The following is a 72,089-nucleotide window of genomic DNA, read 5'->3' on the forward strand; positions in this document are numbered from 1 at the left end:
TTTTTCTGTTCTGATGTGTCTTTTGATACTTTATTAGCACAGTTTGTGCATAATAAGACTTGAAACAATACCTTTTCTTTTACTTGAGTCTTCAGAAAATTTTAAATTGCCAATAGAGTCACAATGTTTGCATTTACATAAGGTATTGACAAGAGTACTTAGTGTATTTACATCAACAATTAATATTTACAACATTTGATTGATATATGTATTCAATTTCTTTAATAGGCTAATTCAAATAGGAAAGTTTTTTCTTTGATGCACTTTCAAAATTAGGCCTAGGATTTCCATAGTTGAGCTAATGCTAGACTCAGCAGTTTCATTACTTTTAATGTCTAATGTTGTTTGTTTAGTATATTTATTCCCTCTGAAGGTTCTTCTTTTAGTATAACTTAGTCATTTAGGCATATTCAAACACAAAACTGATTATAACTAATAAGCTCAAACTTCACAACCACTTGAAACTGTTTGTAAACAAACTACTGCACATAATATATAAACATAAAACTTTCCAAGACTACAATACAGCTGCAGCTGGTGACAGTACAGTATCTCATAAAACTGCATAGAGTATAAAAAATAACACCAGAAAATAAAATATGTATGAGAATGAATACAGAAGTATGAGTTCTGGGACGATTTTTCTATATAAAATGCGCTAAAACACTTGAACACATAATATATTTTCATTTTTATCAAGATCTTCCGTGGTTTTAAAATACCAAGTGTTATATATTGCCATTTTCAGGAAGAATCCAAGAATTTTTCAGTAAAATAAAAAAAAAAATCCATTTTTTAGCGATGTTCTCCCCTTAAAAAGTTAACTACAATACGTGGGATGACACATTTATTTATCTGTACACAACACGTAATTCTGCGTCACGCCATGTATATGGTATGCATAGTAACTTTTACCATATAACTGTATAAATAAATATTATATGTATATATATATATATATATATATATATATATATACGAGTATAAATATGTTTATATATACATGGATAATTTGAAATGTATATATAAAATAGAGTAGGTTTTGCTCTTTATAATCACAATACGTCTAATTAAAGCTAGAGCATTATTATAATAAAATGTGTTACTATTAATGTTACTAAAATTTGGATCTTTAAATGCTGATTTCAAATGAATTTAATAAATGTTAGTTTTAAACTTTACTTTACTTTGAAAAAATGGGTTTTATTACTAAGCTGAAAATGCTTTAGTAAAGAGTTAATGCAACGTTTTTCACTAAAAAGAAAAATTAAAAAATTATTTTATAATTATCTGGTCACTTAGAAAGATTATATTTAATTTTATAGCCTGAGAATCCGCAGCATAAAGTGACTTCCTAACCACATATTGCTGGTATCTTCTATTTATCATTAATTTTCTTATATTTGTTCTTGCTTTTTAAAACACGAAATATTTATGGAAAATATTCTAAAAATTATTCTTTTATACATAAATTTTAAACTGTGTATCATAAAGTTAAATTTTTAAATATGAGATTCGATACGAGTACCTCCACGTTTGGGTCACTCTTCACATAACATCTAATGGAATAATTTATAATTATTTCCCTGTGTGTATTTAACGGGGATGAAAGTTTTCGTTTTTATCATTCCAATCACTCTCCCGTTGTTCACCGTTTTTACCCTATAAAATTGCCTTTCTAATGAATAGAAAATACCATAATATAAACTAAAACGAATATTTCATCTAAAATCTAACAACCAAATACTTTTTAGGCAATCTTAGCACCTTCGTTCAATGGTCCTGTACACTGAGTAAGGTTGGCTACTTGTAGTCTACCTCAGTGCCAGTAAATGTGTTACATATTTATTCTTCTGCTACGTCTGACGGTATTAATCAATTATATTTATCACGTTTAGTGTTTATTTAGCTACATTTTAAAAGTTAAATATTATTTTAGCCATAAAAATCTGCTATTTAATCATATTACCGTATTGGGGTTTTACAATTACCAGTACTTAGCAATTCAATATAATATGCTGTGCAACGCTTGGTCCTATACATTTCGTTTAGAGTTATACTCAATGGACAATAATGTACACGAGTATTCACATCACTCCACCGTTATCAGTAAGTGCGTTTCTAACAAATGTAAAGCTTAATATAGTTAACAAAACAAATACTTTGAATTGGAGAGTGCAGTCGATTTCGGAACCCCTGCACTCAGCTCTGCTTGTGTTTGAATTGCGGATTTCCCTTCTAGACAATAGGATTTGCTGAGTGGCAGGCAAATCAAATTTACATTTTCAAATGAAACTACAACCTTGTATATATATTCTAATATCGAAACGGGTAAGAAAGATAAAAAGATTTAAACCAGTTTTTTATTACATTATTAACTTTCTGTACGTTTTAAATATGTTATTCACATATTTAATTACTGTAAACTTTGCAACGCAACCTTTCTGCGTGGTCCTAAAAACAGAGGTTTGCTTAATAAACCGTGTCTGTGAAGGCCAAAATGGCTCTAAATTGTATATTTAGGAAATTTATGTCATTCTGATGTTAAGCATGGGATTTATTAAGTATAAGAACAACACAATTAATCTTTAAACTTTGGTTTTGAAAATTAGGTTTTTATCTGTTAAAGTTAAAAAAATTGAAAAATTATGCTCGCGTCAAATGGCTTTTAATTTATCATCTCTATTACATAAAGTAACTTAATATTTTATAATTTATGTAAATATATTATACACAGTAGTGAATATTTATCTGCTTCCAGAGATATAGTGTAGCTTAACTTATAAGCTTGTAAAACTGTGAGTTAAGTTACATATCTTGACCAAACTCGATATTGCCTGAATAAGAATGAAATGTAATGCAAAATTTAAACGCGTAACCTCAATTTAGTTTCAAGAAACCGTGCACTCAAGCCGATGGATTGGCAGAAAAAAAATTTTCTGTTGTAGAGTGATATGCTTTACTAACTCTAAGCCAATAGCCAGTTGTGTTGCTTCGATTTTTAAATTTCCTTTGGCAGAACAATCACGTTAAAATACAATATAATTTTTATTAAATTATTAAAATTTCATAAAAAGGTTACCATTATTCATCCATTATTACTCCTTATTAATATTATTTGATTATAGAAAATATGTTATACAAGCAAAAATTTGAAAAAAACAAATTGAAAGTCCGGCTACTTGTTAAGTATATATTAATATATAATATGAGTTTAAATATTTCAACCTAGTTAATGTTTTCTGCATTTCTACCTTTCTGTTAAAAATAAGACAAGAACTTCTGTTTCGTACATAGAAAGAATTTTTTTACCGCTGTTAAAACATCCTTATTTCAAATACGTAGAAATTAGGAAAGTAATTTCAATTGGTACTTTTCAATATATTCCAGTGTTGACAAAATGCATATTCTATTTCCCACCTTATTATTGCTGATAAAATTTATTGATAGAAATTAAATTTATCTCAATGATGTTCACATAAACGCTTTGCACTCCGATTTACAGACTCTATTAGCCCTTATTTGAACGTTATTTCTTAATTACTCGTAATAGTTTTCGTTCAATACCTTTACATAGATCATTCAAACAATGGTCTGTAAACAATTCCAAAGCAATTTGAAACGTTAAAATTAAACAAGAATATAGATCAAACCAAATGTAATTAAATCTATGAGTGCGGTAATCCATAAAGAAGTGTGTAATTCTATACCGTATTTCATACATTTACTGATAGCCTACAATGATAAAGTGTTCTAATACAATGTGGCAGGAAATATTCTAGAGTTGGCAACTCTTGCCTAGTCACTGTGTTGTATACTTATTGCCAGAATTGAATGTCTGGGTTTATAGCCTGATAAGTTACGGATTTTTGGAAATAAGTACTGGTAAACGTTGCTTAAACACATTTTTATGTTTTGCTTCTCGAAATTGAAGGGTTTTCTGCAAAATTATAAAAAGGACGTTATATTTCATTTAAACTGTGCTAAAATTTAATTATCTTTTAATATAGTAACGACGAGATGGTATACTACGATCCCATAACTATGTGAGTGTAGAGCAATTAAAATTAAGAAATATAGTTAAAGAAACAGTCTGAAACTTACTAAGATCATCAGTGGCGTATTGTTCTAAAATAAGAACATATGCATGTTTACTTGGAGTTCCAAACTGTTTAGTTATGCAAGATTCAATCTACATAGTAAATGTTTAGTTTACCCTGTTTGGCATATAACTGCTTTGTTTGATTTTAAGCTAGCTCTATATCTCAAGTAAATATTAGCGTCTAATAATTAGGGTTGAACATTATTTATATAATTTAGAACATATTCCAACTCTAAATTGTGTAATTTATTTACCAAATACATCAAACTAATAAATAACTGTAATAAAATGCCCCTAGCATAGCTAGTTATCTATAATATAGTAGTATAATATTTTGTATAGTTGTTTTTAAATACTTCATAGGTATACTTTAAATTTCTATAAACCACTATAAAATAACTGTTATCAGTAGAAAAAAGTTCGACAAACATAAGAAATTTTCTTTTCATATAGCTGTGAAGTACTTTTCAATAATACAATAATAATACTTTACTTTCAATATTTCATCGTTTTCCTTCAGTTATAATTAGTCTAAATTTCCGAGCTATCGTATTACTGTAACACCTTAGGGATTTAAAACTCGTGGGGTGCCTTATTTCCATTCCCACTCATATCTTATCGTCTCTAATAACTGAGTTTATTGGTATAATTGTCCCCGGCTTCGGTATTTAGTTGTTTATAGCGATCTTAAACCGCTACGATATCTTCTAGATTGGTTTTTATATCATTATAATGTAGCCATAACATGAAAGGTATTCACACATGTATTCCTGAAAGGTAAAAAACAGTTATTTTTTATTCTACTCGAATTTGATTTTCAAATAGTCCATTAGGAAGGAATAGTTAGAATTGCTGTCGTGGTTGGAGCAGTTGTCTCACGGTGGATTAGCCCATTAAAACATTATGAGTACTACATCTCTAGCGTAAAGGCGAGAAAGGTCTTCAATTTTATTCAAATCGGAATCTCTTTCAAACAATGTTCTATGTGATCAACAGCTGGAATGGATATTTTAAAGCAAACCTTCCGTTTTTGTTAGTTACTGACATTAATGTAAATCATAATAATTGTGCATCAGAGGCAGTAGTGGTGTTAAATGATTACTGATGATTCTTACTGGATAATTTAGATTATTATATACAATTTGTTTAAGGAAATGACTTGGCCTTGCACTATATATTTATTAATAACTACAGCTTTTTAATACTTTTGTGGGATTATATATTTATAACCTCCATTATGTAACTAGAATAAAGGTTTACTTCTGGCTACTTTATGTTTGTAGGTTAAACCTTAACTAGGCACAGCAAAGATTAGTGTCTTACTTGTATTTAGCCGGTCTTATAAATGTTATCCCTCCCCCACCTATCACTTCTCATTGGATCTCACCAGGCGACGGCTCCTGCCTTCATCCTTAGCCATGCTGAATATCCGTTAATTCCGGAAGCAAACTTTAAGGTAATTTTAGGAATAAGTGCAACATGAAGTTTCTCAGTTTTTGTTCTTATTGGAAACGCCTACAGCATACCGTGCCTTTACATGTCTTTACAATAATTGGAACTGTTACTCTAAATAGCTATTCAGGTAAAATCTCAAATGACCCTTCTACGAATGAAAACTTTTATTTCCTAGATGAAATAAAGTTCCAACGGAAATAAAATAAAACAGCTTTCAAACTAACGTTGATTTAGTTATTCCGATATTTCATTTTACAAATGCATTATGATACACTCAGATGTACTACCTAAAACTAAATTTATAAGAACACTCCCAGCGTCTCAAACGAAACACACCTGAATGATCGCAAAACTAAAATTAATCTTTAGTAATTAAATCATTGAAATGTAAAACCATTATAAAGTTAGTTTCTTCCAAAATTCAGATCCAAAACACAAACCGTAAATGCATTAAATACTTTAAACTTAAACTATATTATTCTCTTTCATATCATTCCGAGTTTTAAGTCTCAATCAGTCAATACATGTGGCTTATACTACAAAAGAAAAATGCTATGTAAATAGATACTTTACTAGTATTTCATTAGGCCCTTAAGAAGATGTTACCTTTGAACCTAATAATAAAAATGCTGATATCTTATATTTAGAAACATTGATTTTTACAAAAATAAATGTAGGATCTCTTAAGCCAAAGAGACACCTCTTCCAATATGCTCGTTACCAAAAGTACTATACCATAACCTCCTGCACCAAAGTTCATCGACATTTATATGTACGTTATGCAAGTCATCTTGACTATATTTCGTGTGATAATACCACAGCTACATGCTCTCTATGCTAACTATATAATTTATACCACTGTTTATAAAGAACTACAAAACATTCGATTTGAAACCCTACGCCAATCAAGGCTCACTCGTTATGCACCATATCCATACATAGCTTCATAAGATGTCTTTAAATGTACAGTAATAGTTAGGTAGCAGCTTTGTGTTTAAGATATGTATTACATTACTGACAAAGCGCTTCATAATCTACATTTATTAAAGCGTACAGTTAAAAATATTTTTTTCTAAAACTTTCAATTTTTTTCGGGATGAACTCTACACTCAACAGCTGTTCAAGACAAGTTGTAAATAGAAGTTTTGAATATTATACAACGTAAACAAAAGTATAATAATACTCAAGATATGTTAAAACTACGAGAACTTTTGAAATTTTACAATTTCATCTACGTGCAAACAGAGAACGAACAATTCAAAGCTTTTTATAGAAATTTCATGTGCACATCATGAGATATTGTTGTGCCAGTTGAAAACATGTAGTGTTTGAGGTCTGCCGCACAAATGGATTTCGTCTTATCTCAGGGATAGAAGCCAGTGTGTGCAGATTGAGAATTCCCTTTCAGAAAAAGTAAAAATGGCCTATGGTGTCCCGCAAGGATCTGTACTTGGACCAGTACTATTTTTTGTGTACGTCAACGGGTTGAATTCGTCACTCCTAACAGGTAAAATAGTTCAATACGCTGACAATACAAAACTCTGTTTGAAAGCTAAAACAAAGAACCAATTAGAAATCAATACTTTTTTGGAACTGAATTCATATATTCAGTGTTTCTCAACATTGAACCTGAGAGTGAACAGTTCCAAATCAAATGTGTTAAATTCAAAGTTTTCTTCGAGCATTTATGCTTTACGAAATCTCTCCAAGTTTTGCTAATTGAACTTACTAAGAACGTCCTATTTTGGCCTTGTATATCCTCTTATAACATATGGGCTAAGACTGCGGGGCAGCTGTTCTAAATACAAATTTGAAAGAGTATTTAGAATTCAAGCGGTCCGAATAATTTAAAAATTGAAATTCAGAGATTCATATAAACGTTCCTTCAGGGAGCTTGATTTGCTGACTTTGCCCTGTCTCTATATCCTTGACGTTGCTCTGTACTGCCGATTCAAGTGTGAGTTGGTCCAAGGCAGAGATGTTCACCAATACGGGACTAGTGGCCGGGACAATTTCCGTATTAAACAGCACAGAACTGCCACGTTCGAACGTTTAACATCCGAGGTAGGCTTAAGGTTTATAAACAAGCTCCCTGATGAGATAAAAAATATAAATTATCCTAAAAAATTAAATCTCGATTGAGAAACCTATTGTTGTCGAGGGTGTTCTACTCTGTTGCAGAGTTTAAGTTGAGCCGCTGGGATTAAATTTGAAGTAGATTAAAATGAATTAGTCAAGTCCTTTAGTTCTGTTCTAAATTTTAATCAGCATAGCTGAAAAACTTTTAATGACTGAAATGACTTGCATTTAATTTGATGTATAAAGTTTAATTCATTTTATTACTTATACTGTATATTGACGATTGTATATAATTTGCTTAACTTGTGAACACAATAAAGATTTATTATTATTATTATTACTAAAATTATTAACCATATAGTCCAGCTGTCATTAAAATATAGTTACCTACAATATCAGGCTCTTTCACTTAATAAAAATAATATTCGTTTGCTGTACTGAAACTTATGGATTACTAGGTTAATACAAATATACTATTCAGCTGAAGCTGTGACGTATTTGTACACAAAATCGTAAATACCTACGGCAGTATTAAAATTAAATGTAATTGTAGTTAATTAAAAGCTCAAGTTTAGTTTTTGACCGTCACTTCTAAGCGAAATGAATAAGTAGGAATGTCAAACATAGAGTGAGTTATAGACCTGATATCTAGGGTTTCACATAGGACTTAGAATATTATTAAATAATATTTCGTCTTCTCCTTCATCGTATAGATCCCTACATTTATTGCAGTATGATTGTGCTCTTTTGCAGGAAAAAGATATTTACTGATGGTTAAGTTGCTGTTTTGCTTATGAAAATCATCATAATACAATATTTCATGTAATTCATTTCATTCATATAATTCCTTTCATTCATATAATTTCATCATCATTTATTATTCATTCATTTCATTAATTTCGTTCATTTCATTCTCTAACGTTCTTTTGTTGCAATCAGGCGTGCCTACCATATCTTCTCTCTTTCTGGTTGCTCGACTTCCTTTTCCCGTGAGTTTGGATATAACTAGTCTGCATTCTTATAGACTGTCTTTGTATTATGATTTTATAATATTCTGACGCAATCAGAAATTCCTGCTCTACTAGTCTGTATGGATGTTGGATATATCCTTTCATATCAAATTTTAATTCCAACTTCCGCTCATCCTATCAAAGAAACCTCTAAAAGTTTGCTAAAGGTTAACCTGAATATAAATTGTGTTTGTTAGTAGAAATCTCCATTTTTAATTCATGTCGGTCATTGCGCCTACAATTTTTCTTTGAGATAATATTTTTAGACATTTGTTTAGCATAATATCTTTAAAATTCGTTGTAGCTAAGGTTCAAACAAACTTTCTTTGGCAGTCACTATTACATTGATTAAAACTACAAATATTACATAATAATTATGTATAAAAGTTTATAATAATTAAATATTAGCACCTAAGAAATCCTTCCTAACTGCTTGATGTGATAATATGAGTTACAGATAATGTGACCAGATAAAATTTCTTGTTTTTGTAGAAAAGTTTTTTTTTTAAAGATAAGAGTTATTATTTAGTGGTTTACAGAAAAGGAAAAAAATAGCAATACATTTTTAGAAATCAACTACAAAATAACACATTAGTTTTGTATTGATAACTCGGCATGCTAAGAACGTAAGTTTATGACGTTTTTCCATCCACACATATTCATTAAATGGATTTTACAATAGCCTTATAACATTTTCCCTCGGTTCATTAATCTTCTTTTCTAAGAGCTGCATAATCAAAACTTACTTGAGCAACAGAGTTAACATAAAATCAAGCAGTGCAAGTTTAAGCCATACAGGGTAAACTAAACATTTACTATGTTGATTGTGCCTTGCATAACTAAACAGTTTGAGCCTCCAGGTAAATTTTATTATATTAGATCAATAAAACACTTATAATCTAAGTAACTTTCCGGCTGACTTTTAAATATATTCATTACATTTTTGTTCTTCTTATAGACTTTTTGCATTTAAGATATATTAACAGGTTATTATTATAACGCATTTCTTTATTAAAATAAATAAATTCAAACTGTAAATCCATGCAGTCATGTTTTAATAGAGTACTAATTTAACATTTTTTACGGTAGCCCAATCATATAGAACTAGGAGTGTAATTGGTTAAAATACACTAAAACTAATTTAACCGTAGATTTTGGTTAACCACTCTGAAGAGTATTAAAGTCAACAGTCCCAAGCCCGTGTCGAATAGGAGAGTCTAGAACAGAGATAGCCAAGATGGTATCCTTAAATATTGTAGATGTAACAACGGATAAAAAAAAGAGATGACCTGTGTCACTTTCTCCAGTCCTAGATAAGAACGAATACAATAATTGCAATTATCCTACAACGTCATGCTGGCGGTGGTTTACGGTTTACCTTAAATTTCTGATAATTGATGTTTTGCTACGAAAATTGTTGTAATTGTGATAATTTTTTGTAGTTTAAACAACATTAGGGATACATTTTTATGGCACACGTGTGTTGCATTTCTGAAGAAATATATTTCAATGCAATATTTCAGGAGCAGTTTAAATGTCATCAGAGCTGCGTTGCCAGTGCTACGCAAATTATTGTCACTCAAGTTTTCTCTTTGTTATTAGATTTTTGGAAATTAGGTCATGTAAGAAAAATATTTAATAAACTGTTCGTTCTTGGGTAGGAAATCTATATAATGGCACTCGCTCATTACACCATTGTAAATAAATTGGTTTTCTCAAATATATAACGTGAAATAACCAGTTTGGTCATGTTCTATTTTACAATTCGAATTACATGTATAAGAAATATTTAATATCCTTTGATACTTCATCTTTTATCAAGTGAATCCAAAAGCTAGAAAAACTATTTTGGAATCTAATTACGTTTTAGAGATTAATAGAGTATGTCAACATGTATTTCTGGAAACCCACAACAGGCATTCGTTTATTAAATCACATATTTCGCTTCTGAACAGGTAAGAAACTGCTCATTTAATCCAGATTAATTTGTACAAGACTTTACATTTTAACGTATACACTATGTCCACAAACAATAATGTCTGTTGTTGCTTTCTGAACTAGAACCTTAAAATCAATATTAATGCCGGACTGCTACCCACCAAAAATATATTTTTAGAAATGGAAATATCTCGAATAATCTAACTAAAAGAGAATAATGAAGGTAAGTATCTGAATATAAATATGAAGAATCAGTAATGAATTAGTACCCTTATTGAGAAAGATTGCTACTTTCATCAAACAGAAGAAGGTGGGCAGGGAGTGGAGTCATAATTCCATAAATTTATTAAGAAGAGGAAAAGGCTCTCCTCTAGGAACACATGGAAAGAAAAATAACATAGGAAAGAAAGACTGACAACTTGATATTTGAAACTGAACTCAATATAAATAGCCCAAGGATTTTTATCATGAGTCTTTGCGCTATGATATATAATAACATATTTGTTATGTTAATAATAACATATATAATATTTACAACATTAATAATATATATATATATACTCATTGATTTTTTAAATTTGGAATTTGCATCATAAATCCTAAGATATATGAAAAATGCAAGTTTTTTATACTTATAACTGCATACTATAAGAAAACACTTACTGTTATAGGTATACTATGGAATGGGTCGAGTTAAATACTCTTCCTCAAATCTCAAGACTCTCCATCTTTTAATGTATTGATTGATTTTTATTACTAGTAACAAACACTCTTGAGCTATACACAAGTATTGCCTCTATATCATGAATATTTAGATGATATTACAAACTACGGTAATAATCGTGTTTTCAATTATTGTTCCTACAATGTTGAAAATCACAAAACGTTGGACTCCTGCTATCTAGAAATCTGACGAGATATAAAATATATGCAAAAATAAGCATTAGGAAAAGGATCTGGGAGCTATAAAACACTTGTCATTGTTATATCCTATATAACGCATAACTTTCCTATATAACCATTAATTTCATAAACCTTGAATATCTGAAATTTTTAAACTATAAGAGATGTGAAACATTTCAACATTAAAAGTTGTTTATAATGTCCTGTGATACCGAAATATGTATTTTTATGAGTCTAGGAATGGTAAGAAATTACTCCAGATAAAATTTTTTTCAAATACAAATAGAGGTCATATAGAATTTTGTATTGGTTAAAGATGGTTAAGGAAATCATCCAAGCTATGTGCAAGAACTCTATCGCACCAAGTTAAGTATAGATAGAAAAAAATTCACAGTCATCGTGTTCACAGTCTCGCGTTATACTGCATAAGCATACACACACACACAGACACACACACACACACACACACACACACACACACACACACACACACACACACAAACACACACACACACACACACAGACAAACACAATATAGGTTAGTTCAAATACAAAATTATGATACTGTTAATATTACTTAAGTATTTAATCCCTTTCGACAACATTATAAGTAGTTATCACATAAGACTCTCTAGGTATTACTAATTGAAACAGTAATCATATATATCAGCACAATCTGATACGTCGAATGATTCAAGGTTGTCCTTGCAGATGTTGTTTGCTTCGAGAGCAGCGTCAACCCTCTTTTGACTCTCGCTGCACAACCCATTCCTGGATCTGGAGAGCACGATAACCAGCGGCTCTCCTTCAGCTGAAAAGCGATAAAGACGACGGTAGTGGTGCAGTAAATTTGAGATAATCTTACGGTTTAGTTGTGTTTCAGCAAGAACTACAAAACAACTAACGAACCATGCCCTTGACAACTTATTATTATTCGAATCTACAAAACTCAATTAAATTTTGAGTTAAAAGGGCCCTCTACCCCAAAATAAAACTTCTTTTTATAGTAAAATTTTAAATTGGTACTTATTCAAGAATCATAAAATAAGAAAATGTGTATTTTATTTTTTTATTGAGCAGTGCCCTTTACCTGTTGGTAGCGGGCTATAAAAACTTTTATGGGAATAACAGAAACTTATTTAATATTCTAAATATTTAATCTTTCAATTTGTAACCTATAGCACAAACATTGTATTATAGTAAATATTTCAATTACATGTAGTTTATTTGCTGCCTGAATACTGCAACAGTTTTATCTCCCTGTGTTAAATGTGCTAAACCTGTGACAGTCTTTTAGGAGGATGAGACATCCCAGCAGTTCCGTTCAGTGCGTGTGGCATATAAAGTTGACTTTTGTTGACATTCATTAGAAAACTTTAAGTATAAATTACTAATGTCATATATTATCTAACAAATGAAATTGATAATGTTAAGGGAACACTTTAATTAAAAGTAAATTATTAATAAAATATTATAATTATATAATAATAGATCGTAACTGACGCCCGTCTATTACTTCAGAAAGCTTATAGAAGAAACATTGAATGAATTTGTTTTTATTTCATTTAACATTTACAGTTCGTTGTAGCTTACGGGATGTTGAACGATGATATTTTTGAAAAAAGAAAATATACTTTTTCTATTTTGATTAATATTTATATATAGTTGTCTATCAACTAAAATATATCACACATGCAATAAATCTCATTAAAAATAGTTCAAATCTTTTTTTGAAAGCTTTCGTTCTTCCAGCGCTCTGAACTAAAAATAAGGGGTACGATATGTTGAAATGTTAGTGTATTGGGATTGCAAGGCCTATTTGTATGTTAAAGCCAGCAAACCGCAAGACAATGTTCAAGTGGTTGGGAATCAGAATCAGAATGTTGAAAGTCATGTCTGGCGGGAAACAGCTTTCAGATGGAAAACCACTAAAAGGTAAAGGAAGATTTATTGACAATTTTCTTGAGTTGCAGAGCTACGATGGTAAGGCTATAAGTGATAAAGGAGACAGTTTAGATAGCATGTACAGAGTAGTATGGGCTACATAATGTCACCTGCTCTCTACAGATGCAAAAACAACTAATCAACTTTGCCTTCCATCCCAGAAACATGGTGCAAATATAGCAAGGACCCATAAGCCTGCAAATATAAGAAGTCAATTCTAGAACCTGTAAAGTGTGAAATAAAGCATGTGTAGAAAGATTTGGGTAAAAAGGATTTGCTGAGAAAAAATTGCATTAACGTACTCAAAACGTCAATGAATAGTTCAATAACATTGTTTGGAGTGCAGAATACGGAAAAGCAATTTTGTAAGCATAAAAGCTCTTGGGTTGGGAGCTTAAGATGCAAACATATCTTTTAATGGTGGAAGTTTGGTGAGAATAGGAGTTTTAGAGGAAATAGGTATTCAAGGTTTAGGCAAAAATACCATTTTAGCTCTTCAAAATTTGACAAGGTTAGACTAAAAAAGTGGATAGGGCTTTGAAAGAGATGCCAAGGAAGGCAGAGTGAAAAAGGAGACCACAATGTGAAGAACTAAATGATGATGACTGCTGCACAGGGAGGTTTTAACCCATATATATAAGATAATATATAAGATTCTGTAAAGATTATATATAAGATAATATATATATATATATATATATATATATATATATATATATATATATATATATATATATATATCTTATATTGTTTCACTTTTCATGCTAAATGTGTCTTTTGTACGTGTTTACTGTTTTCCCGAAAGTATACTATTTTGGAGATAAAAGGTACATTTTCCCCCAAAAAATATAAATAATACAGATTTTTAATTTTTACAACATTTATAAAAAAGGTCTATAAAGATGTTGAACTAGTATAATAGCAATATGATATTAAATGTCCCTGGAATTAAATAATATATTGAAATAATTTTTCTTTAGACATATTTTAAATAAATAATATTAATTTTGTTTATGTAGTTACAAGCATAATCCTAGTTAATTGTACTGAAAAAATTGATTTAAAACCTGTAGTAATTTCAAAGTGATACATGTAATAGTTCCTGAGATAATGGGTCAAAAACGTTTTACATTTTACACGGGCTCTTATGGGCTGTTGAACTCCCCAGTGAACTCATACGGCTAAATTTATTTTCTTAAATTAATTAAGTGATAAATTATGTATTCACCAGTTACCGTTGGATACCAGTCTTTTGCATGAACTTCAAAATATTACTTAAATTTATTTAACTTTTTTAAAATTTTAATAAGTATTTTTGTTTGTGCTCTAACTATATTACAGAGCCATTCTCTCTTATTTCGTAAATTAATGTTTTAAAATCATAATGAGATACTTGTCTATATACTCACATGTCAACACACTACAGAAGTAGAATATTATGAATGTTTCATGGTTATCTGTGTCTAAGGCAGCCCCTACATTAATTGCACCAGCTGCAACAAATACATCTAGTTGGAAGGTTAGTGTCTTAATTCATGTTCTGAAAATATTTAAAGGCATAATAATAAATAAAAGTTGCAGAGTACTCTAGATAAATGCAAAGAACGGTTTCAGAATATTAAATAGATTTGAGTTGATTTTCTGCAAAAAAAAACTATTATATCCGCTTAATTTCATAATTCACACGTAATTTTACAAGATATTTAAAAAAAAATTTAGATGAAGTTTTTGCAAAAAATTAAAAAACCAAGTTTGGTTTTGGGGAAAATTGGATCAAAGTGGGTGGATAAGAAGGTCAAAATCAATTTCTACACAATTTACTTTGACACATTATCACCAAAATTGACGCAGGCATAAATGAAGATAAAATAAAAACGTATATTGATATCAAAGTTAAGGCCTAAGTGGCGGAGCTTCCTGGCCAAAATAAATTAAAATGCATTAATATATCATTATTTACGTATCAATAGTTATTTAAAGAAATTGTCATAGATATTCTATGGAATAAAAGTTACCAATAATGGTTGTTCGGTTCCATTTGAGCCAAGGATTTAGTGGACGTTCGGGTAGCCATTGAATTCACAGTGATTACGATCTGCTGCGGCCAGCTAGCCGGCCTCGGTCTTCCCTTTACCCTTCTTGACCCACTAAATTTATTAGTTATTTATAATAGTCCATACAGAATACAATTAATTATAATTTTTCTGTGTAAAACAAATTTCAGTAACTTACTACAATATAATTTATAGATTACTTTGAAATAGGCTATTTGTAATATTAATGATCACCGATGACATATAAATTACGAATTAGATTGGTTTGTTCTTTATTTTTCTAGAAAAAAGTCTCTATTTTTATTATATCGATCTATCTGACTATCAGATATTTTTATCCCTGACCATCCTTGACCTTGATGGCAAGAAGACAAGCTGGTAATCGGTTACTAATTAATTAACCCTGTTACTCTTATTAATTCTCTATATAACGCTTACATCTAGACCGTACACGTCTCGTCGTACTCTGACATGTTCTTAATTGCCAGTGCCGGTCGAAACTCAAAAATCGCTACTCAAAAATCTCATCAGACAATTTCAACTCTAAAAAAATATTGTTTTTTTTATATATTATACCATTACACCCTACATGTCTTATAGATGTGGACCACAATTGACATTAACCTGTTAAATATTAGATTTCAATCAAGGGTAGTGGTAAAGTCACCAAGCCTTCTGGTGGACGAACGAAATCGGCGAGCTCAGGAGAACTGCACTAATGTGCAGACGCAGAGCGCACCGGTTGGAAAGGCAGGTCGGCAGAGCATAAGGCAAAGAAAGCTCTGAGTGCAACAATCCGTCTCAGCAAGGTGCAAAGCTGGCGTGAGCTCTGCAAGAAGGTGGACTCGGAGAAAAGGATACAGACTTCTGAGAAAAAAGCTCAGAGGAATGGGGGCTAACAGCACGGAAATGCCTCCTGGTATGATTTCGGCGATCGTGGAAGCTATCTTCTCAAGTCACCCTGTGAGGCGGGAGGAGAGAGTAGCGAGGTCCGTTCCAGACGTTCCCAGTTTTATGGAGCAGGAGGATGTAGCAGCGGTGTCTACCATACGCAACAAGAAGGCTCCAGGACCTGATGGCAATCAAGCTGAGGTTCTGAAGGTTTGTGGCGGGGAGTTATCCGCTCCTGCTGCTGAATATGTTTAATGCATGTTTGGTAGCGGGTGTGTTCCCGTCGCGCTGGAAGGTTGCTAGGTTGGCGCTGATCAGCAAAGGCAAATGTGACCCGAACTCCCCGTCGGCATACAGGCCACTCTGTATGCTTGACACCGAGGGGAAGCTCTATGAAAGGTTGCTGAAACCCAGATTGCAGTCATCCATCAAAGCCGCCGGAGATCTCTCTCCCCGGCAGCACGGCTTTCGAAAACGATACTCAACTATGAGCGCGATTACAGAGTTGGTCAGTGCCGTCTAGCAAGCCAAAACAGCTTGTCACCAGGCTCGGCCGATAGTGCTATTGGTCACCCTTGACGTAAAGAACGCGTTTAACTAGCAGAGGTGGGAGGACATGTTTGAGGCGCTACAGCGGGACTTCAGCGTGCCCCACTATCTCCTGGTCGTTGTGCAGGACTATTTGAAGAACCGTCGGCTGTTGCATGAAACCAACGTCGGCAGAAGAACGAAAGAGGTCACTGCCGGTGCGGCTCAAGGGTATATTCTCGGCCTAGATCTATGGAATGTTTCATACGATTGTTTGCTTCGCCTCGAGATGTCCCACGACGTCTTCCTCGTGGATTATGCCGATGACGTAGTCATCACTGCGAGGACTCCGGACCTGGCCCAGTTACGCCTTAATCAGGTAATGATTCGGGTCAATGCCTGGATGACGAGCCACGGACTTGAGCTGGCGGTTGCCAAGACGGAGATCGTTATGCTTACTCGACGGAGAATCCCCAATCTGATCTCTTTGAATGTGTGGGGTTTCGAGGTTCGGATAAGGACTGCGGCGAAGTACCTGGGTGTGTTACTCAACTATAAGGTGGTTTTTATCTCTCGGCAGGCTGATGGCTAACGTAGGAGGCCCTAGGTCAAGTAAGAGACGCCTCCTCATGTCTACTGTAAACTCACCCCTTTTGTATGGCGCTGAGGTTTGGGTGGGTGTCATGAGAATAAGGCGATACAGTCAAAGGCTGTTATCGGCACAGAGAAGAGCAGCACTTAGGGTCGCCTGCGTCTACCGCACCGTTTCCGGTTCGGCCGTGGTGGTCGTGGCTGGGGTGATTCCTATTGATCTGCTGACTATCGAGAGACATACCGTCTTTCGTGAGGCTGCTGAGCAGGGTGGAGAGGATGCCCTGGTTGCTGCAAGGATGTAGACTATGCAGGTTTGGCAGCGGAGGTGGTCGTTGGATCAGACGGTCGCTGGACCTTCCGTCTCATTCGAGAGCTTCATCCCTGGATAGCTCGTGGCCACGTGGAAATAGATTTCTACATGTGTCAATTCCTGACGGGGCACGGTTACTTTAGGAAGTACCTCTACAGGGTGGAAAAAGTCAGGTTGCCTCGGTGTGCTTACTGCCCGGAGGGGATGATGATGAGGATGTGATCACACCTTCTTCGCTTGCGGGCGCTTCACCGAGGTCAGGCAAACGCTCGCTACCACAGTTGGCGATGTTTCGGAAGACACCATTGTGGAGCTGATGTTGCAGAGTGAAGACGCATGGAATGCAGTCACCACTAATGTAAATGCGATCCTTTCATCAGAAGCGTGAAGACGAATGCCTGGCTAACCCCTAGCTTCCGAAACAAGTAGTTTGGTCCTGGGTGGGACATAAGACACACGGACCAGGCAAGATATCATCTGTAAGAGTTCCGGCCTGGGTCCTCCGTGGCACGTAGGGGGTTTAGTAGGTACTCCGTGCGCAAATGCATTCCCCCTCCGTAAAAAAAGTGTTTTAAGTGGTAAAGTGTTTAGACTTATTAGGGCGCATCTCCAAGATGAATGAGATTTTTAAGTACAAATTCCAAATATTTTAAGAACCCATAAAAAAAATTTTTAATAGATTTTATGGGACAAACGCTCTCCTACGTTACAAAATAATTAGTTTAATGAGATATCCTCCTACAGAAATACTTTAATATTATAAATAAGTATGTTACTCTTAAGCAAGATTTACTTACTAGAGTCATCTATTAAGTAGAATATTCCATAGGGTTGAGTTGGGTCAACGATTGTTGTTACCGAATACTGCATTTCATATACCTGGGTCCTGTTGGAATTCGTGAATATTAAACAACAAAGATAACAATAAAAATATTCATCACATAAAATTCTGTTACATTACTTTGAATAAACATTTTTAATGAAATAAAACGTTAATCAGAAAAAAACTTTATTTTATAACCCAACATTATATTACAAAAACTAATTTTACATTTTGCGTTCTGTAAGAGAGGATCTGTTGTGTCCATCATCAATATACATTATTGCTTTTGATCAGCTACATTAGGATGAATTAAACAATGGATATTTCATGCTATAGATGATCCCGACACACTTCTATGTGAAAATCAGCAAACAATGCTAAATTCAAAAAGTTTATTGCCCTATCTAGGAGTAAAAATATACGACAAACTTCCTTTTTGCGAGCATCTCGTAAAAAAATCGCAACTAAACAAATCCATCAAATCGGTGGCCTATACAATGGGCCATGAACCAGAAAATTCCTTATAGAGGTGGTTCACTCTATCCTGCTCTATAGAGTGGAAATATGAGCAAAATATCCTGAAACTAAAGAGTTATAGGCGTGAGATAGCAACAGTACAGCAGAAAGGCGTTCTCAGAGTTGCCTGCGCTTACCACAAGGTCTCCGAAGCGGATATACTGGTCAAAGCGGGAGCCCCACCCATCGATATGCTAGCTCAAAAAAGGTCAAACCTCTTTGAACTACAAAACCCGAAATTCCAACACAATAGAAACGACGGGACCCAGCGCCTACTTTTTCAAAAACTTGGCCTAAAACACTCTCGTTATGTTTGGATAAAACGATGAGCACAAATTTTCGTTTGAAGTAATGGAAGAATTACATAACCATCACCGACGCGATTTTAGGAAAGGAGCCCGGCAAACCTAGTAGCACTAATGCTAGTGCTTAAAGAAAATTGGCCTAAATCTCTGCTAAGGACGGGGGACTCTTCGAGATAAATATTGATAACGACGCCAATAACACCGGAGCAGACCTCCGGAGTAAGACGAAATTAGACAGAAGTATTGCTAACACGGCAAATTTACATGCAAGGAACGAAGTTAGAGGTGGTTTTTATCAGTATGGGGATCTTCATGTTTTCTATACCTGGTACATGTTCTAGCCCATAAAACAGGCAAAACATCTAATCCTGACGATACGTAAAACGTATTTTCTCTCCTGAAAAACAGATACATCCGTACGCGCGTGTTTTAACACACAAACTAATTTTTTTTTATTTCAAACGGTCGGGCTAAATTGAATATCGTTCATAGATTTTAATTCGTGTCTGACATGATTACAATACACTTACTCTGTATCGTATCCGAACAAAGTGGCGTTGTACTTAGAAATTCTGGGTGGAAGAAGATCCGTGGTGTACACTAACCCAGTACACCTGCAGGGAGGTTGGTTGTCTGTGGATAGATTACACAGTTTGTTGTATACACAAAATGCGTTTTAAATATGTCATTAAATAAATTCACAAACTATTAATGCCGATTAAATAGATAATTTTAATATTAATGCGTAATAGAAAAACTATAAAAGGTTCAATTAAAACTTGTAATGAAATATTTAATTTTCATTTTAAATACTGCATATTGTAATATTTTATTTACTATATAAGTAAATACTACAACAGCTAATGTAATAAATATGAAGCTTTATAAAAACTAAAAAATATTGTTTAACAAGATGACACAACGTCAAGTAATCCAAGATCACAATTTACGGGATTCTTCTTTAAATATACATTTTATTTGCTTACTGGTCGGTCCACATTGTCCAGAGCTTGATTTACTGGCACGAACTATCCACCAAGTTCCTTCAGCCTGAAATAAGTGGTTGATTAATATCTGCTGACACAAACTAAATATAATGGTATCTTTCACTCGCTTTTGTATCTAAATACTTAGTTATATTCTGGTCTTCAAAATATGTAAGAGTGTTTATAAAAAAGACATTATAAATTAAAATTGCTTTTTGGGAAAATCTCTAATTATATTAAACTATTATACGTAAAAGAATGTTTAAAATGTAGTTTTATTTTAGCTGTATTGTTTAAAGAAATTTATATGTAGGTGTAAGTTATATTTCTACGAAATATTCCTTTTCAACACTTTTACCATGTTTTTGTTGTTTTCATAACTATGGCCTGGCATTATATACTGATATCCATATTGGTTTTTAATAAAACAAAAGAGAATATCAATAAGTTATTTCATAGGTTTACAATATTTACCATAAATAAAGCGGCAGATTGAATTGTAATAGATTGGTTGATGTGTTCTGAAAACCAAACTGCAACCAGGTATCCAATAATATAATTTGTTTCAGAAAGTTGACTTTGTCATAAAAGGTCGTGTTTTATGCGGTGCTGTGTTTCAATGAAATCATTTGAGGAAGGCAAAGATAAAAATTTATAGCATATGCATTTTATATTATTACAGTTAGAGTAAGAAAAATTACATTAAAATGTTATTAGTTTTTTATTTCTTTACTATAATAACGATTTTGATATTTTATAAGATTTTAAACTATTATTATTTAACAAACATTTTATTCTGCTAATCAGCGACGAAAATGTCAATAAAAGTAATTTTTAGACTGACCTTGTCATATAATTTCTGTGATCCACTTAAAAGATAAATCTAACACTTAGTACAATAATATAATAAAAAAACGTTTAATTAGTTGAAGAACCTGGTTCTGTATTTATGGCTCACGTCGCTTCTGCCTCTGGTACAATGGAAGACATCAATGAAAGTATTATTTAGTATTTAAATAGTAAATGTGATTTGAACTTGAACACTGTAACTGCAATTGGACGTGATGACATTGCAATAAACACTGGAGCTAATAATAGTGTTATCGCTCTATTAGAAAAGAACAAACCTAAGTCTTTGCAGTAAAGTGAAGTTAAAAATATCTTATTTTACCAGGAAAATTTAGGGCTATGGAGCCCTCTCTAACACTTAAGCTGGGGACCAACGGCTTAAATACGACTTCAGAACCACCAAAAATGGCCGGTCGGGCGGGCTGCTTGCAAGGACAGGATCGATCAGTGGTCATCCATCCACGCAGCAGTTACGCTCGAGGTTGCTTGATCTGGTGATCTTGCTGTAACCGATGTACCAGCTGCAACGTTGCAGTGAATAAAATGTTTTTCCATTATAACGAGTTGTCATTGCGCCACCTGTTTTGTACATGAGATGGAAAAAACAAAATGGCCTAATGAGTTCGGAGGAGTATTAGGCAAACAACTTGATAAATGTCATGAGCTTCCAGTAGTAACGTACTCACCAACTGAGGACAGCCTTCCGGATCTAAAAGTGAAAATATCTAAGTACCGATCAAAAGTTTTTACTGGAAATGTGCAACTCGATCTCAATTGGAATTTGCCTCCCTGATCTAGCTGTGGAGAAACCAGGAAAGTTAGCACATCCACGATGGCTGACGTTGGCTAGTCACATTCTCCGATTGTATGATGGAACAGAGAACCCTTCACAAAATATGTATATAATTATGAACCTTTTAACACTTTTGACGTGACAACGTCTTAAATTAGGTTGCGGCTCGGAGTCACTCATGAAAAAGTGTAACGCCCGGTAACGTTACGATGCCCGTCCAGTGGGTCCGCCGCACGGGATCCGCACGGGATAAAGCAGATAACTGTGGGTCCGCCGCACGGGATAAAGCAGATAACTATGTTTATTCGTGAAAATGTGGAGTGCTTAGATTCGTCATTTACAACAACTACAACAATAAAGGTAAATAATTGTACACTGGTATTTCATTATCGTAAACTATGATTGATTGATTAATTGTTAGATTGACACAAAAGTTGAGAAACTGAGTTTATAGGTTATGTCATACTATTGACAAATGTTGATAGTGTTAAGTAAATTATTAGTTTAAATCACTCTGCAATCAATCGTAATTCAGTCGATTGAGAAGAAACAGCGCGTATTGCTAGTCAAACATTTAAAATAACAAATTATAACCTCTAACCTGTCATAACAGTGCGACCAAACAAACGAACTAAACCGACCAAACACCACGCGCGGAGTTAGAATTTAACTGTGTTTAGCAAGAATTTCAAATTCCAATTTTAGTAAATGTTTTTTTCAACTTTACCATTTACAATAACAAATTTTAATTTATTTCAAATTATGTACAATGTTTTAGTAAACAAAATATATTTCTATAGTTAAAATTTGTGCAATTCTTATTTTCATTCAATTCCTTGTTCCTATTGTGCAATTTAATAATATTCATATCAATAAATATTCTACCGAGAAAAAGACGTTGTCACGTAAAATCTTCGCCCGTAAAACCGACTTTACAGGCAACCATATTTTTTTTTTTTAACTTTTATTTTCATACTATGTACATTTCGAATTCTGGGGATTCATCTTCAGGTACTAAGGTTAAGTTAAATTATGAAAATAAATAATTAAAACCAAATTGTCATGTGTTTTTTCACTACATTTGTAGCTAAATTTGTTGTATTTAATTTTACGTGTGATCAATGTATATTGTTTAAAAGTCTATTGAATAATAAATTTTTTGATAGAAAGTCTTTGCCATTTAATAATATATTATGATTAATTTTGAAACTATTGTAAATTTCGAAATGTTTTGAAGTAGATAATAGGCGACTTTTCTTGCCTGTGTGTAAAGTTTCAAGATTTTTTTCGAAATTAGTGTATGTATGTCCTGTGTTATCTTAATGATCGGGATATTTGGAATTTGATGATGTTTTCAATGCTTTTATGTGTTCATTAAATCTAATTATGAAAGATCGGCCGGTTTGTCCAATATAGTGGGACTGACAATCGTTGCAATGTAAATTGTATACTCCACTATTGTTGAATTTAGATTTTGGTTTGTTGAATTGCTTTTGATTTTTATTAAAAGTCTCAGGTTGTTCGAGGTTTTGAAAGCCAATTGATATCCTTGTTTATAAAATGATTTATTAATTTTGTGATAATGTTTACCAAAGTAGTCTGATTGAATGTATTTGATATCTCTTTCTTCTTTATTCTTATTTTCGTTCTTTGTGTAGTTCTTCGATAATACACCAATCATGCTTGGTTTATATCCATTATTTTGGGCTATGTATTTAATAATGTCTAATTCTTTATAAAAATCTTAAGTTTTTATTGGAATTTTGTGTAATCTGTCGATCATTGATTTGAATGCAGCCATTTTTTTGGTGAATTAGGTGATTCGATGAGGAAGGAATAACTAAATCTGTGTATGTCGGTTTTCTGTAAATTTTGAAATTGTGCTTTCTGTTAATCTTGGTTGTAGTCAAATCAAAGTAGTTTATTGCGTTATTTTCTTTAATTTCACTTGTAAAATTTAGATTATGATGGATTTGTTTTAAGTAGTTTTTGAACATGTCTATTAATTGGTCTTTCATTTCCTTTGAATAGACATATTATATCATCAACATATCTGTAATAATTAATTATTTGTGTTAGATGTTTGTTTTTATAGCTTAGTATCAATTTGTATTCTCTGTTGTCAAGGGATATATCAGCCAGTAATCCGGATAGTGGTGATCCCATTGGTAATCCTTCGTGGTGTAAATGAAATGAAATAAAAATTCCTTTATTTAAACAGGCAAAGTTAGGGCCTCAGGGCCCTTTCTTACACTTAACCTGTCTGAACAATAATTTTTTAACAAATATTAACCAAATTAATATAACCCTAATCTACCTTACTAAATACATTAAATTAAACATTAATCTAAACACTTAAAAATTATAAATATGATACTTCTAAAAGAAATAAACACAAATATAGTTATACAATCATAACACAAAATAATATTACAACTTCCATTTTTAATAAGAACCAAAAACTATAATTAATACCTAATAACAATAATTTATAAATATACTATATAATAAGAATATTTTAGAAATAAATAATATATATGGTGTTTTATCTCATTCACACTCCTCACACACAATGCCAGCACCACACCCATACACCCCTAGGTGTATGTAGTTGTTAAATGTAAAGTAATTTTGTCTTAGAGTTACTTTTGTGAGTTGAAGTATTTCTTCAATTTCTTGTGTATTTAGAATGTTCTGTTCTGTTAAATTATTTTTAATTATAAACATTGTTTCTTGGATCGGAACATTTGTGTATACATTTGTTATATCGAAGGATACAAACTTACTGTTCTTGGGTATATCTATATCATTAATTTTGCTTACTAGGTCAATGCTGTTATGTCTTATGTCAGTTTTAAATTTATAATGTTCTTTAATATTGCTGTCCAACTATTTTGCTACTTTATGAGAAGGAGCATTTTGAAAATTTTATTGGCTGATATATTCCTTTAAATCTCTAATACCTTCAAAAAAATGTAAAACTTTAAGAGAATATATAGTTAAGGTGTACGCTCCCATCAGGTGAAACATTAAGCTGAAGCCGTCTTGTGAAAATGGAGCTTAAAACTTATGGTGACTGATTTCGTTTTCACGTTACCTTTCCCACAAGCTCCTCTAAATAATTTACCCACTTATTCAAATAAACGGCTCACCCGCTGCTCTGCATGTTAGGTGATAAGAGAGAACACATTAGAGAGTAGGTCTCCGACAACTTTTTAAGGCAATATAAGGACATAAATATGAGGTACGGAATTTTGTGATAATTAAACTAAACGTCAAAGCTGAAGATTACACCGAAATTATCAACTAGGCTGATGTAACAATCACAGAACCACCAAAGACAAAGCACGTGACTAAATAGGACTTAACCAAGTACATAAGTTAAGAGAAGATGATCTGATGCATTCTATTGACTTTCCACGTTTTCTATGTCACACAAAAGCAGTGGAAAGAGTAATCAAGTTTGTAAAAGAATCACCACTCTGTGTTTGCGGTCTCGAAGAAAGAATTGGATTTGTCAAAGCCAGTATCGCTTCACACAAGATGATGCCAAAATTTGAAACAGACACTTTACCTACAATTTTTAATTGAGAACATTGGATATTGGTTTGGCTTTGTTACAATGATTCATTTGTATATTATTTGTATTTTATGAATTTAAGTGTGTTTAATGAATAGAATGTGACTTTATTGCATAGGTTAATATCTTTCTATTCTTTAATTTGGTTCAAAATCATCACCGTACTATAAAAATAAAAGGAAAGGTGAATAAAAATCATCACAATATAATACTTACCAATATCTTACTACTATAAAGCCAAAGGAGTACATAAAAAAATATTTTTTATTCAACTTTTAATACCTACTAAGTGGGCCTATAAAATTATGACAGCAGCAAACGCGTTTTTTCATGATTTTGGAGTTTTAATTAAATTGAAGTAATAAACATAAAATACTATCAAACCAAAACAACAACAGCAAATTCTAGAAAGTTTGAAAATTAATAGACAATTAACTATTTTCAAGGCTTTGGGGCACCTCAAGATATGTTTCTAGCAAAATAAAACTTTGTAGAATTACCTTTCACATAAAATGACCAATTTATTTCACTATTAGGATGTGTAAAAAAACTATTTTTTGCCCTATACCAACGCTTCAACCACTATACATGTTCAATGATTTATTTTTATACTTAATTTTTAACATAGTTTTTTAATTTATAACATCTTGAAACTAACTTTGTAAAAACCTTCCTTTTAGTTTACGTTTTACATAGTAATTATTGGCAGTTCTTACGTTTGCAGTAGCTGGGGTTATAGGAGTCACTCCTGGACAGAGGTCTCTAACGTCATCGGCCAACACGCAGGACACCAAGAGTAAAAAGAACAATCCAGAGGAAACCATTGTATAATCTCTCTCTCCCTAGGACAAAGACAATAGTTTGTTCTAATAATCAGTTCCAGGCATATATGTTTACCCAATGTAAAATCTTTACACCAAAGCTTTCTTAAATATACAATTTATTGTTAATCAGATTTAATCTCGTTTTAATACAAATTTAATCTCCGAAATTTTAGTTAAATATTATTCTAAAATACTTAATAGTTGTATAAATGATATAAGCCTGATATAATAGTGAATCGCACGTATAAAATGAATTTTAAAATACAGAAAAAAAGCTGAATTTTACTTTTTAATTTGCTCTGGTAAAATGTACAAATATTATGAGCAGATAAATAATCAGAATTAATAAGTTTGGTAAGTTAAATTTTTTACTACGACTTCTCGTCTGTACTAACTGTTGAACATAAATTCCAAACAGTTCGTATAAATTCCTAACTTAAATTATCAATGAAATGCTATAAATTTGGTCATAATATATATACATATATATATGTATATAAATCTTATATATATATATATATATATATATATATATATATAGCTGAAAGAAGAAGTCATTGTCTACACAAAAATAAAAAGCTCAGTACATAATACATCCTGAGAACAGGACAGTTTGGAGGCAGTGTATTCACGTTACTAGTAAGAAAACAGCTCAGAAATTTCGTAGTTGATTTCAGATAATATTGTACATGAAATCATTATTATCAGTATGACAATGAGTAATGCTGAAGAATTAAATTTATATTATAGATTGACTTTTAAGTAATTTCTTGGCTAATTAATTATACACCTATGTCATTTAACTCACACTAAATCTTAACTACCTCTATTATTCTTTTCCCTCTCCAGAAAGATAACATTATTAGTTAATGTTGGTTTGAAACCTAACCACACCATTGTTACCAGTACTAGAGGACAGGATATAGGCCCTACTTCATAGTTTTGTTTCTGTTTTATATTACATAAAACAATTTGCTTTTAGTCTAAAAAGAGATAAATGCTCATGAGAGATTTACAGAATCAAATATGAAGATGGAAATAATTGTTAACCCTCCATCAGGCGCTTAAAATTAGAAACACCATCAGGCGCTCACGGAGGTTTCCTCCAGGTTAGCTAATAATGGATATCATAGTCGTTTAAACTGTTCTTATTTGTTTAAATATTCATACTGATATCTATTATTCTTTCCCTCTCCAGAAAGATAACATTATTAGTTAATGTTGGTTTGAAACCTAACCACACCATTGTTACCAGTACTAGAGGACAGGTATAGGCCCTACTTCATAGTTTTGTTTCTGTTTTATATTACATAAAACAATTTGTTTTTAGTCTAAAAAGAGATAAATGCTCATGAGAGATTTTCAGAATCAAATATGAAGATGGAAATAATTGTTAACTCTCCATCAGGCGCTTAAAATTAGAAACACCATCAGGCGCTCACGGAGGTTTCCTCCAGGTTAGCGAATAATGGATATCATAGTCGTTTAAACTGTTATTATTTGTTTAAATATTCATACTGATTTAATTACTATGTAATACATTCATTTTTAGAAATTAAATAAAAAGTAATCTCTTATGTAATGAATTTTCTAAATAAGAAATTCAAAATCTAAAAAAATTTTATTGTATAGTAATAACATGATTTATTTTAAGGAATAATGCAATTAATTGTAAAAATGTTTAACCTGCTGTAATAATATGGAAATTAAATCTTACAAAAATAACATAATTCAATTCTTGAGATATTATACAATTGTAATCTCAATTACTACTCTGAAATCAAAATTTATTCTTTACTAAACATTTTTTTAAACACTACATAAAGTTTCAAAACATTTTCCTTCTGGTTCTTATAACGACAATGTTCACTCCATTAACAGTACTGAAATGTTCTCTAGCACACTGGTGCTGTACTGACAAGTCTCTCGTCTTCATTCTCCATTTCACAAAATTCAAATAAAATATATTGTAAAACTTAAAAAGAAACCATCACAGGTCACACATTTAGGCGCACACGGATTATTACTCATAAAAACTATACACAATAAGGCGCTCACGGAGATTTCGTCCAAGCACTACAAACACAACATCGGGCGCTCACGGAGGAATCGTCCAGTCTCGCACTGAAGTAGACCTCATACTGACAGATTTTGACAAATATAAGCGGGAGGCTATTGTTTCGCTTACCCGAAAGATGCTCGTGAAGTACACTGCGGGAAACTGCTGCCAACATCACAAAAGTAGTACTATTTTTAATAATAAAAAATACACGGAGGAAAACTCCGTTTAGCGCCCGATGTAGGCCTAATACTCATTTGATCATCATTTCTCAGAAAAGGTTACATAATAGTTATATACTTTATATTGATTTAAAATAGTATTCATTGTCATGAAAAGAAATGTAAATAAAAATATATAACGTTCTGTTTTTGGCCAAGGGAACTATTCACCAAGTTTCGCATCTCTATGTACTTTATATCAAGAATTAAAACAAAAAGAGACAGCGAGAAAGAGAGAGAGAAGCTTTATTACATAAGCATTGAACTTTTAAATGGTGTCAAAATATCAAAGTGTGACTATTACGAAATTCAAGTGTTATAAGTGTGACGTCTGAAATTTTACCTTCTTTAACGATGTGTATTTGTGTTTCTTGGTAAGTTTAGCTTAGTTCAAATGACAGCAACCTCGCAGATGTAAATGGCAAACATTGGAGGAGGATGTGAAGAGTTTTGAGGACTTCCGTGCAACTATCTTGCTGTTGAAGACCTCCTAAGAACTCTAAAAGAACGTCGGTGTGTAAGGGAAAATAATTTTCCCTAGAAGATTATCCGTACCTAAGGTAGGATTCTACGAATACATGGTACGCTGCCGGTTTCACGTTGACTGTTTTATTACTGTTGATTCTTATTAAGACGAAGATGGAAGATTTGAGTCTTTGGAAGTAGTGGTCGATTTTATTTGGGTATCTAAACGAAGCTCTTGATCCAGGATTATTCCAACGTGTTTGATTGATTTAACAGCTTGAATGCCTAGAGGACAGGTGATAAGAATACCAAAAGAATACCTGCCGAGTTTTTCTCTCGATTAAATTCAGATAATTGTTAGCGCAATATTCCGTGGCTTTGCTGATCTGTTGATTTCTAGAGTTTCCAGTCCTTTTTTACTGGTTAAGACTACCGAATCATTTACAAAAATGATGGTATAGTTTTACAGGTCCATGTATGCAGGGAGGTCTGCTGAAAATAGTGCGAACAGGACAGGTCTCAGCACATAACCTTAGGGAACCCCTCTACATACATCAAACAGTTCTGATCTGACTACGTTAGTTATTCCATTTAAAGTATGCTTGATCTTAACTAGCTGCAGTCTGTCATAGAAATAGGACCCGAACCAGGTAAGTGCTGACTCACCTACACCGACATTTCAAAGTTTGTATAAGATGAGCTAAAGTGGTCAAGGCAGTCAAACGCCTTACTAAGATCCAAGAAGGTTGACAGTGGCTCCGTATTCTAAACTGATAAGGATGTGTTCTACTATGTCTGAGACTGCGGTGATGGTGGACCTACCAGGTATAAAGTCATGCTGTCCCTTGGCAAAATTTGATCTGCAGAAAAAGTTTATGGAGGCGAGCCAACATCATTTTTCCTAATATCTTAGAAAATGTGGGGTCTAAGGATATTGGTCTTTGATTCCCTATGACATCGGTTCTCTCTTTTTGTGGGGTGGGGAGAAACCTTAGCGTTCTTCCTGTTTCCAGGAAAGAGCACTTTATTCAAGGATTTGCTTATAATATCGGTTGATGGTGGACAGATTTCATCTTCACAAAATTTCAAGAGCCTGGAGGAAATTTCATCCACGCCGGTTGATGAAGTTGGCTCGAAACCCCTTACGATATCTCGGACCTCGTTACCTGCTGGGTGAAGTGAGACCAATTCTTTTTCTATAGTTGGTTGTAAATACTGAATAAGAAGGGTTTTTTTCTGTGAAGTGTTGGATTTATGTGTCTCTCCAGCTATGGAGGTAAAATACTCATTGAAATAGTCCGCACCCATTTTGGGGTTTTAACAGTTTTGTTTGAAACGGTCAGTTTCCAGGTTATTTCTCTTGGTTAATCACACGCTTGCTTTTATTGGAAGATTATTAAATAGCCTTTTCACTTGCGGCTCTTGTGGGGGATTTGAGTTTTAGATCGTAGGAATTCTTCTTACGACTAGCTTCCAGAATGCTCTGCTCTCTTATTGTTAGCAGCAAAAATCGATTCTGGGGTTTGGCCTTTCATATATCCACATCTGGACCATAACGGAAAGATCTTTGTTCCAGGGCTTTAGACCAAAATGTTTTTTAAGGACATCTAGTGCCAATTTTAATGTTTCATATTAGGTCTGAAAGAGATTCAGTAACATTAGCTGTTTGATATACAGATACTAATGATTTCTCGGCCAGAATTGTCTTCAACCACAACAGGTTGCGATAGATTAATTGCCTGATAGTTGATTCTGACTCAGTTTTAGTTTTAACAAGCAAGTCGAGAGTGCAGAGCTGACCACTATGGTCGGATATGTGCTCTTGAACCACCTTGATATTACGTTATTTTGAGTTAAGATTGCTGCAGACTCAGAGGTACTCGTGAATCTTGTTAGTGGCAGGTTTAATCTGTGCACGTGAAAGGAGGCATAAAAGTTATTAAGGGCTTGATTTTCCTTACCTTTAGACGGGTTGAGACTGGCAACGTTAAGATCTTAAACCTTGCAAATAAGGGTATTGTTACTCGGGAGTGATTTAAAAAAGTCTGAGATTCGATCTAGGATTTCCTAGACAAAATTTCGAAGATGCTTGAAGTTCTAAAGTAGGTAATGACATTGTCTTCCCTTGAGAGCTTTTTTTATACTAGCCATCTCATAAACGAGTTCAAAGCAATGCGTCTTTGTTTAAATCTCCTCAACTTTATTGCCAAAGACTTTATTTACGACCTCACCTTTTTATTGCCGTTCTCTGCAAAAGGTTGCAACGAGACAATATTTTTTCATATGAGTGATGCTAATCGTAGATTGATTAAGGTTGTGCTCAGTTATGACTAAAATGTCAGGAAGTGACTGGATTAGACATTGATGAAGCCGGTCGATATTATTTGTGAGACAGTCGACATTCTAGTGGAAGATTAGCAGTTATTTTAGAGATTAGTTTATAAAAATTCGGGTTCCTTGTACTTGTCTCTTTTTGACCTTTATCCTCTGAACAATTAATAAAGAGTTCCTGGTTGCACAGTGCGAGACTGCCGGCTTACTGAGTTCCAGCAAAACGGACAATGGATTGCACCTTTGACCTTATAACCAATAAGGTTCTTCCTTAGACCGAGCGAAGTATGTACCAAGTTTCACGTCTCTAGGTCCTTTATATCAAGAGTTATCTAACAGATGGGCGGATATATTGACAGATGAATAGCTCTTTGACCTTAAAATCAATAAGATTTTTTCTTTGTCTAATCTAACCTATGTACCAAGTTGTAAGTCTATAAGAAATATCTACAAATAGCTATCGCACAGACGGAAGGACATAAAAAATATTTCAAGAAGGCCTTGCGGTAATAATAGAAAATTTTTGAATGAACAGTTATAAACTAAAAGTGTTTTCTAATCTTAAAGTTAAAAAAAGTTTCATTAACTGCTATTAGCATTAACATGGTTTTTTGGGGCAATAGATGGCTGTGGAATAAAAAGAATATGCCAATACAAAAGGAATGAAATAAGTTAAAAACCAAAATATACTGAAACTAGTGGCAGTTTTTAATTGTCTCCAAGACAGGGTTTATGTGAATAATATTTTAATTCAAGCATGCATACAGTAAAAAAAAAAGTTGGTTTTCAAAGGCATTAACTAAAGTGTTGTATGGTTTCCATTAATCTCATTTTTTGCTTGTGTGACGAAGACTTAATTTGAGCAATTATTTGAAAAAAATTAATAATTATTCAATATTATTACAGTACCACCTATAGAGTGTAATTACTTTAAACTCAAACATTTTCTTATAAAACATTTGATGGTATGGCACAATGAAACTCACTTAAATTCGCCCATGGAATAACTACTTGGACGGCGTTCATTGGGAGCATAGAGCCTGTACGTATGCGTGGATATGCACATAAACTGATTTTTATCAAGATCGATAGGAAGGTTATACCGAAGACACAAAATGAAATTGTCAGCTGTGCTAGTTTAATGGACGTTGACTTTACAGAGTATTGAAAGGAAAAACAAATTTAAAACAATTTCTCTGATTGGTTTCTTCTCACCTGATGCTTCTATTTATCCACAGTACAAAAAGCTAAAATTTCCACTTTCTGTTAAGGTTGTTTGTGCTAAGCTAAAAGGACCTTTGTGCTTTTTGAAGAGTTAAAAAATATTTTGGATGGTAAAATTTGAGGGTAGGAGCCGCCTGCTGTTATGATTCACGAAGAAGAATTTTAGCATCAATCCGTATTTCCTGCTTGAAAGAAGGGGAGTCCACCTCTGTACCAGCCTCTCAAATAACATTTTGCAGAGACATAAAACCCTTGTCTCTACGCTAAAAACTACCTTAAGAAGCCCACCAACGCCTTTAGTCAATCCCCACAGTAGACTGGACCTCCTGACCTACTCTTTCAAACCAATAGCTTGACATTTTCCGCTAGTCATGTGTTGTTTCTTGACATACATATTGTTACCCAGATTGAAGTGATACACTAACTGGTTTTTCTATACCCACCTTTTGATATGTATGGGTTTAGCTGGAATATATACAACAGTCAGACATTAACCCTTCTAGTGTTGCCACACTTATGGCACTGTCAAACTCCTCTCCAAAACAATCGTTGCTAACGGTTTATTTACGTCTTAAGGAAAAATTCTCTGTTGATTAAAAAAAACAGTTTGTGTGCTCAAGCATTGCAAATTAGCTTTAGGCTCCAGGGGACATCCAAAATGGACTATGATATCTAGTACTTAGAGCAAAAATATTTGGTGAAAACAACTTCAATACAATTTTTTAAATCTGCTTCAGTAAAAGTGTTTAATGTTCGAGAATTGGGATATTTATTTAAAATTACTTGATAATCTTACAAATTTAAATATGTAATAAATAGTCTAAAATATTTTGTGAAAATGAATAATACCATTACATGACCCATATGAGACACAAAGTAAAACATTTGTGAGTATAAAAAGTAAAAATGTGTTGCCTTGGGTGGTTTAAGTTTCACTGATTTCATTTGCACACAGCTAGCAAGAGCCTTTAACATTAGTTAACGCCAAAAAATAAAAGAAATATTCAATGAGACTCTCATGATGTGGGATTCTAAATATAGGATTTTATGATTTAGTTTTTATGATATTTTATGAATTTTTATGATAAAACATCTAGAAATCTCTACAAAAATAGCTAACAATTTTGTAGTAAAAGTCTGTTATTTCGCGAAAATGTTGGGTTTAATAGGTTTTCCATGTATTCTTTTATAACGTTATTTATTCACACGTATCCTCTTAAGTTCTTTTTATCTTTATAATTATATGATGAGTCACCCACCCACTTTGATAATCAAATTGAGTTAATTTCAAAAAACTATTGTATAGTTCATCAACCTAATCTACAGGTGTACTTCTGAATTATTCACAGATGAATCAATAATTTATGTAATCCTTCAAAGTTCCTTATTATATCGTATGTCTTCAAAAATATCCAATACATCTTTTTGTAGAACTATAATTTCATGAATAGGATGTAAAGTATAATTAAGCTAATGTTGCGTGTAATATTTATTGAAAAGTTTAAAGTATAGCTTTGGTATATTTTTTAATAAATTAAAACTTTACTACCTTATTTATTTCTTTATATCTAAGATGGAATTTGCATCCCTTATTGCGGAATTATGTTCAAATTCAGTTCGCCTGAATAAAAAGTTTCACGACTACAATACTTACGGAAACGGGAAGGTGACATTTGCATATCAGTACCAGGACTCTTGCCATGTATAAAACATCACCTCTCGCTTGATACAAAATTACAACCGGAGTCATTGTTGAATTAAATGTCATAGTACAATATGTAAAACTATGACTGCGGTTTTATCTTATGCTGATTGAACTCTTGCACAATACCAATTGTTTAACATAGAAGGTTTTTGAAAGGCCAACGTAGCAAATAAAAGAATACCTGTAAGACCTAGACAGTGTGAACCAGTTATTGATGCTGGATCTCTCTCAGAAGTGTATTTGGAAGCCAATAAAATTATCTATCTCTTTCTTTAAACTTTCTTTATGATTATGAAGGTTTTTTAAGTTAAGAGTGTTCTTCAGGCATTTATAATTTTTAACTGTAACAATAAACAGCGTCACTACATTTTAACAATTTAATGTCTTACTTAAGTGGATATCTAACCAAACACGAAAAAGAAAAGCTAGGATGAAGTTGTACCAAAAGCTCAAGTTCTCTCAAAAGATTTAAAAACTTTCAATAATTGTTTGCTACTATTTACTGTATACAATATTTAGGGATGTGTATAATTTTACACATATTAAATTGAATGAATGAAAAATTTCTTTATTGTTGTCAGTTTTACATTTTACATACCGTAGATCTTAAACTAAACTCAACAATAAAGCCCGAGGTAACAAAATACCTGTTCGGGAATTACACTAGTACACAAAAAGAAACAGCAACTCGAAAAAAAGGACTGCAACTATTAATAATATGTTGCAAAGCAAAGATAGAAGGCATTTTCAAATGAATTATGTATTTGTCATCAACATTGATTCTGCTTCTAGATCCTAGATTATAATATAATATTTACAAAAGTGAGATTTCTGAACTGTTTCCACCCTATCACAATCTCAAGATATATCATACAGGACATACGGTCGTAAGCATCGCCAAGTTTCAGGGATGCATTAATACAAATCGATCACGTAATGTGTTTCGGAAATAGAAATAATATACCGAAACATAATAACAAAAATAATTACAAAAATATATGTTTTTTATAACGATATTATTACACAAGTATCTATTTAGCAAGCAGATTATGTATACAGTTTTATATTTAACTACTAGCTTTATTTACTTTCATTTAATAACATTCTGAAAATGGGATAATAATATGGCAAAATGAACATGACAAGATGAACAAAACTAATAACAAAAAAAACTTACAAAATTAAATTTTGTTCTCACTTACCAGTATACCTGATATAAACTTCAATAACAAAACCTTTGAATTGACAACCAAACTGTATCCCGATCCTTTAATTTAAAAAAGACTTAAGTACGGAACTAATTCAAAAACTTGGAAATTTCTCGCACCTTAAAAATTTAGTTTGAGGTATTGTGATGTATTACAACAATTTGTCTTTTATCTGTGACTGTTATGGGCACACGTGGCGCTGCTGTCGAGTATGATTAATTACAGTACAGCAGATACCGCTCGTGAAACAACTAATATTACTACATTAAAACAATGAGCCTGTCATTATGAATTGAACGTAGTTACGGTGATAATAATTGATAAGTAACTGGAACGAAACATTTTACAAGTTACAACACATAGTTACAAGGTCGTGTTATTGCTATCGTCCGTATTCTAAACCAAAATAGGTTTTATTTTTATATTGTACTTTAATTTTTAATTTTGATGGGATTTTTTCTCTACCGTCTGTGCTTCTGAGATTTTGGTGCATCATTGCAACTTTCAGGAAAGCACTTCCTAGTTGGAAATCTCTTTATATTTTAAGCAGTGGCAAAAAAAGTTTTTATTAAAAGTAGAAATATTACATAAAGATATGCAATAAATGAACAAAACCAACTAAATTTATATGCGATTTTCCGGATAGATATAGTATTAAAAAATAGTTACTTATTCATATATTTTTAAACTGTGTATTTATTGTGATCTTGAAGCTACACAAGATAGCTAAACTAGTATTAACAAACTTGAAAAATGTTATACTGTCGTTTTTGTTTAGAATCTTGTAATGTAACAAAATAATTTTTATAAACGTCTATGGCTTTATTACCAAAGCACAATTAATTTAGTTGAAGTGGTTCATATTCGTATTCTTTATCTCACATACTGAAACATTGTCGCTTCGTATTGAGTAATCATCAAATAAATACTTGTTAAAAAAGAAAATACAAATAGAAAACAGGTTATGTCCAATAAAACATTGAGCAACATGAAATACTCTTGGGCACAACATTAATTCAACGGTTCTAGCCAGTGGAAGATTTTCTGTATTTAATAATTTATTTAAACTTCTTATAGGGGAATGGCGAAGAATATTCGCATCATAATGGAATGGGTAACGTTTGTGGATATGTTTACAGCAACTCTAAACTCTTTATTTTTCTATTTAGTGCTTATGGAACTTAATCGTGTTTTTAAAGAACGAAACCGTTCAAATAAGTATACTCTTTATACTAGAAAGACTTTTAATATAATGACGTAAATTTAAACACTTTTTACTGACGTACCTATGAATCATCAAGATTACATCTATGTACGCACTTTTAACTAATATTTATTAAACTAATTACAAATAAACATATGTACGGATAGATTTTTATTAAGATTGGAATGTACATACTACATGATATATTTTAACGTTTATCGGGGTTTTTGTACAGGATAGACGCCATGTGGCTAGATAGATTTCAGAAATAAACCATCGATAATTTTGGACATTATATTTTATATAGACCTATAAGGCGAACTGGGATTTTGGGCATGGTGGTGAAATGTTTAATCATAGGATTGAAATTTTACCGTTTTTGTTCAAACATATACAGTTAATAACTTTTGAGGTTACTTATGTATGGTATAATTTATTTTTGGTATTATAAAACATAACATGGTGTTATAAGAACCATGGCAAATAAAAGAATTAATGAAAAATACACTTGGAGATCGCACAAGTACGATGAGAAACAAAGGATGAGTCAGCCAGTCTGCATGATAGAGGTAACACAAATAATCTGCCAAGTAACTTGGATATGCGTTCAGTAGTATATCAATAGTCGTAGGCCCGTAAACCCAATTACCAGAGGCTGATAACTTTTATTTTAAGAATTCTATAATGTGTGGTCAAGGTGCATAGAGGGATTTAAGCGTTTTAGAATCACTTCAGATTTGTACCTTCATAATCAGGAGAAGAAATATTTCGACCGAAGTAAAAAAAATCGAAAGAGCTGGAACCACTTGCTATACGGTAAAAGGTATGGGTTAGAAATACGCGTACTTATTGTACTGTCTAAGCTAAAACACATCATCAATATTTGTATTGGTCACTCTGAGGGAATGGGATGAATGTAAGAAGAAATCGGTAGAACTTTATGTCTATGAGATGTGGAGCAAGACCTATGTAAGAACTTTGAGATATGAATAATTGTCAATGAATTGAGATCAAGAATCAGAAAGATAACTACAAAGCTAGCTCAAAACACTACTAGAACTGTCAGAGAGTCTTCAGGCTATCTCACTTCAACAATATAAGAAGAGGAAAGTAAGAAAAGAAAGATATGCTTTTTTACTTCCAGATGTTATTCGGTTCCATATATATTTCATGTATTGAAATGTTTATAAAATATACACATTTTCTAACTTTTTAAGTTGCTTATGTGTTCCATAAGTTATTGTTGGGTCCTTATCATATTACAAAATGTCGTAAATAACATATTATACAATATAACATAACATAAATATTATAAAATATCGCAGTACATTATATTACTTACGCTGAATTACTGAAAACAACCCACTTACAATTAACAAGTAATTCTACAAGAAACCTAAATCTAGAAGAATGTAAGTGACTTATAACGTTAGGTTTGATACTGAGGCTAATTGAACAAAACATTCCAAGATCCAAGTTAGATTTATACGCAAATTCAAATTCATGGTATGTAAGTAACTGTATGAATTTCAACTAAAATTTTCACCAAACAGCATTATTAAAATACTGGTTGTCGATTTTAGACTTTAACCGACTTTGGGGACTGTATGGCTGAGTTGCCTGGCGAAATATAATTTGTATACTACGATCCGTAATGTCCTACAGTCGATATTACCTTACAAATTAATTATGGTTATTACAGAGTAAATGTATCGGTGGGTAAAAACCCGCGCAATGATTGTTCGGGGCTATTTGAGCTAAGAAGGCATAGCTCCAAAAAGCCGCTTTATTTAAGACGATTTTGAACATCCCGGGAATTCACAGATTTTATTGAGAATTTTCATTTGTATTCTGTAGAATAAATGATAAACTAAGATAGATACTTATATATATATATATATATATATATATATATATATATATATATATATATATATTTCAGTCGAGAACACAAAATATGTATTCAGTACTCTTTCAGTTTAGCGGAATGGATAAGTAATAAATTCCTCTCAGTTAAGCGCATGGAATATGTATTCTGTTCCCACACAGTTAAGAGTTAAGCAGATGGGATAATTATTCTGTTCTTTTATAGTTAATCGTATGTGATAGGTATTCTTTTAGTTAAACCGATCAGTATATATTGAGTTCTCTTTCAGCTAAGCGGATGAGATAGGTGTTTAACAGAAAATACGTGGGTAGTGAATTAAAGGAGAAAGTCTCCATTTATTTATTCAATATAATTTACTACTAATCCTTTGATATTAAAGAAATTGTCATAGTTATATCGAAAAGGAAAAAGTTTAAAAAGGCATAGACAGTTATTGGATAATCTTGACTTAAATTTAATTCATTCCCAACGCAAAAAAATCAGAATTAATCCTTAATAGTCGTAGTTAATAATTTCTTACTGCATTGTAATTGTTAATCACCTCCTGTTTCTAAATATTTACAAGTTTCTTAATTGTATATATCATCTATAGTTTCACCAACAGGAATGCTTCATTTCTTACGTTATATGAAGGCTTAATACTCAGGAAGAATGCCTGTGACAGCTGACACGAGGGGTGACGTATTACCCCACAAATTGCTGCAGGTTTCACTTTATTCCTCAGAATAACAAATGTTTGCCATCTGCTTTATTGTTGCTGAGTAAACGTCGCATTGTCTTGACTTACTATTGTCTCTTGAAAGATGTACGAAATAATTAGTGAAGGAACACTGAAGTCGGTCTAACAAATCCGTTTGATCTATTCATTATTAACAAGAATTTAGTTTATTACATAGCAATGTAATTAAGTTGTTTATTGAATATTATACCAATATGATAAATTGTGAATATTTTTTATACCTTTAAGTTTATATTAAAATTATACATCATATTATTTTATTTGTATGTCTTCCGATAGGCTTTAATCACTAAGTGCCTTTGTAAAGTACTAAAAAAACAATTAGTCTCGTTATTATAACAATATTGTAACGTTACTTTAACTTCTTTTATTAATTTTTAATGATACCAAGAGAGCCTGTACCAAAGTAAAATATTTATTCATAACTTAAAATAGATTTAATAAACTTAAAGAACATTTTATTTTTATACCAGCTAATTTCAAAATCTAGACATCCAGACGGCTAAATAGAAGATAAATCTATATTAATCCTTTATACATTTTATTTCTTGGTCTAGACTTACACATTTATACATAGAGTTTCATGTAAAATTTAATTTCTTTGATATACATAGGTTGATTGTTATTCTCTTATTTTTAACACTGAAATAACTTATTTCAAACGTGCCATAGGACTCCATCGTAGTACGAGAGCGATGACAATATTCTATAATGCAAGATTATAAATATGTTAGCATGATTGATGTTGATTATAACCTTTAATAGCATTATCTAAATCCTTAAAATTTAGAAAACTGTAGTGTTTTCAATGTAACATTACAAAAGTATTCTTTGGGAAAAGTAGCAAACTTAAATTTTATCGTGTGTAATATGATTAATTTGGACCACAAATTCTCTTAACAGCGCAAAAGCTGAAATAAAAATTACTTGCCATTTTGCTTCCTCTGATGCTCTTAATGTATGCACCTTGAGAAATGGATGTTTGATCTGTGATACATGACTGATTCGGTTTCAAAAATATAATTAGACACTCACGTATTAAATAACAAGTGTTTTCACTAAGAAAGCTATGAACAGACTTTTGCTATCTTTCTTATACGTCTAAAATAGTTCAATTTTTACTAAAATCGTGGAAGATACTAAAACACGTACATGAAATTTTCCATATAATTTGCGGACGAAGGCGTGCATATGTATGCATATTAGGCGCTAGTTACTAATATAATTTTTCAATAGTTAATACGTTCATTGTCATTCATCTTTATATATTAAGACAAGGACCTCACTCAATCAACACTAATTATCCATATTTCCTTTATTTCAAAAGTTGATATTTGCCACACTTTTTCCCTTATGACTTACACAAAAAGGTATTGTCATAAAGATATAACATCAACAGAGGGTAACATAGAGTTGCAAGCACTAAGAGAATTATATTTCTGTTTTTTATAGTTCTCCGTGTCCTAAAATATAAATTTCTGTAAAATGAAGCCCCATGACTTACAAAGGAAAGCAAAACCTTTTTTATGAAAAACAAATTCACACAGGGATCGAGAAAGGATTGCAATCCTTAAAGAACTATATCTTTATTTTAAAACTTAAAAATTACCTACAAAAATGAATTTTCACAAACTTGTGCCCGTGTTATCAATAGAGAAATACAATATTCTTATTTCACATAAGCCACTCATATCACCTGAAATGGGGATAAATCTCTAAAAGACCGAAATTTTTTTCAAACTTCCCAGTGTCTTACAAAGCTGAAATTTTTCACACTGGTGCATGACATTTTGTAAAGAATGAGAAAGGAATTTTGATGAAGATCATGGACACATAAGGATTAAAACACATCTAATTCCTATAAAAATATATTTTTAATTCATAACTTTCCAATTTTATAGAATAATAAAATTAGAAATAGAAATTGCTTAGGCTCTCAATAAATGAAATTTATATTTTCAAGATGATAACGTATTCATATAGGCTGAAATATGACTTAAACCTTGGAAGAAGAAAGTACTGTAGATAAAATTTGGGCGATAACTCTGATATAAATGTCAGGGGCAATTTTATTAACTATTGATCCTCTTACAAACGAACATAAAAATAAGATATACAGTATCCTTAACAAGGATATCTAAAAGTTTAAATTTTTATTGTACTCGTTAATATTAAATAAAGAGTGATCTCGCTTAGAATACCAGTGACTTACTATATTTCATATACTCAGACCTAAAATAGCAGAATTATTACTGAAACTGTTGTAATTACTCATTGAAATGTCTCTATTGTTAAAAAGAAACATTTTTATTTTGTCTCCTAAAAACTGTTTTCCTATCCAACTTCGGACCTCTAAAACATTGTTTAAAAAGTATTTTAACCAAATTACTGTTTGAAAGGGATTTTAAAAAGTGAAAACAAAATTGAATTAGATTCTTTGAGATCCAACTAGAGGAAAATGAGCAAGAAAATATTTTAAAACTATAATCTCAGGAGTTGCGGTTTCTTTCCTCATTGAGATTGCCTTCAACTAGAACAAAATATGATGTCAAGGTTAACTAGTACACAAAGTCAACCCAGTTGTGTGGTTTGTCCTCATCCTAGTGACATGCATTTCCATTTGTTCAATTTGCACAGTACTGCACTATATGTTTTTCTAGTAATATTTCATTTACACAACTTTTTATCCAAGAAAAACAAATTTCTCAATAATTTCCAATCAACATATTTTCAATAACTATTTTCACAACTACACTTAAATATTAATTGTAGTTGTAAAATAATCATTGTCTATACCGTAACGAATCATGTGTTTATAACTCTACACTATTCTCTTCTATTCCGGCAAAACAAAAACTGTACTTTTACTGATATTGTTATAGATTACACTTCTTAAATCTAGCAATTAAAAGATTTAGTATTAATCACACTAGATAATGTCATATATATATATATATATATATATATATATATATATATATATATATATATATATATATATATATGTATATATTTGGTTGGTTCACATCCAACCAGTATAAGCGAGCCGCTGAACTAATAACTTAATACAAATTTAATCATAAGGATTAATAGGGATATGTAAAATGTACAATATCTTTAAAATTCAACCATTTAAAATTTTTACAAACCAAATTTATTCAAAACTTTAACAATTTATTAAATTAAGACGAAATTGAGATATCTCTATAAACATTTAAAACACCAATAATTAAAAAGAAGAGCTTACAAGCCATATCAAATTTTTCATAGGTTCAAAGGCAAGAAGCCCCTACCTGTGTAGGCAGCCGTTCACATTGGTAATACAAATGGCCCGGGACCACCTATTGGTATCAGACATCATCAAACATTTCATGGTGTTGGTATAAGGATACGAAATACCATGACGCTTCTGTAACATCTGTTTTTGCTATATCTCAGAAACTGGCACTGATTATAAACACGTCAATTCAGTCCCAGGCAGGTTTTCAGCCAACTGTCTATAATCTCGTATCTTTCCTCTCTATCAGCTACAAACGCTCCGTAGTGGTTTTGAACAGAATGACTACATCTAAAATAGTAGTTATCCTGTATCACTCATTCACCACCATGAGGACGGCCGAAATGCACCATCCAATGTCTCGGCCATCCCCAACATACACGCCGTCAAGCCAAACGAGAAACAGCAAGCGCTCAAGTTACCACCTCACTACACTTTGTAGTGAGGCTCTTGCGAAGCTCCTTACCACGGGATCACGAGAGATGATCAGTCGAAAATCTAAACCAGTGACGAAATTTCCAAACATTACGCCAAAGAAAGTACACCAGCCCCTCAACTAAACTCAAGAAGATGATATCAGCACTCGCTCGCTAGGAGAGGTTGAGCAAGTTTTTGACTACCGAAAATGCCTCTTAATGATGCTTAATGAGTGGTTAGCCACCATAGCGCCCTGTAGCAGAACCTCCAAGTTCAGGAAAGATGTAATGGGACTTCCATTAAGCTTATATGTAATAATAGTAATTTTTGCAATGCCAGGGATCTTTTAATCTTGAACCCTGTAGAGACCCTGAAGTGATTTTGACAGTACTCCTCACCGACCGATCTTAAACTCGGCAGGCTAGACCTATCGTTATACTCCTTCCAGGCAGCAAAGGATTTTTAAATCTGCCAAACACCTATTAAAGATGCCATTCAAAACGTATTCTCCAGGATAAGCTGTCTTGATGGCCAAATATTGTATCGTAGTGGTGCCAGGAACAGTTTCAGTAACCATGTTAAGCCTAGTAAACATGTTATAGGTTACAATTTCCTCTAAAAAACCTGTCATAATGTTGTCCAGTGAAAAGCTCCGGCATAAAACCGATTAAAACACAAACTTAGATATATCTATAGAGCACCTATACATTGCTTCCTTTTACAATTAGTTGATCAAGTTAAAGCAACCGCTAATGAAAAAAGCAGCAAAAAATATAGCAACAAATATTTCTAGATAATTTTTTAAAATGAATATATAAAACTAAACTCTTCAGTATATTATATAGTAAGATATTTAAATTTTTATTTTGAATAATAAAAATCACTAACATAAGAGCTGTCTGAACATAGAAGAATTTATCGTGGTAGTACTGATACTACTTTTACTGCAAAAGAATAACAGTAAACTTGTTTTGAATTATAATTTTTAAGTCAAACTAATTAATTATTTAATTCAATATACAATACAAATACAAATACAAATACAAATACACAAATACAAAGAATATGTTTATTCATACAAAATCACATTTACTCGACAACAGGTTTAACCTAATTTAGATTTGTACGCTTAATTAAAGAGTTGCCACAGTTACACCGTTTATAATTAACAACGCACACGATACTGTAGTATATACGATAGGGGAATGTCATGCGACGCATTATGTAACAGGTTTCGTTTAACTTCTGTGCAAAATATAAAATTTACAGTTGATTTAATTATTGAGATATCATTGCGGTGGACTGGCAGACCAACTATGTTGGCGAAAGGCAATCTTTATAATTATAGAAGTTAAGCAATTCACTCCTGCTTTATACCAAAGTTACCCAAATTCAAATCAATTTGATGTGTAATGAAGAGTTTCTTCTGTATACTATTTCAAAATTACCTTTTACTAATCTAGGTAAAAAAGTATATGTACTTTGAGTAAACAACGTATAGTTTATAACCACTAAATGGAGTAGACTTTGCAATAAAAAATCTGCTAAATTGGCTGTTTGGATTAATCATGTATAATCTGATTTCAAAAGTGAACACAAATTGGAATTACACTTTAAATGGAAACCGCTGAAAGATACTGATACCGTTTATTAGAGAAACGATTATTTTTTTACTATCTTAAGTGGTTGCATGTATTAACCCGCAGAGGTTAATAGGTTAGTACAGGTATGGTTTCAGTACAAAAAATATTTTGTTTTAATTATGTTCAAAACAAATCATTGAAAATCTTTTTAAAAACCCTATTAATTATATACAGAAGTAGGTGTTAAAGGTAAAAAAACAAATTAGTTTATATTTTTATCTTAAAGTCAGGCGTGTCATGATAATAGACCCTTAAATAAGTAATTGGATCTGTTTTATTCCAAGAAATATCATTATAAAACTTGTTTCATTTTTATGCAATAACCAATTCCTTAACTTTAATAACACTTTACCTTAGCTTTCATTTGTTAAGTTTTAATAGAGCTAATAAAACTACTTAGATTCCATAACTTTTTTGATTACGAAAGATAAAATTGTGTCTACTGAATTCTGCACTAATACAATTTAACAACTATCCTATTAAAGAAATGCAAAGTGTTCCTATCATTACTTCATGTATTCATAATGTACAAACAGTAAATAATTTTCTTCATAATAATATCCTATAACTCAGTTTTGTCTGCATAAATATCACATTAAAATATTTGATTAGAAAAATTAAACCTAGACTCAAACATTAACAGGGACATTGTGTAGATATACAGTATGAAGTAGACCATTTGAAAACAATTACTGTCATAAAATCGTTTAATAATTCACCAAACCACTTTACTTACAACGATTACCTTAATGAATTTGTTCTCAAAGTTAATCTATTTAAGGATTTAAATGCTACATGAAAGACAAGCTCTTCTTTTGCAGCTTTTCAATTACCTGGAGATAATTTAAGAAAGGTTTAATTCACTTAAGGTCGGTTGCGCTCAACTTGTTACTCAGTAAACTTTTCATTACGATGTAATGTCTAAGGATACTATTAATTAAAGCAGAATTCCACAATCGTTCCAGTCAGTCTATAATTTCTAACAAACCAATGACAATATTTTTATTAACAAGTATGTTATAACATATCAATGATAACAGTGCCCTTGCAGCCCATTGGAAGATTAGTAGTATTGATTCTTTAGACAACTTAATTTGAATATGTAATAATACACATATTTTAATATTATATCATACTATCAGGTAACCAAGCTTGCTCCTCCTGACAAACTGGAAATTAATAGTCATATTTCTTTTAAATTATATTTTTCTAAACACTCATTCTAAACACTTATTTTTTTATGATAATTTTTTAAGTTATATAGCATTTAAGAAATAAATATTCCAATGATCCTATATAGTTTAAATTTAACTTGAAATAGCAGCGATTTGGAGCCCTCAAGACAGGGAACAATATACTTTTTTATAAGTCCCGTGAAATAACTCAATTTTCTCACCACTAATCCATGATAAAGTAAGAATGCATTTAGTAACAATTTAACTGTTATAGGTTAGCGTTAAGGAAAAGAAATATCTAAGTTCTTAGCTTTTTAGTTAACACTCATTATGTAATGAAAATGGGGCTCCATGTTTTTGATTACGGAAAGTATGCTAGAGTTTTTTAAAATAATATTTTATTCATTACTTATACTACAATAGCTGGATATTTCATTAAAATCTTCTTATAACTTGCGCAAAATATTAGTTTTTTATTTTAAAAATTAATAAGAAAATGATGGCACGTCCTACATTTTACAATATTTAAATGTAATTGTTTCCATTTCATAATTTACCAATTTTTTTCATTACTCTCCTAGTACATTCTACATTATATATCCTAAATTTTAATTAACCTTTCACATCCAGAACTATAAATGTCTTGCTAAATAAAAATAAAAATTTAACTCATAATTTCATGGATTTATATTCCTATTTTTTGCAAATTATTTTGAATTGCACCTTAGAGTTCGGTATTATATTGCTTATAGAAATACTGACTATAATTATGTTCAACTGATTAAAATTAAAACTATCACTTAAATTAAGATCAAATCTAGAGCTCATTTTATTCATGGGATGTCATGTGGACGGAAGGACAGATAATGATGTAAAATAGACATCCATGGACGAAAATATAGAATTTGTGCCATTATGTGAGAAAGGTTTTAATGACGGTCAGCAAAATCTCAAGGATAAGCATGCACCATCATAAAACTCAGTCTTCTAATGAAATCTATCTTAAAATATCGTGTGGTTAGTTCTCAATATTCATAAGTACTAAAACGTACTTTATTTATATAAGGCCCTTGGCATAAACCAGGACACAAATAGAGGGGGAGGTAAACAAGGTAGGCCTGGTTGTGTTTGGTGTCGTGTTGAAATTAATTTCATCGTTATGACTGCAACTTAAACCCAAGCACTAATATCAGTCTGACTTCAATTATTACACCATCATTAGTATTCGAGAGAACACAAACCAGAGACAAAGAGAGGCGGTAAGACAAACAAGGTAAGACGTATTGTGTTTGTGTCGTGATGAAATTAATTTCATCGTTATAACTGCAGCTTGAAATAAACCCAAACAATAATATCAGTCTGACTTCAATTATTCCACCATTATTAGTATTCGAGAGAACACAAACCAGAGACAAAGAGAGGCGGTAAGACAAACAAGATAAGACGGATTGTGTTTGGTGTCGTGATGAAATTAATTTCATCGTTATAACTGCAGCTTGAAATAAACCCAAACACTAATATTAGTCTGACTTCAGTTATTCCACCGTCATTAGTATTCGAGAGAACACAACACAAACCAGAGACAAAGAGAGGCGGTAAGACAAACAAGGTAAAACAGATTGTGTTTGGTGTCGTGATGAAAATAATTTCATCGTTATAACTGCAGCTTGAAATAAACCCAAACACTAATATCAGTCTGACTTCAGTTATTCCACCGTCATTAGTATTCGAGAGAACACAAACAAGAGACAAGGAGAGGCGGTAAGACAAACAAGGTAAGACGTATTGTATTTGGTGTCGTGATGAAATTAATTTCATCGTTATAACTGCAGCTTGAAATAAACCCAAACACTAATATTAGTTTGACTTCAGTTATTCCACCGTCATTAGTTTTCGAGAGAACACAAACCAGAGACAAAGAGAGGCGGTAAGACAAACAAGGTAAGACGTATTGTGTTTGGTGTCGTGATGAAATTAATTTCATCGTTATAACTGCAGCTTGAAATAAACCCAAACACTAATATCAGTCTGACTTCAGTTATTCCACCGTCATTAGTATTCGAGAGAACACAAACCAGAGACAAAGAGAGGCGGTAAGACAAACAAGATAAGACGGATTGTGTTTGGTGTCGTGATGAAATTAATTTCAACGTTATACTGCAGCTTGAAATAAACCCAAACACTAATATCAGTCTGACTTCAGTTATTCCACCGTCATTAGTATTCGAGAGAACACAAACCAGAGACAAAGAGAGGCGGTAAGACAAACAAGGTAAGACGTATTGTGTTTGGTGTCGTGATGAAATTAAGTTCATCGTTATAACTGCAGCTTGAAATAAACCCAAACACTAATATCAGTCTGACTTCAGTTATTCCACCGTCATTAGTATTCGAGAGAACACAAACCAGAGACAAAGAGAGGCGGTAAGACAAACAAGGTAAGACGGATTGTGTTTGGTGTCGTGATGAAATTAATTTCATCGCTATAACTGCAGCTTGAAATAAACCCAAACACTAATATTAGTCTGACTTCAGTTATTCCACCGTCATTAGTATTCGAGAGAACACAACACAAACCAGAGACAAAGAGAGGCGGTAAGACAAACAAGGTAAAACAGATTGTGTTTGGTGTCGTGATGAAAATAATTTCATCGTTATAACTGCAGCTTGAAATAAACCCAAACACTAATATCAGTCTGACTTCAGTTATTCCACCGTCATTAGTATTCGAGAGAACACAAACCAGAGGCAAAGAGAGGCGGTAAGACAAACAAGATAAGACGGATTGTGTTTGGTGTCGTGATGAAATTAATTTCAACGTTATAACTGCAGCTTGAAATAAACCCAAACACTAATATCAGTCTGACTTCAGGTATTCCACCGTCATTAGTATTCGAGAGAACACAAACCAGAGACAAAGAGAGACGGTAAGACAAACAAGGTAAGACGGATTGTGTTTGGTGTCGTGATGAAATTAATTTCATCGTTATAACTGCAGCTTGAAATAAACCCAAACACTAATATCAGTCTGACTTCAGTTATTCCACCGTCATTAGTATTCGAGAGAACACAACACAAACCAGAGAAAAAGAGAGGCGGTAAGACAAACAAGATAAGACGGATTGTGTTTGGTGTCGTGATGAAATTAATTTCATCGTTATAACTGGAGCTTGAAATAAACCCAAACACTAATATCAGTCTGACTTCAGTTATTCCACCGTCATTAGTATTCGAGAGAACACAAACCAGAGACAAAGAGAGGCTTTAAGACAAACAAGATAAGACGGATTGTGTTTGGTGTCGTGATGAAATTAATTTCACCGCTATAACTGCAGCTTGAAATAAACCCAAACACTAATATCAGTCTGACTTCAGTTATTCCACCGTCATTAGTATTCGAGAGAACACAAACCAGAGACAAAGAGAGGCGGTAAGACAAACAAGGTAAGACGGATTGTGTTTGGCGTCGTGATGAAATTAATTCCAACATTACATCTGCTGCTTAAAATTATAAACCCAAACAATACCCTCAGCCTAACCTTAGTTATTCCTGGATCTACATAAGGTATGGTATTTTGACAAACGTTTTCTTCTAGGAAAAACTAAACTTTGAAACTGTGTTAAGTAATGTAGATTAACTAAAATACATTTTTACGTGTATAACATTTATCGAACCCCCCCCCACTCAAAAATAAAAACCCTAAAACTTTATTTATTTATAATACTAGTGTAAACCGACCTACCTAAGTATTTTAAGACTTTTATATAAAGACATACATGAATGAATAATCTTTTATCTTGGTTCATAGGAAAAATGTTATTGAATGCTAAATAATTTTATACAAAAGTGTGACGTAAATGATAAAAATTAAACTTGTATTGTAAGCAAAAGTTAAGGTGATAGAATAATAGTGAAGGTATGTTTATGAAAATGCGGAATACTAGCGTATAGTCAGGCTTCTAGCCTTATATCGTACACGTCAATGCAATGCAGTAAAAATTTAGAAAACCAAACTCGTTTGAATTTTTTGCGAAATCGCTGAGATAAGTTTTGTGTAACTGAGCTCCACATTTTGCATATAATCATTTAATACTTAATTTATTATTATAAAAACAAGATATTACAGGCACTTTTTACAAATGAAATACTACAATGTTTTAATTATAAATTTAGAATTTTATTTAAATATATATATATATATATATATATATATATATATATACTTAAATAAAATTCTAAATTTATAATTAAAACATTTAATTATATAGGTATATATATTAGCTCTAGACCTTAGTGTAAGTGATAGTTTGAATTTTAATCGGTTAAACCTAATAATCGTCAGTATTTCAATAAGCAATATAACACCGAAGTTGTATAAAATAGAAATATAAATCCAAAGAAAGTGTTTAAATTAAATTTGTATTTTTATTTTGCAAAGAAAACTCAATTTTTGGAAAGAGTTCTGGATGTAAAATGTTGATTAAAATTTTTTTAATATAAAGATTTTACTAGGCAATTAATTAAAAGAAATTTGAAAATTATGACATGGAATTAATTAAATTAATATATATATATATATATATATATATATATATATATATATATATATATATACAATTTTTAATGATAAAATAAATTATAAGTGATGAAAATCATCAACACAAGTTACAAATACTGGTAACAGTAATTTAGGGATTAATTCAATGTATTATGGCTAACCGTAGTTTCTTAGTAAAATATTTCATCCCTTTAAAATTGTTTAGAACATCATGAAACAGCAATTAGTAGTTAAAATTAGTAAAACTTATTTCGTTGCAATACTTTCTATTTTATTAGGATACATTTACTCCGTTAAATTACTAACGTTAATTTTAAACCCTTAACCATGAGTATTATTTTTGATGAGGAAGCAGTAATCAAGAATTTCTTAAGATCGTATGAAACTAAACTTGTGTTAATTTTAATGTGCATTTATGTGATGATAAGGACCTGTTCTATTAAGGAGTTTTTAATTATATAGTGTTTATAAGGAGTAAAAATAACTAGTTCTAAACATTACTTATGAAGATACCGACAAACTTGAATGAGAAAGAGTAATCTGTCTCACTCAGTATTGACCACTGCAGTGTTGGTATTAAAAGTTTCAATACTGTTATTTTTGTAGTACGTCATAGTCCTCATTAGCATGTCACTCTTTATTTTATTCCCTCTCTAATCATTGTCTTTCATTTATTCTTAGCACACAATTTTTGCAATCAATGTTTACTGTTTACTCCTACAATCCGTAAAAACCTATATATTTTAGCCACAATCAATATTGGAAGAAAGAATCATTAATTATATACATGAAGTATTTATAACATTATGCTGAGGAAATAAAGATACAGAAAATATACCAATAAACAGAATATTTCAATGATATTTGAAATTCGAAGATTAATAAAGCTGTTTATTCTTTTGATTTCAGAAATATAATGATGAACAGTCAATATGAGGTTTGGTATAGATTCTGTAAATAAATGTTACCACGCGAAGTTACGCTGTTAACTGGAAAGTGTGGTAAAATGTATCACAGGCCTTGTGTAAATATATCTGACATGGATTACAATAGTTTGAAAAGTATTGGTGAAGTCAGCTTGTGGCTATATGGTTCATGCCGGTCCTGGTTAACCTCTACGAACGCTGTTTACCGTAAATATAAAGAAAACCCTAACTATGCGCAAAATCGGTTTTGTTAGTGAAAAAATACAAGGAAATTTCCTATAATACGAGACGAGCAAAGTGATGTTAAAAAAAGCTTTACAATTTTAACCTGATTAAATATGGAGTACAAATGCATCTTTACCTCATCAAACAGTCTGCCATGTCACTTATTAATAGTAAACAAATTCACCAGCATATAACAACCAAATACAACATACCTACCAAGCTTAATGTGATGAATTTACAGTCAGACCAAGGTGATATTGTGAGTGTAGTGGCTAGGCTCAAATCAACCAAAATTTGCGGCACCTACAATATGCCCACGTGCTTAAAAAAGTGTCATGCATGAACTTTAAAAATTTTCTTATGGAAAGCAATTTCTTAGCCTAAATTTAAAGTATTAAAGGTGGTTCCAATATTTAGGAAGGGTAACAGAAATTGATAAATCAGAGATAGACCAGTCTCTCTGGTCTCTGTGTACTTCAAAATCTTGTACGTAGTTATAAAAAGTCAGATGAGTATTGTCTGAACAAAAAAATAATTCTAGCACTAGTCCTTTTTTTGGTTTTAGGCCTGGTAGATCCACGATAGATACAGTCAGTGAGATTCTATAACCTTCATACATTATAGCCTTCAAGAGGGATTACCCATTGGTATCGATCGTCTTGTGTAACCTATCAATAGCCTTTTATTGTTTTCATCGGGACATAATCTTGAGAAAGCTAGAATTGCAGGTGTGATTAGCCAATTTGCTCCTTTCAAGTCATACCTCATTGAAAGATACCAAACCGTTTGGTCCAATAGGAAACTTTCTGATTATTCCGACTTCCGGCATGGGGTATCACAGTGGTCGGTAAATGGCCTATTTCTATTAGAAGTAATGGTCAACTATTTGGTTTTTTGTGAGAACTTGAACCCTATAAAGTTTCCTGAAATGTACCTTTTGCCACATCACACTTATCAAGCGCTTCCTTGCAGGTAGAAACAGATAGTCTACTTATACAAGCGAATAACTGTTACAGAGCCAACATGTTTCTGATGAATGTAGAGAAAAGAAAAGGAAATGTATTTGTTGTAACTATGGTAATAATAAAAATAATCATAGGAAGCTTGAAAAGCTACTGTTAAGTTTTTGGGAACTAAACGTGATCTTAAGCTGTCATTGAATTCACATGTTAATTCTGCATAGAGTGATTTACTTATAAGGCACCTTAAACACTAGCATATGGTTTGCTATTTTGGGGAAACTTCAGTGGCGTTGACAGTGTATCGATTACATAAAAAAGCGTATAAAAATTTTAAATTGCACTGATCTTAAAACACGCTTAAAGCATATCTTTGTAAAATTAAGAGTATACACAGTGGTAAATCAATACATAAGTTTAGCTTTGTTGTCTGATAAAAGTAATTCTTGCATCTGTTCGCTTAGCAAGCATTTAAAATAAATATATTACTAGAAATAGACATTTAAATAATAGGTCACACACAAGATTGAGTGAGATCTTGTCTTCCTATGACTTTGTTGGTATATAAATTTTTAAAAAACCACAGTTAAATGTTCAGAATTTAAGTTTAAAAGTATTTAAGAAAGTCTAGAAGACTGGTTTATTGAAATAACCTTTTACATACTCGATAAATATTTAAGTTCTGGCATTAGCATTTTAAACTTTGAGGAGTTGCAAGGTGCATGTATACTTTTATTTTTACATATAATATGTTAACATTTTGAAGCATCATTTTTCCATGTTACCTTCGCATATTAGCCTAAGTACCTTTTTAACTTATGTTTTATCGCGTTTTTGAAACAAATTTCATCTTAAGTAACATATAAACTATTGATTTTAGCTAAATTTTGATTCAAATTTGTTAGTCCCATGATTTAACCGTGAGTTTGTTACATTGCTGATTGATCAATGCCTGTACTTAATTTATATATGTAAATGTATTTCCTGATCTGTTCTAATTTCAAATTAAAATTTTCATCCTATTGTGCCAAAATTAATTCCTTAAATTCAAAAATACCTCCTAAGCACACACAAATATGTAGCACTATAAACTTTTCAATCCACGTTATAAAGTCCAGAACTGGTGCATCATTTGTATTGTTAAATATACTACCAATGTGTTATAAAGTCTTTAAAAAGCATTACAAAATCTTTCCATTACAAAGTACGACTGTTTCAAAACACAGTCATGTAAAGCATTACATTTTGTCACATATCTGATCAGAATCTAAAACCAATACCTAGTTTTCCCGTAGGGTAACTTCAGGTTCATGAAATTAGATTCTGATCTGTAATCCCTACAATGGTCAGGGTAGGAGAGTAATCCCTTCATGGACTTGCCGTTTTCATATTCGCTTTCCTGATCCAGTGATAAAAATGTCCAATGCGTTCAAAGTTTTCATTACTTTGATAAAAGAAAAGTGGCTGATTGAAAATCTTAAGTTTTTTTAAACAATTCAAAACCTAATCACAATATTACTATTACTTGGCTCTTAAAAGCAATTAAAATTATTAAGATTTTATGTAACTGTTAGGCTACTGCTGATAGTTTTTTTTATTCAAGTACAATTATTGATACATTTTCAAGACAGCGCTGAATGTCTGCGAATTTTATTTCTTACTAATTGCTGTAAATTCGCACACAGCAGTCAAGTAATGCGGTAAAAATTAATTTTATTTACATTTATATCTTGTATATGTATAGGTTTCTGATAAAATTATCTCTTCCACGTGTCCGTTGCATAAAACTTGTGCTTCAGAAAGTTTCAAGAGACCCTTTAGTATAGAACTAGTGCCAGTGTTATGAAATAATAAACTCCATCCAACTTTTCAATAACACTAACTTGCGGCTCCCCTTCACAAAGTTGGGATTGAGCAAATACTTGGTTGGGTCTAGGGAACTTTTTAGTTTACCGAGCTATAAATTTATAAGTGTTTTATTAAACTGAGCTCTGCACCATTAATAAAGGGTTTTCCATGAAAAGTAGCATTATTCCTCAATATTCTTCATAGTTCAGACATTTCGGTATTGTTACTTTTATTATATGCATAAATTGAGAAGAACTATTACTATTCTGGTTTACCGTGATGTAAGTAAATTTATTTTATAGTTCACAAGCTTAAACTAAATGTATTTTAATTGTTCTTAAATAAATTTTGATCTGTATTTATGACTTTGAATGTAAAACGAGTGAGGGTTATGTTATATTATTAAAAAGTACCTTTAAATAGTCATAATATTGACTTAGACATTTTCTCTGCTGGTTTTATCTAGACTACACAACCTCAATAATATTCGTTGAAAAAATTAATCTTGTGTGTTAAATTCATACATCTTGTTACATCATGTTCCTATGATTGTACCTTGCAATTTTGTAATTTTCATATATTTATTGGTTTCTCTAACTGAAAACAATTTCGTAATCTTTTGTATCTTGTAAAAGGGAAGAAATATTCTATATTACAAGATTAAAAAACAGTTTTATAACTCCTGCTTGCATTTTTATTTTTGCAAACCTTTCCCCATAATAGTAAATTTTACTTATGAAGGATTAGATTTGCATAGAGGTAAAGAACGTAAAGAAAATACGAAAAGAGTGAAGTTTAAATGAATAAATTTTTGAACTTTTGTGTTTCTTCACAAACATTACATAAAACAGTATTTAGTAGAGAGAAAGCTAACACGAGTTCACTCCCTTGTAGGTAAGAGGTTCGTTCGTTGGTACTAACAAACAGAAATCCCACATTTTGAGTACCTTGTTATTTTATCTCAATAAGCTCTACTATCTGTATGAACTTTTTCTAACGCAGTTTTCAAAAACACGTGTATTCAAGTAATAACTCTTTCGACTGTTTTCAAGAAAGTCGCTTTTACATTCTTTGAATGGCGCTCTTTCCTGTTATGATTACGGTATGCTTATTACATTAATTCAAATAAAATTTTCGTTTTTGTGAACATTTAGTTAACGTATATAACATATGTATATAAATAGATTTTTCTAATTATATACTTTATATCAATTATTTATGTTTTTTCATTGGGTTATATTTCCTAAAACTATCAGATATGGCTTTAAACTTGTCCTGCAATAGAAAGTATTGGAATTCAGTTAAAACTTTGAAATTTAATTTTCTTGCTTTAGACTACATTTTGCTTTATCCTTTTCTAACAATTTTGACAATCGCTACAGAAGAGGAAAGAAGCGAAAGAGTGAGACTTACTTACCCAATGGAGCTGCAAGTTTGTGCACTATTATTGCGTATTAGCTTCTGAAGTAAAGCAACTTCTACAACAAGCAAGTATCATATACGCGAATTAAATCAGAATATCGCGAAAAGATTCAATGATACAGGAAATAAACTGCTACAGCTATCAAATAAAAAGTAAAAATAATGCAGATTCTAAAATGTATAGTTAAAGTGAAAATAAAATAAAAATGCAATATTGTCGGAGTGGGAACATTTTTAATTGTATTTACAAATCATTTCAAGTAATGTTAGTCATATTACTATTTTGCTTCTTGAATTAGTTTTATCTTTATTATTAGAAATAGTCTTATTATTTAGACATATTTGTTAACGCTCTATGTTTGAATGAAACTTTTTTCTTCAACCAAAAGTGATTTATTACTTTAGCGATTAAAAAATGTACACATTCACATTCTTGTCTATCAAAATCATTAAACTATTTTTGTAATGACTAATTAAAAGGTAACATCAACGCTAAATAAGATATTTGAACTACTTTTCTTATATATTCCGTATACATGTATAGAAGTTTCAATTGTGTAGATATAGAAAATTATTTAAAACGAAATATTTTTGAAAATCATAAATTAGAATTCGTTGAAAATGGGAGGAAACCTAAGAAAAGTGACTGATAAAAAAAATCATGACACAAGTAATATAAAAGTAAAATAAGGCCTAAATGAAACAAAATATTTCAAACACTTACTTTTTATGATCTCGTGATAAATAACGAAATAAACCTATATTTATATGGATAATATATGTATATACATAACATATATATATATATATATATATAAAAGCATATATCGCTCACACAAAATCTAGGACAATGGATGGATTCAAATCCCTGCCTTGTTAATTTCTGACTGAACTCAGAGCGGAGACGAAGTAATTCATCTATCTCATCCAAGGAATATTAGCATAGACGAGTGCAGTAAATTCAGACGAAACCGCTTCACAGTTGTTTCAATGAGTACTTTACAGTTTAGACGAGATAGCAAGTCGTCTAGGACCTCGAGATTTAAATTAATGTGTCACAATCAACTCCAAAGACTGCACCAACCCAAAGTCTTTCATTTCAACTAAATACGAATGCCAATCTAAACTCTCTTCTCGTATCATGAAGGAGTATGATTTAATAATCATTATTCTTTAACATCAGTAAAAAGGCTCCTGTGGTAATTACATGCCGGGTAGATTATCTGTGGTTTTAAACGCTTTTTATAACAATAATAATGCAAGCAATTACTTTAAAATGGCGTTATAATTTACGTTTGGCTATTTTTTCAAGACATTCCAGTCATAAGGTAATGCCTTAGTTTAAAAGTAATGACGATGGCACGCTATATGAATAAATTAATACTTTTAACCATCAATACGAATGAAGAAATATGAATTTCTAAATTGTTATCTAATATTAAAAATTACATCACCTACACTTAAATGCACTAGTTCCGACATTTGGCTGATTTTAGGCCATCACTATTTGGTTACCCTGGCGACTCTCTATTTCCCAAGTAAAGCAAATTTTCTACCAGATGGCGATTCAATAAAGCATAAATAAATATGATTTAGATTTTTTTCATGTATTAAGGGAGTTTATAATTAAGCTATTTATCAGCTTAGCACCAACCAGTTTCATCTTCTCATACGTAATTGCCGCTGCCGACCTGTGCTGCTGTACTCGCCAGTTGTCACTGTATCACATTATATTCTGGTTGATCTCTCGGCCTTGTAGTTTCCTACATGGCTATCTTCAGCTCATGGTAAAGTAAATAGTTTTACCTTGATCACATCCCAAATGGCTCCCTAAGATTTAATATAAACTAGATTCGAATTGTGTTTTTAGTCTAAATACACTTTCCAATTCCTATTTGGCGCTCCTCCTCCATAAACTCACACTGAATGAGACATGTGTTTTAACCAAACTATAATAGCCCATTTTTAAGATTTGAAGGGAACAATACTATGCTAAAATATGCAAAGCATAAATTGTTGAGGTAACTCTACCTCAGACGGTGTTAACTTGATTGTTACAGGTTATTTCACTATAGTGAGGTTATTTCAGGCATTTTGTGCCTTTAACAACTCTGAACAAAGACGTAGTTAAATACACATAGTCTGATATTATATGTATCATGTAATGTAGTTTTAGGCAAGTTCAAAAATAAAATATATTTTAAAGGTCTATTACACAATTGTAATTGTAAAAATCTCAGATACTTTCACAGGATAGTGTATTTCAGTATAGAAAACTTTTTTTCTGTACGTATATATCAACAAACTTCCAGAGACTTGTTTGATGGAGTTACTTTTATGTAGTGTTACGTGGGAATCACTGAAATTAATAGGGATTGATGACTAAATAATAACGTACCTGATATAAGAATGTTTGATAAATAATGTATTCAGCGACTGAAGTTTATAAGTATAATAAAAATAAAGTAAAATTACTAGGGAGTACTTCACTTATATTAAGTTTGTTATTAATTAAAAAATGTGAATAATACTATTAAAATGTTAACAATTATACAATTATTAGAGTCGATAACCTGTAAGATTTTTATTTATACAGTAATTTTTATAACTAGTTAATACCTATTGTGCAATTAATAATGTATATTAAATTATACTTTGTGTGAAAATTACAGATTTTTTGGTACTTACTGAAATGGGATATGTGGAAAAGTGAAAAATCATTAGTCTTCAACAACTTACTGTTCATCTTGAGCGGTCAGAAATGTTAATATGTGTATATATAAAATTGATTAATTTAATACACAATAATTACCATACAAATTGCGCCACCCTCGTTTTGAGTGCAAGCAGGCGAGCGTAACCTCAGTAAATACCGCATCAGTCTATTGACTTAGTTCTATTAACCAAGCTTGGAATTGGGATTTCCCGAAGGATCTTGTTCAATTCCAGCTGAATTAGCAATCCTTATTAACTTACGTTTTAATGCTGCACATTATTTATAAATGTTTCTTGTCTTGTTAGTTATAAATTGATGTCTATATTTGTATCATCGTTGTCTCAACTTCGGTATAAAGGAGTATACGTTTTTTTAAATAACATGATTTATACTGTTTCAATAAAGTTGCCTATTAAAATATATTTATTACTATATAAATTATAAATTTAAATTATAAACCATATTTCCAACTACTTGTCTTATCCTTTTAGTCCAAGAAATTAAAAACAGAGAGATAGAAATTTTGAAATGTGAATGTTTAACCTAACAACTACGAATGTTTTGCAGAATTTCGCTAAGACAATGAAAAAGTGGCCTGTTATCTCTACTAATATTTAAGCCTACTTTTTTCCAGTTGACTCATCAAAAGGTTCAACTTTCCCATCAATGAAGTGGACAAACCTGACCAGTTTATTCATCAAAGCTGTTCAATGCTGAATGTCCTCTCATTTTGTCTTTAAATCAGATATATGGACGCTATCTTAGACTGATTGACTGAGGCTGACTGGTTTTCGGATTATCATTCGGCAGCAAAAACGATGGCAAGTTGTGTTGCTTTTGATGAGGCTTTTGGAATGAAAAAAGGGGAGTTGAGCAACGGAGGTGAGTTTGCGTATAATCCTGCTTAGGCTATTGAGTAGTTTATAATCAATTGGAATATAGGTTGAAATATAACAATAAACTTTAATCGGCTGAATCTTTATAAAGCCTCACTTGTAGGGTTTAATAATTTTATTTGTGTAAATGTGCTTGTCTCTCTATCTGAGTGTCTGATCACACGATATCTAGAAAACGAACCGATCTATATGCCTGAAGCACCTTATACGAGAAACACAGAGTATATTTTATAGTGAATGCAATCCCATGGATTTTAGGTGATCGTTAGTGAATATATTTGTATTTTCGTTATATTACATCATAATTTCATTGAGAAAATATCAGAATAAATGAATGTATTAACATACTTGGTACACTCCCAAAAGGTTTAACATTTGACATTTTAACATGTAGCCTAATTATCCCAAAACATCCTACATCATTGTATGGTGACTTTGTGTGTAGACTAGTCTTATTTACCCTGGTACGATAGTCAATTTAACAAAAAAAAATGTGTGTGTACCTTGTGACAAGATATCTACAGTTTCATATCAAACCTTGATATTTTTCATTAAACATCATTTCTAAATAGGCAAGAATCAGTTCTATGAAGTTGCAAGTCAAGCTACGGAATATGGCTGAGCTTAATTTAAGCGTACCACACAGTATACTTACACAAATTTTGTGATGCAGAACTTGAACTTTTAGTTTTATGTGTCAATAATTCAATGGGCAATAATATATTTAAACTTTGCATTCAACCTTAGCGAAGCCTGCTTTGCGTCACATGGTGTCAGAATTTTCATGATCATAATTGTGCCTTAATGCTATCCCTTTTAATCGAGGACGTTCAGAAGCACATTTTAATCAGGAACGACATTATGGCATGCACAATAGTTTATGCCCATTGCTACCTTCGTCTCAACATAAAATAAGTATGAAATTAGTGTAACTGCTTTGTTTACTTTTACCTATAGACAATTTGTAGTATTTACATATTGATACTGTTATAATCTTGTCATGTATTGGCATCTTAACCATTACATCCTATTTTAGTCATCAATTGAAATAGTAATTACTATATCCAAGTATTAATTTGTGTTGGTAACTTTGAAAGATATAATTAATAGTCTCAAATAGTTGTTTTAGTAATCTAGTTTTAATCTCTAAAACAGAGTGTTTAATTTTAAAGTGAGCTTAGTATAAAATAACTTGTATGCTTTGTTATGGGATGTTGTAATAAAAGCATAAATATGTTTAAAATATAAAAACAATCTGTAGAAATTATCAAAAACATGCATAACATTATTCTTCAGATTTCCATTTTAAGGATTTTATATCATAAAGAACACATAAGTACATAAACTGAATAATTAATATATGTTAAATCAACGTTTTACAGTATAACAATAAAAAAATTATCCCCAAAGCGCAGCAACTATAATAAATACTTTAATAAACATCACAGATTAAAGCAATACGGTTATAGCGTTAAATACAACGTAAAATAGTATTTAAAAAATTAAATAAACAATGAAATGCATTGGTTAAATTTCTAAAAGAATGGAATGCTTCTTGATAAATATTTTGAAGGCTAAAAACATAAATAAAACATAGAAATACCATCAATCATTTGAATGGCAGATTGGAAAATTGATTTAATATTGGTCTACTCCATAACTTTACTTCTTTCTTGGGAAAACAGTAAGATAAGATGATGTGACGTTTGCTTGACAACAATAAGGCAAATTGCAGTAATGTTTTATTTCCAACAAACAAAGTAGAACTTACATCAATTTGGGCTTAATACGTCACCAAACTTGTCAACAATCACAAGCATTCTTCCTGCGTATTAAATCTTCATATAACGTGAGGAATACAACTCTGATTAGCAGAGTAACAAGCTATAAACTACAACAGTTGAAGATGAGTTCTGATCTAACGCTTAAAGTAGGAATTAATTTAAAGACGAGATTATTCACCAACTGTTTGTAGCTTTTTGAGCTATGTCTTGTTTAATTTTATCCAAAATTTCCATTGGGGATAACACATTGGTTACGACAATAGCTATGACTTTTCTGTAAAAAGATACAATTAATTGGGGAATAAATTACTTATGACAAAACGAATTGTAATAACTATTTATTGACAATAATAATAATATTGACAATAAACAATAATTTGAATAAAAAGTGAGGAAGACCCTATAGAAATTAATTTGTGTCTAGGTTGCTCAGACATAAACTGCCAAAACACACACACACACACACACGTAGTATTTAGTTTGGCGTTATAGAATATGATGGTTCGGAAAAGATGAATATCTTTAGTTTATCAGCTGGAGAGGTCGGTAGAATAATAAATTATTACAGAAAATCGCACAATCAATGAAGTCATGAAATCACAAGTTTATTAGACATTTATTACGCTCCAGTTTAAACTATTTATCTAGCATAAACAAGATTGTGATTCATCGTATCACTACTCTTATAAATTGTGGAATTACATAAAAATATTGGCCATTTAGTACATATCCAAATGCATGTATGTGTACTTCATAAAAAACTTTATGTACATGTACTTACAGAGAGCTTAATGCTACATAGTCATATTATTGCAGTGGCGGATGGCAATGAAACAACCCTAGCAATACGGTGTATGACTAGCAATATCTAATTGTTACGCTTGAGTGTACCTTGTAAACACGGAGCATAACGTGTCACTGTTATGAATATTAAGTAATACCTTAATAGTGAACTGTATTATCACAGTGATAGTGCAGCAACGTTTTATATACTTTGTGTATACGCTATAATTTTCCGCTGAGTTTTAGTAAGTGGACTACCAACGTGTAATTGGCTGAAAACTAACGAGGTTAGACTGGAAAGGCTGGCCTACTGTCACGCTCTCTATGGTCTTGCAATCGGCGACGCTAACCTTTATCGTACTATAGCTCGGTTGATAAGGTAGCTGACGGCCAAGTTGTCTTTTTCAGGATTACCAGTTCGAATCCCAGCCCTACCACGTTATATTTCATATTTGTAACTATATATTTAGTTCTGATTAATTTTAATTATTTATAAGAGTATATTAAATTAGATCATCGTGTTTTTAATAATTAAATTGGTTGGTCTTTGTTAATTTTTACTCTTAATAATTTATTTCTTACTCGTTCTTGATATTGGTATTTTAAATCTTAATAAACAAAAATTATTTGGTATTATTATTTATTATATATTATCTTATGTACTGTTTAATCTTTATTTGAAATTAAAAAGTTACTGTTTGTTTATTTAATTCGATCTCCACTGGCTAGGTTAAAAATTGTGAAAAAGATACCAATAAAACAGATTATACCTCATGTCCAAAATCATGACACTTTACCAAAATTACAGCTTGGTTTTAGAAGAAATCACAGCATTCTTACAGTGATAGATTATTCTTAGGCTTTAAATCAATCAATCATGAAAAGCTTCAGGCCAACTTGAGCTGTATGCCTTTATCGAGGGTGTGATTTCATAGATAAGATCATATCTGTGATAAAGACAGAAGGTCACAAAAATTGGAAATGAGATGTCTCAGCGTCTTTTTAAAATGTGCAGTGTACCTCAATGCAGCTGCCTCTTACCAATTTTGTTCAACTTGTAAACATCATACTTACCGTTGTGTATGCAAGGTTGCACCGTCTATTTGTATGCAGATCATTGTCAGCTGTATCTTGCTTATGACCCTGATATGATAGAAATGGCTATCGGTCAGTTCAATGCTGACCTATACCAGGTGTCAACTTGGTCAATTTAAAATGGACTCAGGCTCAATAAAAGCAAATTCACAGACCTTCATATCGCTCCACCCTAACCGTTACAGACCGTTATTGAGAGAGAGGTGGCGGTGGTGCTTGACGGTGAGATTTTGGCCTTGTGCGAAAGAGTTGAGGCTCTTGGAATCGTGTTGGATCGTGGTCTCACTTTTTCGGATAACATTTTTCACGTCACCCAGCGTTCTATTGGCAGATTGAATGGTTCGTGCAGATTCAGAACATTACTGCTAGAGACTGCAAAACTGGGCCTATGCAGACGTTACTCCTGTCAGTCTTATGACTACTGTCTACCTGCTTATTATAACAGAATTTAGAGAGAGGACGTTGGCAGAATCCTAAAACTGCAGAACTCAGCCATCAGGTCAATTTTCAACCTAAGAAGGATTGATCATATCTCTTCTTTCCTGGAAACTGTCAAGTTACTTCCGGTGGAGGCAGTGTGCAGGCTGCTGACGCGTTGTTTGGTCTACAAGGTTCTCAAATTTAGAGAACCACAGTATCTCAGCAAGAAACTCTTGCCGAAAGTGGCGCTGGAATTTGGAGGAAGAGCCTTTTATTATTTTGGTCCCGGCATTTTATAAGGCCTCCGCATAGCAATAGCATATTACAGCTATTGTGTCTTGTTCCTCTTCTAAAGATAAGATTAAGGAGTGTATACTCAATACCAACTAGTTTGTGATTACTGATCTGTGGTTTATTTAGTTTTAGTCAGTATTTAGTTTTGACCTGAGTTGATTTGAAAAACAGTTGTATGCTTAAATACTTTCATAAATATTGTTTGAGTTTTTATAGGAAAGTTGATATATAAGTTTTTACGAAACTATTCATACCTTAACTCCTAGATAGGTTTGTTTAAACTAACGATATACTTGAAGAAAACTTATGTTTACTTTCTATTGTTTTATAAAATAAAACTTACAATTATCCAATAATTTTTATATTTTCTCACGAGCCCTTTCGACATCAAAGATGCCATGGTCCGGTGTGAATCAACAATTTCAAAGTGTGTTTTCTTTTATAAACAATAGAAAATTGTTTTTCCAATAAGATCTCCTCCTTCAATTATATTTTTTTGTTTATGTCTGCACGTATGTAGTTGAATATACGATACTTACTTATAAATATATATATATATATATATATATATATATATATATATATATATATATATATAAAGTACGTAAAAGACCTGCTAGATTGGTATGATAATTTTTGTAGCATATTATTGTAATAGGATATATTTTAATAATCATGCTGTTGCTATATATATATATAAGTACTTTTTGTGATTCAATGTTTATTGAAATTAAATAAGGCTATTGCCATTTATACAATTTAACGTAAATAAAAGTCGTTTGACAGGTGTTTGGTCTTCCGATCATATGTTAGTTTGCTTATTTAAACGCATATGTGACAGATACGGCCAAATACAAAATAATTGATTCGGAAAAAGTAAGCGCTCTGTGGTGTAATGGTAGCACATTCACCCGGCAAGTGAGAGATCCGGGTTCGACTCCCGGCGGAGCAAGTACTTTTTGTGATTCAATGTTTATTGAAATTAAATAAGGCTATTGCCATTTATACAATTTAACGTAAATAAAAGTCGTTTGACAGGTGTTTGGTCTTTCGATCATATGTTAGTTTGCTTATTTAAACGCATATGTGACAGATACGGCCAAATACAAAATAATTGAATCGGAAAAAGTAAGCGCTCTGTGGTGTAATGGTAGCACATTCACCCGGCAAGTGAGAGATCCGGGTTCGACTCCCGGCGGAGCAAGTACTTTTTGTGATTCAATGTTTATTGAAATTAAATAAGGCTATTGCCATTTATACAATTTAACGTAAATAAAAGTCGTTTGACAGGTGTTTGGTCTTCCGATCATATGTTGTTAGTTTGCTTATTTAAACGCATATGTGACAGATACGGCCAAATACAAAATAATTGAATCGGAAAAAGTAAGCGCTCTGTTGTGTAATGGTAGCACATTCACCCGGCAAGTGAGAGATCCGGGTTCGACTCCCGGCGGAGCAAGTACTTTTTGTGATTCAATGTTTATTGAAATTAAATAAGGCTATTGCCATTTATACAATTTAACGTAAATAAAAGTCGTTTGACAGGTGTTTGGTCTTCCGATCATATGTTAGTTTGCTTATTTAAACGCATATGTGACAGATACGGCCAAATACAAAATAATTGAATCGGAAAAAGTAAGCGCTCTGTGGTGTAATGGTAGCACATTCACCCGGCAAGTGAGAGATCCGGGTTCGACTCCCGGCGGAGCAAGTACTTTTTGTGATTCAATGTTTATTGAAATTAAATAAGGCTATTGCCATTTATACAATTTAACGTATATATATATATATATATATATATATATATATATATATATATATAAGTTTACATTAATAAATCCTTCACTAGTTTATGCCACTCAATTTAAAAATTACAAAAATATGACTTAACACAGTAAATATGTTAAGTGGAACAAAACATCATAAAAATTATCAATACCTAAACAAAACAACCACAATTTCAACTAATAGTTTTAAAATAGTTTTGATACCTATTGATAACCTCTGTATCTTGACTTTTATCTTTTCCTTCTTTTAATGCAAAAGTTGCAAGTAATAGAAAAACTCTAGAAGAACTCAAGACAAATTATACAGATTTATTGTTCAAAATAGTCCCAAAGTGTTTTGTGTTAAAGTTTGTTCAGCAGCTTTATAACGACTTGGATTGTTGATATTAATATTCCAGAGTATTAATATTTAAATCATCAATAATACTTCCAAGACGATATAAAATATTTTTTGATTAGTAAAGATTCTAGTGAATATTAAGTACAATGTATTACTAAATTTGTTAACTATTAAATATTATCTGGTTTGTCTAAAATAAAAATCACAGTTCTAAATAAAAACAATGGATTTATTTTTAACTGGCAAAATAAACAGTTCAACGTTTCAGAATTTTTATCACTCTATTTTCCACAAAGAATTGACAAACCTTTTTGTAAATTTAAAAATTCCTTTGGCAAGAAATAAAAATATTATTCAAATATATCAAACTAAAAATCAGAGCTCTCTTCTAAAATAAAATAATAAAGTTTTAAAATAAGAATGAAATACCACTTGGAAATAATAAATATAAAAATGTTCACTTCTAAGCTTACTCAAAATTCAAAATAAAAATTTCAACTTCTCTTTACACTATTTGAACCTTAACTTTCAAGTCTCTGCAATTCAGATTACAAGTCTCTCTCTAACAGTTATTAAAGTTCAATTAATTTTCAATTAATAATTCACAATAAAACAGTTCCAGTTAAATATTAATAAATTACTACCTTTTCAAATCTCAATTAAAGTTATTAACAAAGTTCAATTTTAATTCACTTCTCTTGCAAGCATGAACCAAATGTAACTTGTATGATTCTATTATGCTCTATTTTTCTTCGAGAATAAGTTATTCAGATTGCTCTGTAGTTTCTATGAATTTAATTTTTTCCTATAAAAAAGACAACAAAATTAATTTAAAATCAGATCAGGATGACTATTTCAATAAAACGTACAATAAAGTGGTGCTTACCTCAAAATCACTCGCGGAAAAAAATTTAAGAAAAACGGCGCACTGCAATTAACTTTACTCACGAAAATAACCCAAAGAAGGGCGAAAATTATGAGCGGGCGCTTAAATACTTCCCTTCCCAATCACCTATGCAGGACATCCGTGGAGCTCTCTCATTGGTCCAGCTGTATCAAACCAGGAGAACAATACTCACAATAAGACAAGTTCTAATCAATTCAAGGCAGTCAACCTGCCTTCCCAACAATTTAAAACTACCAGTGCTAACTTGCCAAAGGATTACATGTTCGATTTTACCCTGACATTTCACAATCTAATCTAAAATTAAGTCCCAATATTTCGATCCCAAAATTTTGATTAAATTTAAGTTTTAATTAAAAAAATAAATCAATGTAGCTTTAAAAACGCTACAAGCTTTTATATTTTAGATAACAAAATTAATTTTCTTGGTATTCAGACAATCAATTAATTTCTTTTAACTAATCAATGACATGTAAATATGTTTTGGGATTTAAAATACTCACTAATATTATATAATCAATCGTCCAATATATAACACTATATTTAAAGATATTATATACATTTTTTTTAAATAATTTAGTCCTTATTCATACTTACACACACAATTAGTGCAAGGCGATAATGTCAACAAGCCCAATATGAATGGCACAAATGCGTTATTTCTGACAAATAAAGCTAACACTGAGGCAATTTGTGTGACAATACGTCACGTTTCGTGTCTCCTGTCACACGCATTCTCTGCTGTCAAATGACAGAACATAATACTTACGGAATATTTATCACTTTAAAATGCATTGTTATTAATGCACTATTATTTTGTAGAAGCAATTTTGTCAATAATTATAAATTTATGATTTTCAATTTAAATATCTCGTATATTTTTGGTATTGAGGAACATGTACTTTTATATGTTTGAAAGTTAGTTAAATGTTTGGATATTTTCCAAACTACAAGTAAAATTTAATGTATAAATGTGAATATAAAATTACGCTGTTTTTTCTTTTAGACCAAGGAGATTCGAAACCCTTTAATTTCCTGAAACGGCCTTTGTTTTGCTTCATGAGTGACAGGATATTCAGGATAGGTTGGGGGTAGGAGCAACTTCATGTCTAAATCGATGCGGATGAATAGCAGGTAATATGCTTTAGAAATGTTACCGTGGCAGAAGGAAAAGCTAGTGCTGAATTAGCTTCTTTAGTCATAACCATAAACTCACACTGAATGAGACATGTGTTTTAACCAAACTATAATAGCCCATTTTTAAGATTTGAAGGGAACAATAGTATGCTAAAATAGGCATAACATAAGGATAGCATATACTTATGTTCAGGCTAGCGACTGTCTCCATTAACTGAAACTCCGCAGATGAATAGAACTATTAATCTACCCTTACAACCTAATATCTCAACAATGCAGCTCCTGTAAACTCATAGGTTTGCCCATATGCAAGTGACACATCACTTCCTGCTCCCAGTATAAATTCAATTTGGACTGAGTTAAGTGAAGCCTCCTGGTGCAAGAACTCTCAGCGACTATATGAGATAGCTGATTTGGTGTACTAAGCAATTTATATATGTATATATATATATATATATATATATTATATATATATATATATATATATATAATATATATATATATATGTATATGTATGTATGTATGTGTGTGTATGTGTGTTTGTGTGTGTGTGCGTGTGTGTGTCATATATGTATATCTGAGGCGTATTCAGAAAGTAAGTGCCGTTTCATTCTACTGCCGTCGGAGCGCTGCAATCGATGTTCCGCGCATGTGCACTAGTCGTCTTTGTTTACTGGATATCAACTCACGCCATTTTATTTTTTCTAAGTTGTTTTTTTTTCTGTTTTCTTGGACTGTTTTAAATGTTAATAAAGCCAATTAGTGATCCCGCCTAATGTGAGATGCGTTCTGTAATAAAATTTTTGAACGCAAAATATGTGAAACTGGCTGAAATTTATCTTTAATTTGTGATGTTTACGAGGAAGACATGATGAGTGAAGTAATGGTGAGAAAGTGTGTTACGGACCGCTTAGATTATCGCTAGCTGTGTTCCCGATGGGTTCCGAAAATGCTCACCAACGCGCACAAAACCAAAGACTCGTAAGTGCTTTGGCTTTTCTCACACGCTACAGTGATGATGGTGAGGGCTTTTTAAACAAGATTGTGACTGTTGATGAAACTAGGGTCCATCATGTCACACCGGAATCCAAAGAGCAGTCGGCGGAGTAGCGACACACACAACTCAAGAAGAAACAAATATTCAAGACGAAAATGTCTGCACAAAATATTATGTCTAGTGTGTTTAGGTGAGTAATTTTCTCCCAAGGCATGAAACCGTTAATGCAGCAAGGTATTGCGAAACCTTCAGAAAACTCCGGCGGGCAACTAAAAAAAACTAAAAGGAATGCTCAATAACGGAATTGTGTTTCTCCATGACAATTCTGGGCCCCATACCGTTGGTGACACTTAAATTTTGGTTCGACAATTTCGCTGGGAGCTGTTAAATCAAGCGCCCATGGCACCGTCTGACTACCACTTTTTCCTGCACATGCGTCACGAGCTAGGCGGCAAACGCTTTGAAACCTACGATGAAGTTAAAAATGCTGTGGAGTCGTCGCTACATTCGTTGGTGGGAACCTTATACGAGGGGGTATACACTAATTGATCACCCGCTATGACGTCTTTGAACAGCGGTGGAAACTATGTAAAAAACTAGTTTTAGGTATATGCTTTCATGTACAAATAACATTCTGTTGAAAAAATGTTTTACTTGTTATACTATCAGCAAGAAACTGTACATTGGATTAATAAACTCACTACTACGATTAACATAAACTTTATTACATATACAGTAGTAAAAGGAACTAAAATACACATAGAATATACTTATTGTAAGAGAACTAAAATAGAAAGTGGGTCAATAAACTAAAGACACATAGCTATTACACAGTCGGTTCAGGGAATGTCTCCAGAGGTTAAAGAAGTCAGCGAACCCACACTGTATCTCTGGGATTGTATTACTGCTGACGTTTTAAACTTACAATACTTCATTAACCCCTTCAGGGCGGTCTCTTGATCAACCTACGCGTTCAAGTGAAAAGACACTTTCATCTCTGCTGTTACTGTTACTCGCTATTCGATAGTAAATGTTCTAAGCTTTTCGTTAATTTTTTGCAAGGTAGATTATACTTTAAGAGAAATAGAAAAGTTGGTTTTTACGTAGTATATGATATTAGTTAATTTAATAAAGATAAAGGGAATGTATACCGTATTCTTTTGTAATGTAGAAGACTGTTATAGACTGGCTTTATCTTCGTTAAATAGGCACTTGCTCATTTAGAAATCGCTTAAAAAATTGGGTTTTTATTTTATTTTAAATTTAAGTTCATCATAAACTTCTCTGGGGTCAAAAATCAATATTAAATAGTACACGTTAATTGCTGTAACCCAAAATTATACGTATTGCAAGGAATCATACAGTATCTCATTCCGTTTAATGTATACTTATACTAATTTAAAATATGTTCTTCAAACTCCAACTTGTATTTATCTATTTTTATTGCCTATCTTTCTCTCAAGCATTCTACTATCAAGATAATCACTAAGCAATTCGTGTGTGACAAATAAATTATAAAATACGTATTATATCATCATATAAAGCTAAGAATTTTATTTTTGTTTTGCAGCTGCTTGTCTGTTGACAGAACCTAAATAATGTTTATCTCAACTTGAATTAGAAAGTGAAAAATTCATTTAAGGTGTATTGTATTTTGCTTGCGGTTTTTATCCCTGCCTGGAGTTTAAATTATCTCACTCATGACTCCTGACATTATTGATATTAGGTAGGGCTGATCCACTGAACCATGCAGCCATAAAATGGGTCTTTTTGTTATATAGAGAGCGGCAACCTACCCTATATTTGAAGCAACTTTAATAATGTACTCAAGCTACTTCATTAGTTCATTAAAGCGTGACTACTTAGCTCAATATAAAACTCTGGTTAATCAGACTTAAATTGAATTTTTTTGAATATGTTTAATAAATTTACTCTTCGTTACGGAATTGGCTAGTTTCATTGATGGCTACAAAAGTTATTTTTTATTGTTAACAGAATAACTCATTATCACTAATGAAAAAGCCAAATGTGAAATATAACTACCAATAGTAGTGTCCTTGATAACCCCGATAAATGGTCTTCAATACTCTGAATATACTATAAAAGAAATTAAGTAGCACATAGAACTATGCCGATTGTGAAAAGACTGATAGTAAATATAAAATGTTACTATAAAAAAAACAAATTATTTTAATTTCAAAGTGCAGAAATGAAGATTAGATCGTTGCACACAATGAGCAATTAATTCAAGAACTGTTGCATTGAGAATAAGAGAACTGCAGTTAAATGTGGGAACCCATCCAATGTATTCTCTGTAACAAGTTGTATATGGATGACCTCGTAATGTAACCTAGATAGATAGTGATATTTTGTTCGGCTCTGGTTTCATGCCAATTTAATGACAATAGCGCTTAAAATTATCTTATTCATTCTGTCTCTCCAAAGAAACTATATATATTAATTTATTGAACATTAAAATGCGTAGCACTCTAAAAATACTCTTGCACAAATTTCCCTAATAATAAATTGAAATCTACAGAAATAAATAAATAAACTGAATTATTGATAATAAATTGTAATATTTTATTATTTAATATTAAAATTTATATTTATTTTGAATACATTTTTATGTATATACTTTATATAACTCGCTGTTAAGAGCTATCACACGGACGAACATAGTAAAAATAAAGAAATTACTTTTTTGTAAACGATGCATTCTTCTTCGATGTATACCAGGAGGTGATGTTACAGATAAGAAGCTATCTCTGACACTTACCTGGCAACCTACTCCTTAAAAACGTATCCCGAACCACCACTAATGGCCAGGGAAGGCGGAAAGAATCGCGCATCGGTCACCCATCCAAGCAACAGCCACGGTCGTCGTTGATTGATACGGTTAGAGCAATATAATGTAAATGCTACAATGCGCCAATAGGGCACAGGCAAGCATTTGA

General features: G+C 31.8%; 1 protein-coding gene across 2 annotated transcripts; it reads right to left on the minus strand.

Moving 5' to 3' along the window:
- Positions 1-12,050: 12,050 nt before the first annotated feature.
- LOC124366527 lies at positions 12,051-35,845 on the minus strand. Of its 2 annotated transcripts, none has more exons than XM_046823116.1 (7): positions 35,692-35,845; positions 26,377-26,502; positions 20,439-20,502; positions 19,983-20,085; positions 18,606-18,694; positions 14,841-14,924; positions 12,051-12,298 (listed from the first exon to the last, which is right to left on the minus strand). In XM_046823116.1, exons 2-7 carry the CDS (start codon positions 26,482-26,484, stop codon positions 12,129-12,131), a joined length of 618 nt encoding a protein of 205 aa, XP_046679072.1. In that variant the 5' UTR covers positions 26,485-26,502; positions 35,692-35,845; the 3' UTR covers positions 12,051-12,128. The 2 variants fall into 2 exon arrangements, with proteins under 2 accessions (XP_046679072.1, XP_046679073.1); XM_046823117.1 differs by lacking the exon at positions 35,692-35,845 and adding an exon at positions 34,671-34,780.
- Positions 35,846-72,089: the final 36,244 nt, after the last annotated feature.

This window comes from Homalodisca vitripennis, chromosome 7 (assembly GCF_021130785.1).
Source record: "Homalodisca vitripennis isolate AUS2020 chromosome 7, UT_GWSS_2.1, whole genome shotgun sequence".
Taxonomy (NCBI): Eukaryota; Metazoa; Arthropoda; class Insecta; order Hemiptera; family Cicadellidae; genus Homalodisca; species Homalodisca vitripennis.

What these genes read in the sequence shown, in the direction of transcription:
- LOC124366527 (XM_046823116.1), bottom strand. Translation starts at nt 26,484, where the DNA reads ATGGTTTCCTCTGGATTGTTCTTTTTACTCTTGGTGTCCTGCGTGTTG. An exon ending in TGGACAATGTGGACCGACCA is followed by an intron (nt 20,086 to 20,438) that starts GTAAGCAAATAA and finishes ATCTATCCACAG; the next exon opens with ACAACCAACCTCCCTGCAGG. An exon ending in TTGTTCGGATACGATACAGA is followed by an intron (nt 18,695 to 19,982) that starts GTAAGTGTATTG and finishes GAATTCCAACAG; the next exon opens with GACCCAGGTATATGAAATGC.